This window comes from Silene latifolia, chromosome Y, assembly GCF_048544455.1.
Source record: "Silene latifolia isolate original U9 population chromosome Y, ASM4854445v1, whole genome shotgun sequence".
Lineage (NCBI taxonomy): Eukaryota > Viridiplantae > Streptophyta > Magnoliopsida > Caryophyllales > Caryophyllaceae > Silene > Silene latifolia.
The window spans coordinates 451529963-451602051 of NC_133538.1; the positions used below are offsets into that span (position 1 = coordinate 451529963).

The 72089-nt window shown below is 38.4% G+C and overlaps 2 protein-coding genes, 1 long non-coding RNA gene and 1 other non-coding gene across 10 annotated transcripts in view; 1 reads left to right on the top strand and 3 right to left on the bottom strand.

Moving 5' to 3' along the window:
* LOC141637013 (small nucleolar RNA R71) overlaps positions 1–36 on the bottom strand; it is a 107-nt gene extending 71 nt beyond the window's left edge. Inside the window, exon 1 of the small nucleolar RNA XR_012541577.1 lies at positions 1–36. This exon is cut by the window's left edge and continues 71 nt beyond it. This is a non-coding gene — a small nucleolar RNA (small nucleolar RNA R71).
* A 20781-nt stretch (positions 37–20817) lies between these two features.
* LOC141633380 (uncharacterized) lies at positions 20818–26760 on the bottom strand. Of its 7 annotated transcripts, none has more exons than XR_012538148.1 (7): positions 26504–26760; positions 24780–24844; positions 24329–24482; positions 24087–24233; positions 23725–23987; positions 23118–23175; positions 20818–21176 (listed from the first exon to the last, which is right to left on the bottom strand). It is a non-coding gene; the product is annotated as an uncharacterized LOC141633380 (long non-coding RNA). The 7 variants fall into 7 exon arrangements; XR_012538150.1 differs by having other exon boundaries at positions 24329–24414; positions 26504–26759; XR_012538149.1 differs by having other exon boundaries at positions 24329–24422; positions 26504–26759.
* Positions 26761–29063: 2303 nt separating this feature from the next.
* On the top strand, positions 29064–30215 carry LOC141627010 (uncharacterized). Its single transcript, XM_074440531.1, has 3 exons — positions 29064–29089; positions 29318–29590; positions 29674–30215. The coding sequence occupies exons 1-3, from the start codon at positions 29087–29089 to the stop codon at positions 30052–30054; spliced, it is 657 nt and encodes a 218-aa protein (XP_074296632.1). The 5' UTR covers positions 29064–29086; the 3' UTR covers positions 30055–30215.
* A 576-nt stretch (positions 30216–30791) lies between these two features.
* On the bottom strand, positions 30792–32197 carry LOC141632787 (uncharacterized). Its single transcript, XM_074445300.1, has 2 exons — positions 31984–32197; positions 30792–31645 (listed from the first exon to the last, which is right to left on the bottom strand). The coding sequence occupies exons 1-2, from the start codon at positions 32195–32197 to the stop codon at positions 30966–30968; spliced, it is 894 nt and encodes a 297-aa protein (XP_074301401.1). The 3' UTR covers positions 30792–30965.
* Between the last annotated feature and the right edge of the window lie 39892 nt (positions 32198–72089).

Below are 72089 nucleotides of genomic sequence, written 5' to 3' on the forward strand. Positions count from 1 at the left end.
CAAAGGTATTTGTCGCTCATGTCCTCACCATGGACTTAGCGAATGGTTTTTAGTGCAACAATTTTGGAATGGTTTATATGAAGATTCTAGGAACATTCTCAATATGGGATCAAATGGAATGTTCACTGAAGTTGATGACAATCAAACATGGAACAAGATTGAGGAAATGGCGGTCCATAATTCACAATATAGTAGACCTCGCAAGGCTACTAGAGGAGGAAAGCATGAACTGGACTCCGTTACTCAATTGGGTGCTCAACTTAGTGCTCACATTGACACAATCAACTTGAAGTTTGAACAAGCTATGGCTAGACTTGAGGAAAACTCAAAAACATCAAAGCATCATGTCAATGCTATGACGGCATCCTCATCAATCCCAAGTGGGATATGTGAGAATTGTGGAACTTTGGGACATGACCCAAGTGAGTGTAGGGGAACAACCGAACAAGTTAATGCTTTCCAAGCTTACAAAAGTGGTACCCCTTATTCAAATTTTTACAATGAAAACACCAAGTTCCATCCAAATCTCTCATACAAAAGCCAAAATGTTCAAAACCCTCAAACAACATACACTCCACCACCCATGAGGAACCAAAATCAAAGACCCTTTTACAATCAAAACCAAGGTTACCAAAATCAAAATCCATACAATCACCAAAATGACCAAGGTTTTGATGTCCAAAAAGCGGTCCTCCAAATGCAAAAGAATCAACAAGAATTTTTCACTCAAATGCAAAAAGATAGCCAAGCAAAAGACACCACCATCAACAACATTCTAGCTCATACCAAGATGTTGGAAACACAATTGACTCAACTAGCATCTTCAAGCTCACAAAGACAAAAGGGGCAATTACCACCTCAAAGTAATCCCCTAGACATGAAACGGTTAGTGCCATTCACTTGAGAAGTGGTACAAGATATGAAGCACCGAAGGAGCAAGTTGAGGATGAAGTTGTGAAAGCTAGTGAAAAGGAAGAAATTGTGCAAAGCCCCAAAGAAGGGGAATCATCAAAAGAAGAAAGTTCAAAGAAAAATGAAGACAAAGCCAAAGAAAAGGAGCCCATTGTGATTAGACTTCCTTTTCCAAGTCGTCAAGCCAAGCCCAAATTTGATGATCAACTTGGAAAGTTCATGGAGATTGTGAAGAACTTAGAAGTCTCAATTCCTTTCACGGAATTAATCAATCACGTACCGGCCTATGCAAAGTACATGAAAGATATCCTCACAAAGAAGAAGTCGATCCGGAAACTTGAGACTATCGCCTTCACTAAGGTGAGTAGTGCAATACTTCAAGGGAGTTCACCTCCAAAGTTAAAGGATCCGGGAAGCTTCTCAATACTGTGTACCATTGGCGACACGACGATCAACAAAGCCTTATGTGATCTAGGGGCTAGTGTGAGTGTCATGCCGTACTCGGTGAGTAAAAGGTTGGGAATGGGAGAGCTTAAATGCACCAATATCACACTTCAAATGGCCGATAGATCGACGAAGACACCATTAGGGATATGGGAAGATGTCCCCGTGCGAATTGGGAAGTTTTTCATCCTGGTGGACTTTGTCATTGTTGATATGGAGGAAGATTCCAACATTCCAATCATCTTAGGAAGACCTTTCCTACACACCGCGGGTGCGGTGATTGATGTGAAACATGGAGAGCTCACTCTAGAAGTGGGAGATGAAAGCATAACTTTTAATCTTGACAAGACCATGAGAGCTCCTCGTTTGCATGAGCCATGTTTCATGATTGATCATTATAGCCGAAAAGATGAAAGGAAGAAATCGGAACTCCAATGGAGGAAGAAAATTGAAGATGCTCCATTCAAAGAGCAAGTGAATTGTAACAAGGAGAGCTTGCAAAGCTCATCAAAATCAACCAAGGAAGAAGAAGATGGCCTCATTGGCCAAGAAAAGAAATTGGGAGAGTTGTCTCCATCTAAGCAAGAGATTTTCAATGATCAACTCAATGAAGTTTGTGGTCTTTGGGACGACGAATTTGAAGGGATCTTTAATCCCTACATTGGGCATGCCATCGATCATGATCAACAACAAGGGCCACGGTCTATTGAGGACCTCTACCATAACAATGAACAAGCTTTTGATTACTTCTTCAAGGTGTTGAGCAACATCAACAACACCTTGAACATGCCCCCTTGACATCTCATCAAGAATGAGAGTTTGGTGGAGTCCTCCCTAAACCACCACTTGTAAATATTTCTAACTCCCTAACTTACATTTCAATTCTTGTATTGCATTTTTTTTGTCATTTTCGGATTTTTATTTACTTTGATCAAAATAATTGTCATGTAAGAGAGAAGTGAGGGAGGGACTAACGATTTCAATTGATGTGTAGTGCTTTACCTTAGTGTGGGGATGAGAATTGCCTAGGCTATTCATGCCTTAGTAGTGCCCCCACAATGAAGAACACAAGAAATGAAGAAGAATGGAAGAATGGTAAAGGGAAATGCATTGTGCACGAATGAAGTGAATCCGGTACAAAGGACCGAATCCGAGCGGATTCTGAAAATCCGCCCGTCTTCAACAATCCGAGCGTCCTGACCAAAAGACGCCCATCCTGAGCTGAGCTGAAATTGAAAATTTCTTGACTGTTAAAGAATCCGAGCGGATTTCTGGGAAGACGCCCGTCTCACAGAATCCGTCCGTCTTGTGAACAAGACGCCCGTCTTTGCACTTTTTGAAGAAAACAAAGAAAATTCTCTGGACTGAAATCCGTCCGTCCCCGCAAAGAAATCCGCCCGTCCCTACACAGAAGAATCCGAGCGGATTCCCCAGAATCCGCCCGTCTTTAGGCGAGCTTCTGAAAATTTTGAAGTGCAGAATCCGCACGGATTGTGCCTAATCCGCGCACGATTGCCCCTGCGTTTTCGAAAATTTCGACTCTTTTAAATACCCTCCCACCTTCATTCCTTCAATCATTCATTCATAAACACTACCCTAAACATCAAAACCCTCATCCTCTCCATCACAAAAACAAAAACCCTCAACAAAATCCACCAAAATAAAATCAAACCATCCTTCAAACAACAAATCAATCACTCCATCTTCAATAAAAATCAAAACCAAGAACAAAATCTTCAACCTTTGAGTCGATTTTTGTTTTCATAAAGGCAAAGCCTTTCACCTTCAAATCGATTTGGGCATTCTACAAATTGAAGATTTTTGATTCTTTTCTTGGTTAGTTCATCAAATGGCAAGGACAAAGGGTGCAACAAAGGCACCAAAGGCAAAGGCTCTCTCTCAAAGGCAAAAAGCTCTCCAAACAAAGAAAGCTTTGGCAATGGTGGTATCAACACCAAATTTGGAAGTGCAACAACAACAACAACAAACTTCTATGGGAGCATCACCTTCTACTCCGTGTCGATCAACTCTTGCATTATCCGGAGGTAACTTTTATTTCCGATACCCATAGAAAGACATTTGCCAAGTTTGCTATGAAATCAATTCAAATCACCAAATTCATATGTAAAGATGCTTTGGAGAAATTGGGTGTTCTTGAACAAACAAAAGCCTTTTTCAATGCCATGGGTTTGAAGAAATTGTTTGAAACAAAGGAATTGACATACCCTTCCCTTGTCTTGGAATTCTTAAGTTCTTTAAAAGTCACCAAAGTTGAGAATAGGGAAAATCTTGAGTTTCGTCTAGCTAACATTAGTAGACGCATTACCTTTAAGGAATTGGGTGAAATTTTGGGTCTTAGCGATGAATCGAGATATTTTAAGCATTATGGAAAGTATGACCCCGAGCCTCTTTGGGAGGCAATCTCCGGGAAGAAATTTGATGATTTTCATGCTTGTCGTGCTCTTTTGGTCCATCATCCGGGCATAAGAGTATGGCACAAAGTTGTGGGAAATACCATAATTGCTAGGAAAGACACCAATCATTTCACAAGACTTGATTTTATTCTCCTTGAATCGGCTTTGAATATCGGAAGAATCCATACCAAGCCTTTCAATTCTTTGAGGCTATTGGTTGATAGATGGCTCCATGTTGATAGTGGGAAGAAGGGTACAACCGTTATTGTTAATGGCGGCCTAGTCACGGTCCTAGCCAAGCACTTTGATCCTAATTTAAATAAGGATAGCAAGTACAAGGCAAAGGAAGGTGGCCATCTTATTGATATGCCTATCATGATTAACAAGTTCAAGTGGGTTGCTCAAAACCCCCTTGACACCAAGTGTGGATGGCTTACTAGTGAGGCTCGATCATTCACTTTACCCGCAAAGATTTGTCGTCTAAGTGTCCACCGGACCAACTATCTACTTCCCCTATCCGAAGAAGCCGAGTACATCATTCAACAACAAAAGGGTGATCATGAAACTCCCTCCTCTTCCATTGTTATACCGCCTTACCCCTTTGTGTATGAAGAGTTCAAACCGCAAGGAGTTGAAATTGGGAAAGACTATGTCACTCTTCTTATGCAAGCCATGCACAAGCAAGCTTATGAAGATCGGAAGAATGCTTATTTGGCTCAATATCCTCCCCTCTTACATTTAGCAAGGCAAGGACTCCTTGATCCATCTTGTCCTTTGCCTAGTTGGGCGGATAAAGAAGCCTTGTTTCCGGGTGCATCTAGGGACGTGGTGGAAGACAATGAGGTTGTTGGAAATGGTGAAGAAATTGATGATAATATTGAGGAAGAAGCAAGTGGAGATGGAGAAAAAGATGGTGAAGATGATGATAAGCAAGATAATGAAGAATGTGAAGAAGAAAGTGCCAAGGAAAGTGGCAATGTGACCACTTCTCATGAGGGAAGTGATGATGATGATAGCATGATGGAAGACTAGCCTTGGAGACTCCTACACTCCCATGGTTTGTCTATATGTCTTTGTATTTTATTTCATTTTGATCATTGTTGGTTTAGTCCTAGCAACATCAAAGGACTCACACCTCGGTACCATTGAGGTGTTCTTTATTGTTCCCATTTGTAAAATCCAAAATGACAATCTAGTCTCATGCATAGCATAGTGTGTGCATGAACTACCCCAATGCTTTGACATTAGCAATAGTGTCTTATTTGGTTTGGGGAAGTTAATGCATACACAACGGGAGGTAATCTAAATTATCCTCTCCGTCATAACAAAAACCATGCATCATGTAGTATAGCTTAGTGTAGAATTGCATTTAGTATAGAAATCATGCATCATCTTTGCATAATTTCCATCATTTTGGCCATTGAGGACAATGCCCATATTAGTGTGGGGATGGGAATTCTAACACTTAACTTTTATTCAAAAAACCCATAAAAATTGAAAAATTTCAAAAATCATAAAAATTGAAAAAATTGAAAAACCAAAAACAAGTTCATTTCCTTTGTATATATTGTCTTGTATATATTGTGTTTGTTTATCCTTGTTCACTTTGATTGACTACGCCACATCCGAGACATGAGGATATTGAAGACCGCATGGTATGATCTTTCCAATCTCCTTTTTCCTCTTTATGTTAATGACTATGTGGCTTTATTTTGATTGATGCGGTAAAAACAATGTGAATTTAGGATTGCATTTAGTTTATATGGCATATTAGTTGGTAGAATCATTTGCATTAGGATGTGTATATGTTAGTTGCATCATGGCATGTAGTTGCATGTTAGAAAAATTTTGCAAAACCGTCTATTTGGGAAGCTTGACAAGTATATATAGGCCCTAGTAGATGCTTTTTATTCTTAAGACTTTGCTTGTTAGAATGCTTGTAAAACACCCTAGGATGTGTCATGCTAGTATCCTTTGACCCATGGTTTAAGGCCTAGTCAAGAGTACCTTGTGGTGTGATAACTCCTTGGCTACCGTTTATTCCAAGGTGACCCTTGAAACCATGCATACATCTATCATTCATCCATGTTCTACCACATTTTTGTCATCAAAGGGAATGGGCACAAAAAGAAATCAATTTGAGTTCAATGAAATGAAAAGTGAAAGAAAGTTTGCAAAAATGCATCAAATGAAAAGAGGAGCAAAAATAGAACTCCTAAGCTTCAAATACAAGGCACCCTCGTTACTAATTGGGGTGACTTTGAAAATGTTCAAAAAAAGAAATGCAAAAAAGTTGTCAAGTATTGAAAAGCCAAAAATCAAAAAGAAATGGCAAGAAAGTGTTCTCAAATGTCAAATGCCAAATGAAATTGGGGGGGGGGGGGGAAAACAAAAACAAAAGCAAACTCCCAAAATGAAACTCAAATATCTATTCATCCCTTTATCCATCGTATCCATTTTTGTGCATGGTAGAGAGGGGACGACCCTTCTTCTTGTCTAGGCAAGAGGGGGAATTCCGCGATCCTCCAGTGTTTCTAACACCATAGGGAGTCTACTCTTGACAAAAGCATTTAACGATTGAGGACAAAGGTACCCTAGCTTGACACAACTTGGAGGTGATTTATTGGTATCCTTCTAGGCTTAGTAGTTTGAACAAATTGCATCTATGAAGGATTGTGTACCCTTGAATTGCTTCCCCTGTAGATAATTTCCGCCACTTAGATGACGAAAGTGGCTATTCTTTTTGTAGATGCATCCATTATGTGATTTTATGTGCTTTAATGTTTGGATGTGTCGCCATTTTGGCAAGACCCACCTTGCCTTGCAAGAAGGCATCCTACCTCATGGTTGTCTTGTTGTGAGTTGAAGGGGCGGAGTGAGACCCGCTAATTGTCTCATATCGGCTATTATTATTAGGATAGGTTAGTTTTGGTCCTAGTCTTTGTCACCTCTTTACTCGGGACGAGCAAAGGTTCGGTTTGGGGATATTTGATGTGACCATAATTGGCGCATATTTAGCCCCCGAATTACCATTGTTTCCATGCTTTTTAGTGCCTATTTGGGTCATTTCTTATCTTTAGTTCTTTGTTTTGCATATTCTTTGAGATTTTGATCCCTTGGTAGGAAAGGAGTAAGAATGTTGCATTTTCATGGCAAAACGAGGCTAAATTGATTGTATTCAATGACCAAGCATCAAGAAGAGACAAGACTAGAAGGCCTTTGTACATATTATAGTAGAAGAGCAATGTTGAGAAAGGATCCTTGCGTCCCCAAGGAAATCCCCAAGGAATTTATGAAGAAAAGGGAAGAAAAAGAAGAATTGACGCTGACCAACAATCCGAACGGATTGCAGACAATCCGTCCGTCCCGCCTCAACAATCCGAGCGTCCCTCCTTGGAATCCGCTCGGATTTCCCCTCAACAATCCGAGCGTCCCTCTCCTGAATCCGCTCGGATTGCCCAGCCCAATCCGGCCGTCCCGACTCTAATCCGCACGGATTTCAAGATGCAAGACGGATTTCATTCTTCAAGCTACGAAAAGAGAAGCCCTTCTCTCAGAAAATACCGGGTCCTCCTTGCTCAACTTAAAAAGTGTAATTACTAGTTTAGCCCTTAGTTAACCCTAATGCATCCTCCCTAATTTTCACTATAAATACCCCATTAAGCTAATTAGAGGAGCATGTTCTTCTTATCAATAATTAGGGTAGTTAATATCAATCAAATCTCTCTTCAATATTGTAATCAAGTATTAATCAAGTTTTAATCCAAGTTTTAGTTCTTTAATCTCTCTCTTGTTCTTCCTTTATTTTGGGTAATTGAAGATTATTTGGGTTATTATTGGGAGATTGACAACCTCTCAATCTAGGATTCAAGTACTTCTATTATTCTTGCTTTATTATTGGAATCATTAGTAGGTATAATCTCTTAATCCCTTTTTAATTATTGTTAATTACTTTCATTTATTCATCATGTTTCATTATGTTAGTATGATTGACAACCTTTCTAGCATGATCAACATGATAATGAGTGAGTAGTCTCTTAGCTAGGGTTTAATGGGTGATTAGGGGAAACCAACATGGGAATGATTCATGCTTAAATCAATATGCTTTCATATCTTATTTGCTTGCTTGTTTTGATCTTAATACATGCACATGTTATATTTGATGAAATGCTAAGCCTATGAATCCTTGCATTTACTATCATCTTCTATCTTTTCAACTTGACTTGTAAGACATAACCCAACTCGAGTCTTGTTAGACCATGCATGTGTTGAGTAGGAAAGATTAAGTCGACTTGTAGGTGTTGTACAATCTAATCGATTCGGCTCCGGGACCCAAACTTTCCTAGAATTGTAAGATATAACCCAACTCAATCCATCACAACAATAATTGCTTGCTTATAATTTGAGAACATGTTTGTATGATCATATCCCATGATTTCCCTATGAACCCATAACACCCTAGTGCCTTTAATCAATTGTTTACACCCCTTATTCTATTCATCTTGCTAGTTTATTTTCATTGCTATTTTAGTTTAGTGACCTTCTACACCAACTCAATTTGTGACACCCCTAGACACTACTAGTTACAATAGAATTCTCATTTCAATACCCGTCCCTTGGGATCCGACCTTTACTTGCCTCTTTACTAATTGTAGAGTTGTTTGTGGAGTATAAATTGTGTTTTGTATCGACCATTGACCAACGACCACATATGCTTAATTGTGAACACGAAATGGCCTCGATCATAAGTTCATTAGTATACGAAAATAAAGCCTTATCTTGTGAATCTAAGACCTTGTTCAGTGAATCTTAGAGCTTGTTTTGTGAAACTTGGTCATTATAAGTGGTTTAAAATCAACAAGCTCTGAGATTCACTGAACAACCTCTGTGATTCACTGAACAAGGTTTGAGATTCACAAAACAAGGTATGATATTCACCAAATAAAGATAGGTTGGTTGTCTATATACTTCATTAATATATGTCGCTCTTTGCAGAAATTGCCACAATATCGAAAATCGATCATGTTGGAACTACTTAGATGGGATAAAAATACTAAAAAGGTACACTTCATTGTCTTAAAAATGATGTGAAGTTCATTTCTTCATAACTTTGGCGAATATTTCGTAAATAAGTCGATTGTACTTGTTTTTGGTTGTATAGGTGTTTAATTAAGGAAGACAATTGTCCATGTTGATGGGATGATGTGAAGTCATAATATGCAAAAGTGGGTCGAGGCTCCTGTAAAGATTGTTGCCTTCATCAACTCTTGTAAAGATATTTGATAGTTGTAAAGTCATAATAATTTTTCTGGGTCACTTATGTGACTTATGTAGCTAATTTGACATTGAGTTGAGCAATTTGAGCTTGGCTTGGACTATTGTTATACGATTTACCACATTTAAGTTCATGTTTCACGAAATCACCTTCCCTAGAATTCACAAACTTTGCAAGTAAACAATTGGACAAATTAAAGTCTAGCATTCACAACGTTGAAAACAAAAAAAACGTCGTAAGTAAATCAACAAACTCTGAGATTCCCTGAACAAGGTTTGAGATTCACAAAACAAGGTCTGACATTCACAAAATTAAGAGCAAAATAGATGATTGTAAACCACGACCAAGTTTCACAGAACAAGCCCTAAGTTTCACAGAACAAGCCCTAAGATTCACTGAACAAGGTCTGAGATTCACAAGATAAGGTATGAGATTCACAAAATTAAGAGCAAAATAGATGATTTTAAACCACGACCAAGTTTCACAGAACAAGCCCTAAGATTCACTGAACAAGGTCTGAGATTCACAAGATAAGGTCTGAGATTCACAAAATTAAGAGCAAAATAGATGATTTAAACCATGACCAAGTTTTACAGACCAAGCCCTAAGATTCACTGAACAAGGTCTGAGATTCGCAAGATAAGGTCTGAGATTCACAAAATTAAGAGCAAAATAGATGATTCTAAACCATGACTAAGTTTCACAGAACAAGCCCTAAGATTCACTGAACAAGGTCTGAGATTCACAAGATAAGGCCTGAGATTCACAAAATTAAGAGCAAAACAGATGATTTAAACCACGACCAATTTTCACAGAACAAGCCCTAAGATTCACTGAACAAGGTATGAGATTCACAAGATAAGGTCTGAGATTCAGAAAATAAGGTCTGAAATGATAAAAACGCTTGATGCTAGATTCGGGACCAAGTTTCACAATTTTATCTTCCAGTTTCACAAGATAAGTTCCAGGATTCACAACATTGACCAAAATAAAACGAGCTTAAAACTTGTCTTCTTCAGTCGTCATGTCTATTCTCGTTGCTTAAGAATACTCCTTTACATCAATCTTCATCCTCGACTTCTTCCCCTTCTTCCTCTTCTTCCGATGTGTCTCTCTATGTGAAGAATCAAACCTTGATTAGATACTTTTAAAAAAAAAAAGAATTAGTAGAAAATAGTAGTTGCGTTTTCAAGTAATACTAAAATGGAAAGACAAGAGTAGAATTATACATACTTGATTCTCAGGAGGATGCTCTGCAAACTCATTTGGACAATTTCTTTAATCGTGGTGTGACATGCGTTTGCACTTAGCACACAACCTTTTCGGTTTTTTTTTGCCTTTATAATTGCCTTATTTTTCCTGCTCACCATCCTTTTACCACTACCTTTGTTTCTAGAGACTTTAGGTGGTAAGATCTTGATTTCTTTTGGAGCCTTGCAGTTGAGAAGGACCTCCAATTCTTGTTCTTTGGTCAAAGGCTTTGGGTTTGGCTCCAACTTCTCTCGGAATTCTTTAATTAGCTTGGCAAACTCTCTCATATCTGACTCTTCTTCTTTTCTTTTGAGCATACCAACAGTTGCATAAATCTCAGACCACACCCGAGACATTCAAAATTTACTATTACCAGTAAGATCATAGTTTTCCAGCAGATTTCCATTCAAATCATAAACCGTGTTTCTGAGTGCATTCTTACTCCACCTACGCAAAATGTATTTCTCGGGTATTTCCTTAAACTTTGCTGAGCAAATCCAAATGATGTGGTTGCATAAAATACCTTTCCTTTTAAACAATTTAAATGCACAACGGACATCCATTGTTCTCCTATTGTACTCAACTGCATATCTCTTTCGCTTGTTTGCGTCCTCAACAATTGAAACTTCAAAGTTAGTTACTGGATCTGGTGGGGGTGTATCCATAAACACTACACGCATTTACCGAAAATTTAACCTCCTCTTGGAAGTCGAAGAACACTTTATGTGTATAGACCTTCACTACATGGGCCTCCCAGTTTGACCCGAATAGGGTTTCAGGCATGGAGTTGTGGCTCTATGTTTCAAGAAGCTTTATATTGTGCCTTTTTTGGTCCATGGCACTCTCAAATCTCATCCAAAATTCTACGAGAGTCCCATATTTATTTTCAAATCTCTTGAAGAAGCTATTCGAACTCTCTCATCTTTGTGTGGTTTTCAAAATGTTGCCCATCGGCACATTCCTGAAATAAGCAGGTATCCACTGATCTCGTTCCGCAAACTTGCCAGTCAACCATTTATTTCCTTCTAACGAGAACTCGCTAATGACCTTAGCCCAATTCTCTTCAAATTCCTCAGGCTCCAAGTTCTCGCTCTAGACAACATTGTTCAGATGACTTAAGCAATCAGTCTCTTTGCAAATTATGCTCCCAACCTTATCTGTTACTTTCTTCATAATGTGCCACATGCAAAAGCGATGTCTTGCTTTTTTGAACACGGCTGCAAGTCACAAATCCACATTATCTATTGTCAGAGTATTATTTTCTATGATCACAAATCAAGCTTTAAAATTCACTAAACAAGGTCTCAGATTCATAAGATAAGAGAAATAACAAAATAGGCAATTTCAACAACTTATGACCAAGTTTAAGAATATTAGCTTTGTGTTTTACAAATCAAGATCTAAGATTCACAAAACAAGCCCTAAGATTCACAAAATAAGGAAAAGAGCAAAGCACATGATTTCAACCACTTATGATCAAGTTTCACAAAATTACCATATGTGTTCACAAAACACGCTCTATGATTCACAAAATAAACTTCAAGATTCACGAATAATGTTCCTAGATTCACCAAATAAATAACCAGTTTCACAAAAGTAAGATATTCCAAACACACCTGGAACTGCATTTATTATTCCGGCATCTTGGTCACTGATGATGTAATTAGGTTCTTTGCCACCCATTGCTTTCAGAAACTGCTGAAATGCCCAAATAAATGACTCATCGTCTTCATGCTCTAAAAGCACGCATCCAAATGTTATTGACTTTTTGTGATCGTCAATCCCAATGAAAGGCGCGAATTTCATGTTATATTTGTTCGTTCCATAGGTTAGATCGAATGAAATAGCATTACCAAACAATGCGTAACATCTAATGGAATCCGCATTTGTCCAAAAAATTCTTGTTAAAGCACTATCAGCATCTGTTTCATATGCAAATACCAACCCTTTTGTCTCTCGGAGGGTTTCTAAACGAGAGATGAACATATGTCCATCCTTGCCATTAAGTAGACACTTTACATTCCTTTGGAAATTCTTGAACTGCATACGGGTAGCTCCCACATTTTCGAAACCCTCTGCTTGTTCCTTGCATAAGTTGTATGTTAAACTAGCCCCGACATTCAATCTCGAATTTTGGATAATCAGTTGCTTATGATATTCGTTCAGTTGATTTATATTGACAGCAAGTTTCTCAAATTCCCTATTTCCACTTATTGCACCAGATTTTGTTTTGTCACCAGTTTCAACGGTTGTTGTTTTTGCATCAGCTTAGGGAGGACATCTTTTCCTCTTATTAAAACCTTCACGATGGCAAACCATGCATTTTGTTCGAATAATACAATATTTAAACCTCTTGGTTAAAGACTTCCTTGCTTCAAACCCACAAGCAATAGCATAAATTTTATAGAATAACATCGCTGACTCTAAGTCCACAAATGTTTTGCCAACCACGGGTGTGAACTTCTCTTCAATCCTACTTATCTATTGCTCAGTGCCACCCGTTGTGTAAGTTACTAGAGTAGTAGGTGTGGAAATAGTTGGCATTATAAGGGTTGTTAAGATAGTAGTAGAACCCTCACCACCCTGACCAGAGCCAACATTAGAGCAAGGAACCTCACCACAACCGACACGAGGCGTCACACTACCCTCTGAGTTGTTGTTGTGGACATTTGAATCAACACCTAAGAAGATAAAAGGTTCACAAAGTCACATCTCACATTCACAAAACAAGGCTTAAGATTCACAAAGTATGGTCTGTGATTCACAAATGAAGGAAGTATAACAAAATGAAGGAAGAGAGCAGAATAGGTGATTCAGAAATAAAGTCTCAGAATATTAACTTCGAGTTACACAAATTAAGCCTTAAGATTCACAAAACAAGGTCTGAGAATCACAAATAAAGAAAAAGAACAAAATAGGTCATTCCTAAAGAAGGGTTCACATTGACAAGGACTGAGATTCACAAGTCCAGTTTTTGGTTCAGATTATTAGTTCAGTTTTAATTTTATCCAGGTTGTATATATTAGTTATTAGTTATTAAGTGTCCAACTTTCAAAAAATAACCTTTCTAGTTTCACAAACTAGGGTCTCTACTTTACAGAAAAAGAAATAAATAAATTTTATCAGTAACCTTCTAGTCCAGGACAACATGAGATTTTTACAATAATTAAATAAAAAATGATATACCTGATTCAATAGCACTATTATCATCAATAATTGTGATATCTACAATCTACATACCAATTAGAGCTGCAAAATCGTCAAAAACAATGTAGTAAGTAGTACGAAATCCCGAGAAAAAGGAAATCGCTCAAAATATTGGTCAAATTCGAACGTTCTATTTACAAAATCGTTCAATTTGATCAAATTCGAACTTGATATCATGAAATTATGAGTGAATTGACAGAATTGTATGAATATACTCAATTTTAATCAAAATTATGAAATTACCTGAAAATTAATCAAAATTTTCTTCTGAAACTACTTGAATCAACGTTGTTGAATGTTGTTTTGATGAAATCTACGAACAATCGATGAACAAATTGATGAGCTTTCGTGCTGAGGAATTTCCGTTGAACGACGAGCTTGCTTGCTGAAGAATTCTCAAAAACGATTTTGTTTGTTAGATTTTAGAGAGAGAGGGTGTATTTGGGCTTTTTATGATTTACTATTTTAGTGAGAGAAAATATTTTGGGCTAAATGAAATGATTTAGAATGACCCCTCAATTTTCAGCCCAATGGATAATAGGAGGTTAGTCCACAAATGAAGGAATTTGGTGAGGCCGGCCGCCTCGCCATAATTAACGGCCTCACCAGATCCGGACCGTATATATATATATATATATATATATATATATATATATATATATATATATATATATATATATATATATATATATATATATATATATATATATATATATATATATATATATATATATATATATATATATATATATATATAGTAATAAGATCATCTAAGTCCATGTCTTACATTTGAGTCCATGAGTTCTATTGTCATCCCTTAGATCTTGTTATTGAATGGCTTAGATTAAAAGTAAAAAGCAACTAATAATATTATTCTAATGGCTAAAATAATTACCTCTCTCCTCCTACCACTCATAGGGTGGGTATTAGCATGCATACAGCAGGTTGTCAATCAAAACATCACACACACACACACACGTCCTAAAAACTTCCCCCCACTTTCCATCTCTTAATTATTCAAAATTAATTTTTCCCCAAAACATTTGCCCCAAATTAAACCACATTCATTTCAAGATTTAAATCGCTCTAAAAATCCCCCAAATTTATCGTTTTTTTGCTACCTTATTATCGTTTTTTTCTCCATTTTCTTTGCTCACTTGCAAACTGCCATTGTCGTCCATTCAATCACTTCAGAAGGTAATTTTTTTTGGGGTTTTTATAGTTTTATGATTTTTTTCTGGGTTTTTACAGTTTTATTATTTGTTCTCTTCATTTATTTAGACGTTTTTTTTAATTTATTGGACATTGTTATGCTATTGGACTGTATTTGATCACAGTACTTTGTCACCATTGTTGATGTACTGTTCTATTTGATCACTGTTTTTGGTTTCTTCATTTTGATTAGCCAGTTATTTTTAGCACATTTAGGACATGAACGACAGTTATTTTTTATCACTGTATTTTGTCAACTAACGTTTTGAGTATATATGTTCATATTCATTAAGATTAGTCATATTTTTTGGAGAAATCCTACTTTTGTTGGAGAAATCCCACTTTTGATTACCCTTTTGTTAGAATTACACTTTTGATGCTAAAATAACACTTTCTGCTGCTGCAATCACACTTTTCTTTGCTAAAATTACAATGTAATATGTTAAAATAACACTTTATCTTGTTAGAATTACACTTTTCTCAGCTCAAATCACACTTTTCTTTGCTAAAATTACAATGTAGTCTGTTAAAATAACACTGTATTTTGTTAGAATTACAATTTTGTAAGCTAAAATAACACTTTATTCTGCTACAAATCCCACTTTTGACCCTTTGTTAGAATCACACTTTTGTTGCTAAAATAACACTTTATGCTGCTACAATTAGACTTTTGTCAGCTAAAATCACACTTTTTTCTGTTAAAATGTCACTCATTGCTCGTTAAAATAACCCTTTATTTTGTTAGAATTACACTTTCCTCTGCTACAATTACACTTATGTTAGTTAAAATAACACTTTGTGCTGCTACAATCACACTTTTCTTTTGCTGATAGTTTTCTGTTCCCTGTTAAAATAACCATTTATTTTATTAGAATTACACTTGTGGCTGCTATAATTACACTTTATGCTGCTACAATTAGACTTTTGACAGCTAAAATCAAACTTTTTCCTGTTAAAATGTCACTCACATTTGCTGTTAAAATAACCCTTTATTTTGTTAGAATTACACTTTCCTCTGCTACAATTACACTTTTGTTAGTTAAAATAACACTTTGTCTTTGCTACAATCACACTTTTCTTTTTTGCTTTGATAGTTTTTATTTTTGCTGTTAAAATAACCATTTATTTTATTAGAATTACACTTGTGGTCGCTATAATTACACTTTATCTTTGCTACAATTTTAAATTTTCTTTTTGTCTTATTTTTTTTTGTATTTAACAATGAATTTTGAGTAATGTTAACAGATGTCGTGGAAATGAGGGTAAATCGCAAGTCCAAAAAAAGCAAAGGTGTCTGTTAAGTCGAGTAAGGAGCTTGTTGTTGCCAAACCAGCCAAACCAAATAAAACCAGACACGAAGAAAATAGCAAAGGTGGTCTGTCAAGTGCCGGCCGAAAATTGGTTGAGCTCCTTGAAAAGCTCAATGATGCACAGCGAGATGCGGTACGGAGGATTGGTTTCGGTGGTATTCTGGAGCTTAAGCTCAAAACATATCCGATGGGGTACGTTAAAGATTTTCTGAAAGCATTCAGTGATGAATCGTATATTTTTCGTGCCAAGGATAAGGAGTTCATGGTCACCAAGCATGACGTGTATGACTGTTTTATGTTACCACTTGGTCCTAAAACTCTTGATCTAGTACCTACGGGCCGCCAAAAGGATTCTCAAGCGCCGGAGAACAAGCAATTGAAAGATAAATGGCGAAAAGCGTACAACATAAAAGGGGTTAATGAAGGCATTAATTTAGGAATTGTCTTCCAAGATATTTTAAAAAAATACAAAAAGTAGGTCCGCACTTCTGCAGTTTGTTTGTTCCGCTCGCAATGTCATCATTCCTAACTCCAACGTCATACAGTGGGGTTGACTTCAAGCTTTTGAGAGCTGTTGAAGATGTGGACTCGATTACGCAGTACGATTGGTGTTCTTATGTGCTGGAAAATTTGGTGAAGGCTGCGGCAGATACTGGTGAAAATAAACAGACGCTGCTGGGGTGTATCCCCTTCTTAATGATTACGTACTTTCAACGTTTCGATTTCCGTGGTGAGAGTTGTCGCCACACCCTGCCCCTCATTAAGCACTGGGACCGGCAGACGCTTTCTGACAGACTACATGGTGAGCTTGACAAGAGCCGTTTGGGTCGGCTAACTTGGTCCGTGGTTAAGTATCCTCGGTGCCTACAAAAAGAACTGTTAAGCATTGGTGGGGTGCCTGATAACAGCCAAGTGTTGGCCATTGGAAATGTGGTTAGGGATACGGCATTACAAGTGACTTCAACTTCAGACAGGAAGAAGTTCATCGAGATTGAACTCCCTTCTGGTGTTGATGATGACGAGGAGTTGAAAGCTCGGGCTGTAGATGTAAGTGCTATTTTAATGTTTTAAAGATACTTTTTCTTTCACTACAATTACACTACAATTGTAATTGCGATATTAATCAGTAATTGCTTAAATTACAAGGTTGTCAGTAAAAATTATACTTTTTAAAGTTAAAATTATAGTGTAGTATGTTACAATTACACTTTTGTCCGTTAAAATAATATTTTTTAAAATTAATATTATACTTTTGTATGTTACAATTACACTTTTGTCCGTTAAAAAAATACTTTTTGAAGTTAAAATTATACAAGGTTGTCAGTTTAAATTATACTTTTTACAGTTAAAATTATACTTTTGTATGTTACAATTACACTTTTGTCCGTTAAAATAATACTTTTTAAAGTTAATATTTTACTGTTGTAGCATACAATTACACTTTCGTCCGTTGGAATTATACTTTTGGACCTTAGAATTACAGTTGTTAAGGTTAAAATTATACTTTTTAATGAACACTTTTGACTGAACAATTGTCCAATTATCTGTATTTTAATGTAGGATGTGCATGAGCTTTACTTGAAGATGCAAAGGAATGCTACTGTCTTCTATTCATGGTATGCAGATGCAGCCATGACGCTCAAAAGGATAACAGAGGGATGAACCATCCTAGTGACCACTGTCACTACAATGCACGCAATCATTCTTTCAAAGCCAAAGGATGAAGGATTATCTTTGTGGAAATGCAGAGAGATGGCTGAACGAATAAATCGTTCCGTGAAATCAAGACTGCTCGCAACAAAGTCCAGGTGATCAGTATCAGAATGATGAGGTAGATGACGACGGGTACGAGCAGCATGTTGGTGACGATGATGAAGAGGAGGACAATGGTGATGAGGACGAGGGAGATGACGAGGATGTTGATAATGTTGGCGATGAGGAGGACGGTGATGATATGGAGGATGATGGATCCGATAATGAGAAAGAGGTGACTGTAGATCTTGGTAGAGACCGTGAAGGCCCGGTGGCCGCGTCAATTGTTTCGGATGATGCAGCTAGTGAGAAAGCACGGAGGTGTCTACACAATGAGATAATGGAGGCCGTGCAATATTACGGCTCCGCTGAATTTACGGACACTGGTCACAGAGACGAGTACAGTAAGGACACCGACGTGGATGTTGGTAGTACTCGTGAGATTTCCGTTATATACAGAAGGAGGAAGGCAGATGGAAAGCAGGTGGCTGTTAAAGAACCACCAAAATTTGACCGCGAAGCTCTGGAAGATATATATTCAAAAGAAGAGCTTGATGAGGCTGAGAAGAAGTTCTATGCGAATGCTGCAGCTGCAAAGGAAGAAGAGCAGACGATGGATCTGGACGTGCATGTGGCCGGGGATAATGAGATAGCTGACAAAAAAAATGAGGCCGCAGAAGAGCAGAAGATGGATCTGGACGTGCAGGTGGCCGGGGATAATGAGATAGCGGGAAAAAAAAATGAGGACGATGGGCCCACCGACGCTGTTCCACCCGTCTCTCAACTGCTGATTTCGTCTGCGGAGATTATTGAAGCAGACCGCCGAGCTGAAAGGTCGGCCAGAGAAGACCATGGAATTGGAGAGGTAAGAGAATTTGTGAATGTGGCCTCCGACACTACGGGAGCGGATGTGTATGTGAGTGAAGCTCTGAATGCCGAGGCGGGAAAGGATGATGACAAGATTGGGAAGGGTAATGCTGAACCTGGTCTCCAATGTTCAAGTTCAATTGTGGTTTCTGCAACCCTACACGATGCTGTACAAGTGGACTCTAAATCTTTGGAATTTAGAGGGCCTGATGCCGGGGAGACTGAGAAGGCGGATAATGCTTTGGCGGAAGTTCAGAACACAGAAGTTTCCCCCCCTGCCACTCAGTTGATGTTCTCTACTGCTGAGATATGCGATGCAGAGCGCGCAGCCGAACAACATTATCAAGAGGGTGCAGGAAACGGCGGAGGCGAAACCACTGACGAGCGGGTGTTAAAGGAAAACGAGCAGCCTGAATATGTATATGCGTTGCAGGCAAAGGAATTTATGGACGTAGAATGGACAAGCACTGTATATTCTTCTGCGGAAGTAAACGCGCTGTTCGAGGAGCACCCAATATCTGTGCCGACTGTAAATGAGGAGGGTTGGAATAATGATGAGCCAAATTTGGATATAAGTTCTCAGACAGTGGTAGAGAAGGTAGTGGATGGGGCTCACTGAAAGGATCACGGAGGTAATGCCGTGGATGAAGTTATTTAGTTAGAATTACATTTTTCTATTTTAAAGTTACACTTTTGTTATTTACAGTAACACTTTTTTGCCTTAGAATGACACTTTTCTCTGCTGCAATTAGACAATTTGTTAGTTAAAATCACACTTTATTCAGTTAGAATTACAATTTTCTCTACTAAAAACTACACTTTTTTAAGTTAAAAATATACTTTTGTAGCTTACAATTACACTTTTGTCTTCTAGAATTAGACTATTTGTCGTTAAAATTACACTTATTTGTGATAAAATAACACTCAATTTTGTTTGAATTATAATTTTGTCTACTGAATTATACTTTCTTCTCTCATCACGATTACACTTACTTACCGATGATGAAATAACACTATTTTTATTACGATGCGGCGATTGAGGATGTTGCCGGAAGTCTTCGGAAGGGACCGAGAGAGAAGAGAGGTATCACCGACGTTCTTCCGAGAGCGAGAACGTTGACATTCCTATCCCGGTCCCGTCGTCCCTCACAGGTGATCTGAGCTACCATCCTTTTTTACTTCACTCGAGTGAGCCCTTACCATGCATGGATCACGTCATTGAGAACCTTGGGTGTTCTCTTGATTGTGGGGCACCTAATCCCGATTTGTGCTTTGCGACGAAAAACCTAGCATTCATCAGGGAGCTCCTAGTGCCAATGTTCAAGTGATTGAAATATGTGATTGACTATGCGTTCAATCGATCGGGCGTGTTTAACGAGTTGTAAGTGTATTATTCTTTACAAGAGCCTCTTAACATTGCTAATTATATATATATTTGTTGGCTAATTTCATTTTTTCGTTGTAGGGAACAATTGGTCCAATTCAGCGAGTGGTATTTCATTACCCGGGAAGATATTGCAACTTTGAACCCTGGGGAGCAAATCATGACCAGTGTTATTGATGGTTGGTGCTCACTACTACACATACCTTGCATTGGTGACGCTTTTTTAGGCGTTTTTCGACGCTTTAAAGCGTCAATTTTTTTTTATCGACGCTTTATAAAAGCGTCAAATTTTGGGCCGTCACTATTTTTTGACGCTTTTTTTAGTCAATAATTATGACATTTTTTAGCGTCTTCATGGCCTATTGACGTTTTTAATTGTCAACAAAATTGACGCTTTTAAGCGTCTTTGGTGGCTATTGACGCTTTTAATTGTCAATAAATGTGACGCTTTTAAACGTCTTTATAGACTATTGACGCTTTTAATTGTCAACAAAATTGACGCTTTTAAGCGTCTTTGGTGGCTATTGACGCTTTTAATTGTCAATAAATGTGACGCTTTTAAGCGTCTTCCGCGACTATTGATGGTTTTATGTGTCAGTCGATGAGACGGAATTAAGCGTCAACTATTCATATATTGACACTTCTTCTTGTCACCGTCTAATTTCGACTTTTTGATTTTTGATAAAATCGTACGTAGAGATTAATTAAATACACCTATAAATAATATAGTACTACTAGCTATCATTACTAAATCATAAAAAATAAAACATAAATGAAATGTACTCCGTATATAATTAATAACGTACACACGTACTTTTATAAATATTTATATGTTTGATACATATAACGTCTCCATCACAAATACTATAGCTAGCTAGCATTGACAATTTAACTAATATAAACTAGTACGTAATTTTTAGTACGACAAAATCAAAAATACCAAAAGGGATCCGGAAGATAGTAAAAGTCCAAAAAATCGTAAAAAATGCTACGTAACTAGCTAGACAAGGACACTGATCCAGTAGTTTGAATGTGGTAGGGGCTTTAATCATGTAGGCGCAATATCACAGAGACTTCAATCAACATATGAAGGCGCATCTTCAATCAACATTTGAAGGCGCATCATCACCATCTGATGAATCTGAAACCTATAACGGCAAAGAAAATATAATTTATATGAATATATTTGATTAGTACATATACACTTCACAAAAATGTTTCAAAATTGTGCTGAATAGAATTACCCGTCGAAAGGTAAGAAGAGAGAAAATTAGCGAGAGGATGAGACTACTAAACAATATTAGATTCAGGTCAATAAAGCACAAAAACAATCACAATCTCGGAAAATTATAGCGCAAGAAAAACTTGATTAGAGGACAATATTAGATTCAGTGTGTGTTCACTAAAGAAGATTCAATGAAAGAGGCAGATGTCATTACTCGTAAAAAAAAAATCACTACGCCGTTTGTCCCTTGACATTCCAAGAAACTCCTCCTTCGACAAAATCACGCCACTAAATATCCTTCAAAATGTCACAGTAAGAAAAAGACTCACAAAATACTGACTAGTCCCTACACCACCTTTTTTTCTTCTTATGAGAAGAGTTAACAAACTCGAACAAACAAATCTCGTTATAATTTCTAAAACATAGACGAAAGAATTGTGTAATCCTCCTACTAATCCACTCAGCCAACAGAATGAGAAGCCACCATACCAAGAAATCGGTAATTTTGGTAAAATGGGTAGTTAAATTCACGGTACCTCGTAAATACGGAACAAAACATACAGATCTGGAAACACATTACAAGGAGACCAAGAAATTTGAGCTATCTACTAATTCACCTAAACCAAATCATACGATTTGAGCTATCTACTAACTCACCTAAACCAAATCATACAATTGACAAGTAAAGGTCACTAACTCACCTACTGAGCATTCTATGGCACTGAAAGGGGTTAACTCAAACATTCTGGTCAGGTCGAATGAATACGACAAATTATACACATAGCCAAGCAAATTAAAGTCGAATTAATTGGCAAATGAATTATACAAATTATACTCAAGGAAACCCATAATCTCGTTGTCAGGGGGCGAATTTAAGGAAGAAAACAGACCATGAAATCCCAAACATATGAAGTAGTGAGTAATATCTTGGGTGTCAAATGAGACGCAAGGCCAGCTGGCCAGTACAATAAATAGGGAAGGGGGATTTTAAACCTGTGATCTATATTGTCACGATACGTCCGTCATAAACATTATACTAAGACCTGGTGGTAATACTAATACACTCATAATGGAGATGCAGACAAACCCAAAAGCTCACTTAACTTAACCTTCACCAAATTGTACAAAGAAAGTACCACATAATTTCTATCCTCACCAACAAGGGTGTATTTTTTGAGGGGTGGAAGTCAAGGCAGTTGTAATCTGCAATAATAGTGGGCGGAAGGGTATTACAACTTGGGTGGGGGAACCCGCCATCTGCATCGAAACGGAAAGAGCTGGATCATTATCAAGTATTGTAGCATTATGTTCTTTAGTTATTTAGGTTTGCACTACCGGAAGGTAATGTGCTTATTTAAATACACTTTAAATTTAGTTCTTAGTTCTGTACACAGGTAAACCTGAATAGCCTTTGGATTATCCTCAAATACTATCACCACATGGTCTGCAACTCACCAAGTTTCAGGCAATGTTTAGAACACACAAAGGGACATCTAGAAATAGCAAGGGCACATGAAACAGTGTTAATTTTAAAACAATAGTTCCACCCTTCAATTACCAAGCAACACCACAAATGCTATCTCAAGTCTCAGTTATCAAACAACACCACAGATGCAAACTAAAATCGTTAAACCCTACCTAAGGCAAGAACTGTCTATAATCCCCAAAATTAACACACTAATCAAATAAATCATCGTCACTATCATAACAGCACAATTAATCATAAAATCGTGACATTAAACACCTAAAAAAAATGAAAATATGAGCATAAATGAAATTAAAACCAAGCAGAAATCGCATGTTCTGAACAAAAACAAACATTTGGAGAGAAAAATTGAAAAGAAGAGAAAATATTGATACATACCAAGTGTCTGAATAGTCCCGAGCAGCAACTATCTGAATCTTATCAAGCACCGAACTATCTGAAATGGAAACCAATATAGTGAGTCAGTCCAGAATTCGGGATTGGACATGGCAGTGAAAATGAAGCAAGGACAGTTCATGGATTATGGAGGGAGGCCTATAGAAAACTATGCTGCTAATGGTGCTGGTTTAGTATAAGGTATGCTTCTGGCTTAGTTATTTTTATAGGTGAATAATGAGCAGGGAAAATCAAGAGTTAAGACCCAGAAATAAATGGTATGTAGATGGAAGCAAGAATTCAGATCATAGGCATACAATCAGCCAATATTTTAGACACTTCTACTAGACTAACACAAAAACCAAACTCTGTAATTTTCATAGATTTAGTTCGTATTTCCTCTACTGTGGATAGTCCTTTGGGAAGATTTAGTTCGTATTTCCTCTACTGTGGATAGTCCTTGGGCTTGTATGGGGGACTTCAATGTTATCCTGAGGGATGAGGAAAGGTTTGGTAACACTCAAGCTCACTATTCTGAGATGCAGGACCTGTACACATGCTAGGTTTCTAGTAGGCTATTTGATCACCCTGCCACGGGGTGCACTTATACCTGGACAAATAAAAGAGATGCTTCAGTGTGTTGGGCAAAAATGGACAGAGTAGTGGTGAACCAGAACTGGATTGATACACTTTCTTCTGCTGCTACCTTCCTCCCAGCAGGTATATCTGACCACTCTCCCATCATGGTTAGTATGCCCGACTCGGTTGACTCGTTCTTTTAGATACTTGAATTGTTGGGCCCTTTCCCCTCAATTCCATTGTTGTGTGAAAGCTAGCTGGGATGCCGCTGTTTATGGTAGTAAGATTGGTGTCCTGTTTTAGAAGTTAAAAGCCTTGAAATCTATCTTCAAAGACATACATAGGGCTGAGTTTAGAAATCTAAAAGAAAAAGTTAGTTTGGCTAGAACTGACTTGCATACTTGTCAGCTAGCTTTGCAATCAAATCCTGGTGATGCTTCTCTCTTGAAGCAGGAGAAGCAATATGCAGCTGTATATACTCACTTGCGTAGAGCTGATATTAGGACTCTCCATCAAAAGGCGAAAGTGCAACATCTAAAACTTAATGATGACAATACTCAATATTTTTACTCTAGGATAAATGAAAGGAGAATACGAGGTAATATTGGCAGTATACTGGACAAAGATGGGAATACCTGTGTTGGCAGGCAGGCTGTTGCGGGAGCTTTTCTGGGATTCTATCAAAGCTTGTTGGGGACGGATACACCAGTTATTGAGCCACCTGAAGAACTTTTTATGACAAGTTGTCTCACCAGTCAAGAGCCAAGTATTCAGCTTTTATTTATTTTGCTAGAAGAAAACTGAAACGTTAAAAATGTCTGACTGACTTCATGATAAATATTTGCACAGGAATTTGAGTATTTAAGATATGTATACATACATGTGGCATTATATTCATATTTTACAAAGTTTCAAAGACACTAATCAATCATCTACAATTAGTAGAAATACAAATTCCAATATTACTTTGCTTCTTATATCCTTTAATTTTTTACAGGATGTACTTTGATTTATATCCTTATAATGCCTTATTATATATAGAGCGGAAGAAAACAGATGAAAGCACCATAATGAAAGGAGAATAACCTTGCAGACCAGATCACAACAATGTCCTTCCTGAAGTTGTCGCAACAGAACGGAATCCTTTGTAACTACAAAACATAAACAAAAAAGATAAGAATCTGAAGGGAAACATATAACCCGCTTTCTTGACACAGATTTTCATTCGGTGAAGATTATAAAAAAAGAAAATCAGAGTGCACAACTGAGCACCATAACCGAAATAAAAGTCGGGCAGACAGCCTTTTGGGTAGTCCCAGGCTGCTAGCAATAAGTCAGCAACAGATCATAAGGCTGCAACAACTCTACAACGCATAAGCCTTGTACCAGTTTTGTTTTATTTTAACTAAAAGATTATAATTTAGTTAAAAAAATGATTATAATGATTAAAGATTATATCTTAATTAAAAGATAATAATTGAATAAAAAGAGTTTTGTTTCCTTATTTAACCAGATTCTTTTTGGAGGGAAAACTATTGAGAATTTTTATTCAACTTAGTAGTAAGAGAATTTTTATTCAACTTAGCAGAAAACCATGCTGTTACTAGAACCTTTGATAATTGCTCCTAACATTTGCAGCACCATATAAATTAGAGTTTATCTCACCAGACCAATTGCAGTTAATAAGTAGTCCATTGAAGTTAACAGACACATTAGTAGAAGAAACAATATGAGGGATACTTTCGCGGTAGCTATTTGATATCCAACTTCAAGCTGATGTTCTGTACTTTGAAGTTAACATACACATTTGAAGTTAACAGACACATTTGTTGTATATCTAATTTCCCTGGCTTCTTCGAACCAAGAAACTGTTTACCTTGATTCCGCACAGCGGCAGTTGAGTGGAATAAACTCGAGACGGTTCATGAAGACTATGTTATGGTTAATGTCAATGAATTTGAACCAAAAAGCCCAAGTGCCACAGAAGCACCAACCGCAGACACTAACCTGAACTATCCTAGCCTGAGGAATTTTCTTTGCACACTCAATCATCAACTCCGTCCCAAGGGGAGCAGCCCCAGAACCTACTTCCTTTAAAGACGACAAATCATACTTACTAACTACACTTTCCTTAGCCAATGCTAGTATAATAGCAGGAACCACCCATAAGTGTATCACCTTATACTTCTCAATTGCTTTCAACATCATTTCAAAATCAAACTTTGGCATTGAAACTACAGTACTACCTCTTTATAATTCAGAAAATGTAATGACGGCCAGACCAAACACATGAAACATAGGAATTACACATAAGTAAACATTGTTCATTTCACCCTCAGCCTCTTCATCTAAAGTAATCATTAGTGCAGCAACAATGAAATTCCTGTGTGTCAATATCACACCTTTGCTAACACCAGCAGCAACAATACCAAGAAACGCTACAATGTAATGAATTGAATTAGGGGCTAAAACTAATACAACATGACCCTTTTGAACACCCAAATTAACAACTCCAATTTGAATCTGAAAAATTCAAACAAAAACCCTAATTTCATAATTGACCTAAAAATCAAACGAAAAATAAGAATCAAAATTAAACAAAGAATGAAATCAAATTCAGAATTATGTCCCGAGCACCGAACTATCTGAATCTTACCAAGCACCAAACTATCTGAATATGTCCCCAAAGCAATAACTTAATAATCTTTGTTGATGATCAAAATTAGGAAGAACGCCCATAACCGGATTAAAGCAATTAAAATTACCATCAATAACATACAACTAATTGAAAATGAATGAGAAAACCATACCTGTGATATAATAAGCAGATTGTATCGTCTTTGTGGTTGAAGAATTAGAATCGATTGGCAGCTTGAATCATCTTTGATGATGATCGAACGAAAAATTAATCATAAAATCGTGTATTTTGAAGATTAGGGTTTTTTATCTATTGAAGAAATGGAGTATGTAGTAGCGGTGCGTGATGATAGAGTAAAGATGTTAGCGGGCAGTTTTAGGTGAATTTAGAAAATTGCACCATCCTATTTAGTATATGTGACGGGTTTTCCAAAAAACAAAAATTGGAGGGTTATTTACGGTCGACGCTTTATAAAAGCATCAATAGAGAAGTGTCATCAATGCAAGGGATTTGTAGTAGTGGCTTGCTACTCAACCACATCATGAAACCTTCGGACATATCCCGTTCTTTCTTTGGACTAAGTCACACTGTAAGTTAAAATGTTACCTTTGTGTGTTAAAATTACACATTTGTCCGTTAGAATTATACTTTTTAAAGTTAAAACGTTGGTTTTGTATGTTAAAATTGCACATTTGTCCGTTAAAATGATACTTTTTGCCGTTAGAATTACACTTTTGATTGTTTAAATTATACTTTTAACATCTCCCTTCTGAGTTAATTCTAACACTTTTTTTGGTTAAAGGCTCACTTTATTTGTATAAAATAGTTCTTTTAATTATCTGTTCACGCATTTAACACTTTTCAAATTACAGTCCCCTGCAATTATGATTTGGGACGCTCAAAAGCTTGGGAAAGTGTTGAACAAAGACGAAGACATTTTTGGTGGCTGGGATTCATGGGCTGAAATGTGTCGTGCCCCATTCCAGCTTGATACGGACATGGTAGGTAACAAAACATGTAATCTTGTCTCATGGTTTTTAAGTTTTAATTGTTCTGATCTTAGCAACACATGGTGCGATCTTTCTCCCGTTTTATCCGGCGACGGTGATCACTACAGCTGCGTGTGCATCAACTTTCTCACCGAGCAGATTGACTACCTCGACAACCGCAAGTACGATGACCCAATAGAAACGCTCCCTTACGGAGGGATAGCGCGTATTTCCGTAAGTGGCCGATATCTACAATTACTCTTTCTTTGTTAAAATTACAGTTTATCCATTTTTGGTTGGAGAAATCCCACTTTTGATTACCCTTTTGTTAGAATTACACTTTTCTTTGCTAAAATTACAATGTAGTATGTTAAAATAACACTTTATCTTGTTAGAATTACACTTTTCTCAGCTAAAATCACACTTTTCTTTGCTAAAATTACAATGTAGTCTGTTAAAATAACACTGTATTTTGTTAGAATTACACTTTTGTAAGCTAAAATAACACTTTATTCTGCTACAAATCCCACTTTTGACCCTTTGGTAGAATCACACTTTTGTTGCTAAAATAACACTTTATGCTGCTACAATTAGACTTTTGTCTAATAAAATCACACTTTTTTCTGTTAAAATGTCACTGTTGCCTGTTAAAATAACCCTTTATTTTGTTAGAATTACACTTTCCTCTGCTACAATCACACTTATGTTAGTTAAAATAACACTTTGTGCTGCTACAATCACACTTTTCTTTTGCTGATATCTTAAAAGTCAACGAATTTTAGTGGGTCGTACTACGTTAACTCAATGACGTTTTTTTGTGTCCAGGCAAATATAATGGGGAAGTATTTGGTGTCTAAAGGGCTGTCTAAGGGGGCAAAGGTCAGCGGGTTCAAGATTGTCAACATTGAGTTCAAATTTGGCAAGGTCAAGGGTATTCGAGAAATGACTGTGGTGTTTTCATGATGCTACATATGATGTTCTACCGCGGAAGCCCTTTTCAATGTGACCTCGGGAAAGAGGATGCTATGAGTTTGTACCGTGCTGAGATTGCTGCAACACTCGTCCTCTGTGACATTAACAGTATCAGAGAAGATATCCTGACCAGGGTTGGTTTTTTCAAAACGACTGCTGGACATCCGTTGACAAGAAAGTTGAATGCTGTTAAGAGGAAAACAGATGATGACATAGGGCCGGAGTCCACAAAACGTGCTCGCGTAACTGAATTTGAAAAGCCCGTTCTGGAGGTGACGCCGGTTGCCATGCGCATTCCATCTGGTCAAGCGCTATCAGCCGTCAAGAGCCATCCCCGTGGAAAGGGGGACGGGTTGGGCTGCTCTCTCGACTGTGGTAGAGGTGGTCTCAACACAAATGTGGTGTCGAAGCTGCTCCGGGGCAATCAGGCGTTAATCAAGGATATTAAAAACAGGAGGAAGCATGTAGCCGACTATTGCTTGTTAGATGACCACACTTATGATGAACGGTCTGTCACGCTGGCTTAATTAACGCCTTCTTTATTCAAGGATACTCAGATTATTTTTGACATTTATTTTACTTTAATTAACGACATCTTTAATATTACGGAGTGCAGTGAACAGCTGGTCTGGTACACCCGTCACGCAACGCTTCGGAGAAAAGACATTATGTCCTTGATGCCTGAAAACCTTATGTCGTTAAATGTGATCGAGTGCTGGTCGATTTTGATGAACCATTTGGAGAAGGAGGAATATGGCGCCCAAATGAGGATGTCATTCTTTGGTATACGTCACATGGTAATTCCATTTATCATTGCATAATATTTATGTCCACTTGTATTACACCTTTGTTGCTTAGAATGTCACTTTTCTTAGTTACAGCGTTTTAATGTGAATGTTTCACTTTAGTTCTTTTAATCCACAAAAGTGTCATTCTAACGTGTGAAGTGTAATTTTAAGGGACAATAGTGTAATTTTAGGTGACAATGTAAACACAGTAATCATGTTCACTATTGCCTTTTCAAGGATTTACTGTTGCGTATGCTCGGGACGTTTGAGCAACCAGGCACACAATCAGACAGCAACTATGACGACCTGTACCAGATCTGGGACACCTTCATCGTCGACAGCGACCGCACCGTTAACTTGAAAACAGACTTGCTATTTGTCCCGTTCTGCATTAACGACCATTTTGCATGCGTTTGTATCAATCACAAATCAAATACAGTCGACTTGCTGGACGGGCAAAGGCATTCTGACTTGAAGAAGTCGCAGTTTGGCAAAGCAGCGCGTTTAATTGTAAGTTATTTTCGATCGCTTTCTTCCGAATGCTATCTTTTTTGTTCAATCAGTTTTTATAGGGTAATTATGTACATTTGCAGTCTAGCGCAGTGAGTGATTATTTAGAATCACGGGATAAGGAAAAGAAGAACACTAGGGCACGGGAAATTCCTAATTATGTGTTGCGCCAGATACCTTTCAGCGGGATGTCACCAACTCTCAACCAACCAGAGTCGGGTCTGTTCACCATGATGGCGATGCTCTTATACGAGGGTCTTCCTTTTCAGCATGAAGATCTCGAGAAGAAGAAATCACGGCGCTATTTGGTGATCCAGCTGGTAGCTACCCTCGTTCTGGCAGACATGAACATTTTGCGCGAAGGTGTGCTCGAGAAGGTCAAAGCTTTTGTTAGCACGAAGGACAAACTGTGGAAGGTATTACAACAGAAGCGTAGACAGCCCCGTCCCAATGTGAAAAAATAACAACCTTAATTTAGTAGTTCTGTTTTTGTTGGAATATTCCCTTGGCTATGTAAACACTTATTTCATATTTTGTATTATTTGCAGCTGTTAGCAAACTTAATGTAGACAGTTATTTTTTGTGTAAATAATCTTACGACATTCTATAAAAGAATGCCTTTTCCTCTCAAGCAAGACGCAGCCACAACTGTCTTTCAATGTATCTACTTCAACAATATAGAGTAATATGTTAGCTAAATCAGTCAGAAGAAAGTGGGACCGTAATACACAAAATTGTAATTGTAACCTTGAAGTGTAATTCTAACAGGCCATATCGGTGACATTTACCTTACATTACATAAAATATAAATGTAATTTTAAAAGACGAAAGTGTCATTTTAGTAGTTTTATTTATGAAAAGATAGTAATGTTGTTTTACCTATCTGAAAGATGTTGCAGTAATAACTGTGTACTTTGAAGAACAAAATTTGTCATGATAGTCAAGCGTTACATATTTTAACTTAAAAAAAGTGTTACTGTAAATAACAAATTATTTAGTTAGAATTACATTTTTTAACTTAAAATTACATACTTTGAAGAAAATATTTAAACTTACAAAAGTGTAGTTTTAGTAGAGAAAATTGTAATTCTAACTGAATAAAGTGTGATTTTAACTAACAAATTGTCTAATTGCAGCAGAGAAAAGTGTCATTCTAAGGCAAAAAAGTGTTACTGTAAATAACAAAAGTGTAACTTTAAAATAGAAAAATGTAATTCTAACTAAATAACTTCATCAAAATACATTGTAATACCAACGGCGACCAGTTGTCTTCCTGGCAGTTTGATGTCTAAACACAATACGAAACATCATGTTGTACCTCGTATTCTGTGTAGAGATCCCAAAAAATTGCACTACTTATTACGTCTTAAATTGATTATTCTAAGATGCCTGCTTCTTCATCTTCTTCGTCTTCTTCTCCTTCTTCTTCGTCTTCTCCATCTTCTTCTTCTTCCGACGAGGTTTCTGACGATTGCGAGTCTGGCGGGTGCTCTGCGAATGGGTTAGGGCAGTTCCTTTTGTCATGGTTAGCTAATCGCTTGCAGTTTTTACACATACGTTTTGGCTTCCTTGCCAAAGCAACTGCTTTTTCCTTCTTCGACAACATTCTCTTTCCGCTCCCTTTGTTCTTGGATTTCTTGGGCGGCAAAATGGTTATCTCCTCAGTAGGAGAACATCCAAGAATTTTCTCCAACTGTTGACGTTTATTCAATGGTGATCCTAATGGTGAGAGTTTCTCCTTAAACTGTCTAATTAGACACGAGAAGTTCTCGACATCATTCTTCAATTTGCCCATGAGCAACCCAACTGTCTGATGAATCTCCGACCACATTACTGACATCGCAATCTGTTTTCCATCTATTATATCAATGTCCTCAGTTGCTTCACCATTACTATCGAACATTTTAGACAACCTTGCATCTTTACACCATCTTTTAACAATACATTGTTCTGGAATAATCTTCACTCCGTTTGATGAGTAAATCCATATGACATGCCGGCAAATGATGCCTTTCCTCTCAAGCATTCTGCAGCTACAAGTGGCTTTCAGTGTATCTAGTTCAACATTATAAAGTAATATGTTAGTTAAATCAGTCAGACGAAAGTGTGACTGTAGTAAAACACAAAAGTAGCATTTTAATCAATAAAATTGTGATTCTAACGGATAAAAGTATAACTTTAATCAATTTGTAATTTTAACTACCCAAAGTGTAATACTAATCAATAAAAGTGTTATTCTAACTGATTAAAATATAACTTTAGCAACCCAACGTATTATTTTAACAACCCAACGTATAATTCTAACAACCCTAGGTGTAAATCTAATCAACAAAAGTATAATTTTAACGGATAAAAGTATAATTTTAGTAAACAAATGCTACTGAGAATGATACCTGGGCAGTATGTGACCTCATAATTTCTCTCCCTGCTTGCATCTCTTACAGTGGTCACTTCTAAAGAGCCACACTCAGTGAATCCTCTACTTTTACAAGTACCAATTGACCACTTGGCCTCTTCTTTAAATTCCTCGAATACTTTATGACTGTACACTTCCGCCCCGTGCACTTTAATAGCTAGATGCGTTGATATTTCAGGGAAACGTATCATTATAATTGTCAACTGCTTTACGTGTGTGTCTTTTTGCTTTCCATCGCGCTGTCAAAACGCATCGTAAACTCAACTAATGTTCCTGACTTACTCTCAAATCTCTTAAAAAAACTATTTTCGCTCTCTGATCTTTGGGTTGTCCTCATAACACCTCCCATATCTAGGTCCCTACAATGAGCCATAACCCACTCGCCTCCTTTTTAGCGAACATTTCTTGGAACTACCAATGTTATTAACATTGTGTTCCCTGCCAATTTCTTCCCATTTTGCATCGAACTCTGCCGGTTCAATGTCTTCATCCCAGATTATGGCATTCAATTTCTTTAGAAACACTGAATAATCATCTCTCGCCATTCCATACTTGCTTGGAACCTTGTTCATGATATGCCACATACAATAGCGGTGGCGCGCTGTCTTGAACACCAATGTCACCGCTTTAAGAATACCAAAGATCCCGATCGGTGATAATGTACTTAGGCTCTTTGCCACCCATCGCACCCAGAAACGGGTGAACACCCATTTAAACGAGTCCGCATCTTCATGAGCAACAAGCGCTCCACAAAAGTGACCGACCGTTTATGATTATCAACCCCCGTGAAAGGTGTGAATGACATGTCATACTTATTGGTGGAATACGTCGGATCGAATGACACTGCATCCCCAAAAACTGAGTAGTTCCTTCTAGCGATCTCGTCCGCCCATATAGCTTTACTAAGGCTACCGTCAGAATCAACATCATAGTCAAAGAAGAACCCTGGTCTAGTAACAGCCAATTCCTTAAAGTGGTCCACGAACATCTGACCGTCCCGTTCATGAATGTAGCATTTCACATCCCTGTGAAAGTTCTTAAAAGAATTCAAACTAGCACCGATGTTTTCAAACCCATTAACATGTTCCTTCAGAATTTTGTACGTCTTCGTAGCTCCTATCTTCAGCTGTTGATTAATGACAATCTTTTAGATTTACAGATTTCATTCATCAAAAACATAATTAAAACAGATACAAATATATCAGTTCAAAAAAAGAAAATTGTTGTTTTAACAATAGAAAATGTAATTGTAGACGCAAAAAGTGTAATTTTAGATGACAAAAGTGTAATTCTAACAAAATAAAGTGTAATTTTAATCAAGAAAAGTGTAATTCCAATCAACTCAGCCTTGAATTATAAAGGATTATCATTTTGTGATAGTCTGTTATGTTGCATGACAACTTTTGAAACTCTCTATCTCTTGCTGATAGAGAAAACAGATACAAATGTATAAGTTCAAAAAAAGAAAAGTGTTCTTTTAACAAGAAAAAATGTAATTGTAGACGCAAGAAGTGTCATTTTAGTTGACAAAAGTGTAATTCTAACAAATTACTGTGAAATTATAACATAAACAAGTGTAATTTCAATCAAGACAAGTGTAATTTTAATTAACTCACCCTTGAATTATAAAGGATTATCATTTTGTGATAGTCTCATTATGTTGCATGCCAACTTTTGGAACTCTCTATCTCTGGCTGATACGAGTTCATGGTTGTGCCCACTGTGGAATCTGTCAATTCGTAATTCCCCCTTCATCAAGAACAGCCTAATCCTCGCTTTGCAACCAACACGCCTGACTTTGTGTCTCCTACCTGAGTCCTGGCCGCCACTACACTCCAATTGTCCCTTCTGTTTGAACCCCTCCCGGTTGCAAACCAACAGTTTAGATTTGATCTCGCCTCCACGCCATCTCTTAGTTGTGTACTTACGCACATCAAAACCACAAGCAACAAAGATAAATTCTATAAAATGTCACTGTTTCCTCTATTTCCAGGAATTCCTGACCAACATACGGGGTGAACTTAGCTTCAACATCTTTGCAAAATTCTTCTTCGTTCGGCTTTTGTTTTCCATTGTGCTCAATATTATCTGACAATAGCGTAATAATTATCAATTGTTTTCATAACAACTTAAAGTAACCCATAAATTTGTTCAAATTATATATTTCTTAAAATTAGACTTTTCGTAGTTATAATTACACTTTTGCCTGTTAGAATTATACTTTCTACTATTACAATTATAGTTTATAAAGTTGCAGCTTTTCTGTTACAATCAACCCTTTGGTTGTTAAAATTACACTTTTCTTTCTTACAATTATACTTGTTTCTATTAGAATTACATTTTGAAAACTGTCAGAAATTGTCTTTTGCAATCACACTTTTGCCTCTGTTAAAATTACAATTCAATCTGTTAGAATTATACTTTTTATTATTACAATTATAGTTTATAAAGTTGCAGCTTTTCTGTTACAATCAACCCTTTGGTTGTTAAAATTACACTTTTCTTTCTTACAATTATACTTGTTTCTATTAGAATTACATTTTGAAAACTGTCAGAAATTGTCTTTTGCAATCACACTTTTGCCTGTTAAAATTACAGTCCAATCTGTTAGAATTATACTTTTTATTATTACAATTATAGTTTATAAAGTTGCAGCTTTTCTGTTACAATCAACCCTTTGGTTGTTAAAATTACACTTTTCTTTCTTACAATTATACTTGTTTCTATTAGAATTACATTTTAAAAACTCGTCAGAAATTGTCTTTTGCAATCACACTTTTGCCTGTTAAAATTACAGTCCAATCTGTTAGAATTATACTTTTTATTATTACAATTATAGTTTATAAAGTTGCAGTTTTTCTGTTACAATCAACCCTTTGGTTGTTATAATTACACTTTTGTATGTTACAATTATACTTGTAATTATTACAATTACAGTTTGAACACTGACATATTTCGTCTCTTACAATAACACTTTTACCTGTTAAAATTATACTTTTATCACATATAATTACAGTTTTATAAGTTATACTTACGATATTGACAATTTTAATTTAAGATACAAATATTACACTTTTGAAATTCAATTCTACCATACTAATTACAATAATACTTTGGTGGCTTACATTCACACCTTTTGCAGTTAAGATTACACTTTCATCGAATTCACTGTTATAAATTTCAAGCCTGACACTATGATGTTGAACTTATTATTCACAGAGTTTAATTTCCATCATGGAGAAGTTTAACAGATTTTACATAATAAAAAACAAGCTTCAAAAACACTTCCTCGTCATATTTAAAGAACTGTTAATATCTAACCTAATGTTTTCATAACAATATTAGATATTAAGGACTCAAAACAATATTATATATAAACTAACATGAAGAAAATAAAAAATAAACAATCCAATCATTACCATGGCCAAATGGAACCATTTGCAAATCCGTCATTTTTTACGTTGGACGTTGGTCTTGTTGTTTGTCTCTCAGCTTCGAGGATAATAATGGAAGATGCTCAAGGATAATAATGGAAGATGATCAAGGAAGCTGATAAAGGAAGATGGGAAATGAAGAAAGTAGGATTCGCTCTCAATTTTCGCCAGTCTGATGAGTATTTTTTTTTTCAAATTGTGTTTTGGTGGAGTATGTCTAAGAAATGTGTTGAGGAAGGTTGTTGAGTGATTATGCATGTGTTTGTGTGTGCACAGTGGGTAATAGCAAGTTGTACTGACACAGCCCTTCCTTTTCCTGCTCACCCTATTTCCTTTTTTTTTTCACGCCTATAATGGGCTTAAACTAGGCAAATCTCCACTCTCCATTCTTCTAATCCAAGGGCCCTAATAAAGACTTAGGGACTCAAAAGATATTAAGGACTTAGAAGAACTTATCACTATATATATATATATATATATATATATATAGAGAAGGGATCATGTAAGTCCACCCTTTTAGGTTGAGTCCATAAGTCCTATTGTAAGCCCTTAGATCAAAATGATGAATGGTTGAGATTTAAACAAAATAAAAGGCTGAGATATAAAAGGCAAACAAACCCTAATCACAACACTACCTCCCATTTTCATCTCTCTCTCTAAATGCTCCTCATCCCTCTCTCTACTTTTCTATTCCTCTGACCACCACCATGGCTCGCCGGCAACGACCCACCAACAGCCGCCACTAGCAACACATCCCCCTCTCTTCACTCCGTCCACCCGTCAACACCACCACGACAACTCCCTCCACCCGACAACACCCAGATTCGCCTCTTCTTCTCCACCACTCGCCGCTCTCAGCCCACACACCACGCTGCCCACCGTCGTCACCTGCTGCCTACGCCGCCGCCATCCCTCTCACTTCTTTTAAGATCTCGTTTTTTGGTTTGTTTTTTTCAGTTCTCAATTTTTTTTTTTTCTGGTGGTGCCGTGATTGATGGGTTTTATGGTGGCTAGTGTTGTTTTCGATCCACGCTGTTAGATCTACTTCCTTTCTCGTCTCTTTTTTCATTTTTTTTGGTTGGCTGATGGTGGTTGGCTTGAGTGGGCGTTGATGTTGTTGGCGGCATTGGTGTTGGTGATGGTTGGTGTTAATGTCGATTGTGTTGGTGGTGGCGCATATCTAAGTTTTTTTTTTAATTGAAATTTTCGTGACGGCTCAATTGAAATTGTTGTGGTTGGCAATCTGAAAACAATGAGGGGTGGTGGTGGTGGTCATGGTTGTATTAGCTTCTTGTACGTCGGACTAAAGTTACACACTTAGCAAACTAAAGTTACAGACTTGACGAACTAAAGTTACAAGCTATCGAACTAAAGTTACAGCCTTATCATACTAAAGTTACAGTGGTATCGGACTACAATTACACTCGTATCGGACTAAAGTTACACTCTACTTTTACAATAGAAAAGTATATTAATTCAAATATTTACATTAAACTACTATACGACTAAAGTTACAACCTCAACGACTAAAGTTACGACTTCAAAGACTAAAGTTACACTCGGAAAATTATATAAATTCAAATTTATACATAAAAATCACCACATGACAAAAGTTACATTTTTCACGGCTAAAATTACACCTCAAATGACTAAAATTACACTCATAAAAGTATATAAACTCAAAGTTTTACATACAAACCACCATATTACAAAAGTTATAACTCCGACGACTAAAATTACACTCCCAACGACTAAAGTTACATTCGTAAGACACTAAAGTTACATAGATTTTTGTTAAAATTACATAAATTTTAATTTACAAATTCAAATTTGTGTAAAAAAGTTGGCCTTGAAAGATAAGAAACACTTACAAATCATTAAATGGCTAAAGTTACAATCATAAATCAAGAAAAAGTTACACTCAAAAATGATTGGCTAAGAATGGGACTTAGGGACTCAACCAAATTTGTGGACTTACCTGAACCTATCTCTATATATATATATATATATATATATATATATATATATATATATATATATATATATATATATATATATATATATATATATATATATATATATATATTTCGGGATCATATGAGAACCACTAGGATGATAAGAACCACGCTCACATTAATAATTAATTAATAATACTAATTAATATTATACTACTAATACTAATAATAATAATTTTACACGCTCCCCCAAACCCTTCAATTTCAATCATTTCCCCATTTTCACTTTCTTACTCATCTTCTTCTCTCTCTTCGACCATCATCATCTCCGTCGCCATTTTCGACCGTCTTCTCTGATCATCATCGCCGATCATCTCTCTCCTACCTTCATTGTCTCCGATCATCTGCTTCTCAAATTACGGTTCAATCCATTCATCAGCAGCATTTTCCCGAGATTTATCAATCTCATTCCTACAAATTCAGGTAATATGCTTCTCAAATTAATGGCAATTGTACTTTAATTTTATTATGCATGTATTTTTTCCCCGACATTTATCAATTCATATCCAGCTATTAACCCTAATTTGCAGTAATTTCCCTAATTAAGGTCTTTTATTGTTATTCTATAACGAATCTTAGATTTCTAGTCTTATTTTCGCACTACAAAAAAAAAACGTTTCGATGCGATGGACACATTGCGGCAGATGATTAACCCGTAGCAAATTTAAACCTGCGACGGATCCTGCGACGAACCTCAGATATCTGCGACGGACTTGCGACGGACTTTCCGTTGCAGCATATTTTCCTAGACCGCCAAATTTTCTGACATGGCGGGAAGGTCTGCGACGGAATTTCCGTCGCTATATTAAAATAATAATAAATTCTGCGACGGAATTTCCGTCGATGCATTAAAATAATATTTTTCTGCAACGGAATTTCCATCGCAGACATTTTTTAGTGTCCACCTGTACACCTCTTAACACGATGGAAAAACAATATTATTTTATGCCTGCGACGGAAATTCCGTCGCAGGATTTATTATTATTTTATTTTTGCGACGGAAAGTCCGTCGCAGGCTTTCTTTATACGGGCAGCAGCGGATCCCTTCTCCTTCATTATCACTCTTCAATTATTTACCCAAAGATTCCCTAAAACCCGTCTCCCTCAATCCCACCACCACCACCACTCCCACCACCACCATTGCTACCACCACCCTACTCCCCAAATCACTCCTCCTATTTCTCCTTTCTCCTTTCCCTTTTCCCCTTTCTTCTTCTTTCTCCTTTCCCCATTTCCTTTTTTTTTCTGCCGCCGCCGCTTGCTGCCTGTCGCCGCCGCTCCCTCCCCTTATCTCCTTCTCTTAATTAATATAAGGTTTGTTTAATTTATTTTACTATTTTGATTAATTAGGGTTTATGGTTATTGTTTTGATTAATTATGATTAGTTTAGAATACTTAGTATTATTAGGATTGTTTAGTTTAGTTGAAAGCCAATTTAGGATGTTTAGGATGGGTTAGTTTAATTGAAAGCCAATTTAGGATGTTTAGTATTATTAGGATAGTGAAATTTAGTTAAAAGCCAATTTAGGATGTTTAAATCAATTTTATAATACTTAGATTAATTAAGTTTAGGATTGTTAAAATAAATTAGTTTAATTAATATCCAATTTAGAATGTTTATGATTATTAGCGTAGTTTAATTTAGTTAAAAGCCAATTTAGGATGTTTAAATCAATTTTATAATGCTTAGTTTAATTAAGTTTAGGATTATTAAAATGATTTAGTTTAATTAAAAGACAATTAGGATATTTAGGATTATTAGGGTAGTTAATTTAGTTTAGTTAAAAGCCAAATTATGATGTTTAAACCAATTTTAGGATGCTTACTCTACTTTTGCTTAGTTTTATAAGGTTTATTAGTAATTATTAAGTTTGTTTTGATAAGTTGTGTACATTTGTGTCATGTGTATTTTTTTTACAAATATTAATTCATCTTATGCTTGTGTTGTGATTGTTAATATATTTTTGACCTAGTACCCGTCCAGGGATTACACATTAGGCGTAATTCTTGAATAGTTCCCGTTTTGGGACTGTCTTTGAATCTTTTATGCCATTTAGGTGGTAAATACTCAATTTTTGTCTTGATTGTTATGAGACAAAATTTGGTTAACATTTCCTTTAATGTTCTCCGAATACATATGTAGAGTGAGAATTCATTCTAAATAATGTATTTGGAGAACTGTAAGGCAGTGCTGCCGAATTTTATCTTATTACAATCAAGAAAAAAAAATTGGGTATTTACTAATGGTATGAAAGATTCAAAGATGGGTTTAGGTTGGAGAGATAAGGACCCCAATACTGAAAGTATTTTTTTTGCAGGTTGTGGTTGTTGTTGTTGTTGTTGTTGTTGTTGTTGTTGTTGTTGTTGTTGTTGTTGTTGTTGTTGTTGTTGTTGTATGAAAGATTCAAAGATGAGTTTATGAATGCTCTTACCATTTTTATTAATAATTTTTATTTACTAATATATATGTAGATTTGCAATGAAGAGATTAGAACTAAACTGGATGTATGAAAGGTTGGATTCCAATAAAAAATTAAGGAAGGAATTCGTAATAGGGGTTAATAAATTCATTGATTATGTTAAGCAACAAGACGAATTCATTAGAAATAAAGAAATTAGGTGTCCATGTAGTAAATGCAAAAATAAAAAGTTTTTAGTTGAACAAGAAGTAAGAAAACACCTTGGTCTAAAGGGTTTTTGTGACAACTATTATGATTGGGTGTGTCACGGAGAGAAATTCCCCGTTGAGGAAGAGGAAATGGCAATACCCTCTGACAATCCTTATAGGGATATGGTATAGGATGCGTTGCGCGATAGCATTGATCAAATTAGGGAAGAAGCTCATAATGCCGAGGTGGTTGATGAATCTCCAAATTCCAATGTATTAGCCTTTTTTCAAATGTTAAATCGTGTCGAGCAACCTGTGTACGAGGGATGTCGACTCTCATTGCTACAGTCGGCTGCAAGGCTTGTCACTCTGAAATGTGAATTCAACTTAACCCATAAATGTGTAGATGGTTTCACGTCACTCATGGGAGACCTTCTTCCTCAAGATCATATTTTAATGCGTAACTTCTATGAAACCAAAAATGTTCTCAAAGCTCTTCAACTTCCTCATGAAAAGATAGATGCATGTTCTAATGGATGTATGCTTTTTTGGATGGACGACGCTCTTCTTGACAAGTGTAGAAAATGTGGTAGAGCTAGATACAAAAGTGCAAAGAATGCAAATGGCAAAAGGGTCCCCGAAAATTTCTTAAATTATTTCCCAATAGGGCCACGTTCGCAACGAATTTATGCCACAAAAAACCTCACGGAACAAATGCGTTGGCATTATAAAACCCCCCGAGTTAGTGGGACAATGTCTCATCCAAGTGACAGTGAGGCGTGGAAACATTTTGATCATCTTCATCCTTCTTTTGCATCTGAGTCTCGAAATGTTAGACTTGAACTTTGCACCGATGGTTTCTCGGCTTTTGGGCCATTCGGGACCTTGTATTCATGCTGGCCGGTGATGCTTACACCTTACAATTTATTACCCTGGCTATGCATGAAAAGACAATTTATGTTCTTAACATTAATTATTCCTGGACCAAAGAGTCCCAAACAAAACCTTGACGTCTATTTACAGCCTCTAATTCACGAGTTGAAGCAATTGCGGGACACGGGATTGTTTACATATGACGTGTCTAGGAAACAAAACTTCGACTTAAGAGCCGCACTCCTATGCACGATCAACGACTTTCCTGCTTATGGCATGTTATCTGGTTGGTCAACTGCTGGTGAGAATGCATGTCCATGTTATACGAAAAAAGAGACTAAATCGACTTGACTTCATCATAGCAGAAAATGGAGTTGGTTTGATTGTCATAGACAATATTTAGACACTGATCATACTTTTCGCAAGGATAAGGTCCACTTTCAAAAAGGAAGAATAGAGAACGATGTTGCTGGAACGAGGTTATCGGGCGAACAAGTGTGGGAATGTGTGAAAGATTTACTAAAAATCGTGGATGCATCTGACCATGAATTGAGAACGGCTAAAGCGAAACGAATTGGGTTGTGGAAACAAAGTATTTTTTGGAAGCTTCCACATTGGAGCACACTACTAATTCAACATAACCTTGATGTCATGCATATTGAGAAATTTTTTTTCGAACAACTAATTCACACGGTGATGGATAGAAAAGACAAGACAACCTTAAACCCAAATGCACAAAAATACATGTTACAACTTTGTTCAAGGTCGCGAAAGGTGGATTCAGTCATTTTGAAAAAAGAGCCGAAGAAAGTGTTGTGTGATTGGATATGTAATTTAAAGTTTCCAGACGGCTATGCTTCAGATTTGAGAAGATGTGTCGATATGAATGAGTTGAAGCTACATGGCTTGAAAAGCCATGACTGTAATGTGCTTATGGAGCGTTTACTGCCGGTTGTTTTAAGGCACCTTATCCCTAAAAATGAGTGGAATGCCATAACTGAGATTAGTCAATTTTTCAGAGACTTGTGCACTTCATCAGTACAAATTGAAAAAACAACAAGTCTCGAGAAAAATATTGTCGAGATAATCTGCAAATTGGAAAAAATACTTCCACCTTCATTTTTTCACTCAATGGAACATCTGCCAATTAATTTGCCATATGAAGTTAAAGTGGGTGGTCCTGTGCAATATAGGTGGATGTATCCTTTTGAGAGGTAATATCAATATCTTTTACGAAGCCTAAATGAAGTTGTTGAGTTGTCTTATACTGGCGAGAAAAACCCTTACAGCGTTATTTTATTCAAATGTAATTGGATTGATAACTCAGAAAGAGAAATGCAAGTACATAAGGAATATAAACTTGTGGATGTTAATCGGAGCAAAAAATTTCCAAATGATGACCCATTTGTGTTAGCATATCAAGTGGAACAAGTTTGCTATGCTCTTTATCCAAATATCAAAAGAGATAAAGATCAGTGATCAGCAGTATTTAAAATAAAGGCAAGATCACAAGTTGATGCTCCTACTGATGAATCTATCTTTCAAGAAGATGTTAATAATGGTGATACAACATTGGCAATAATTGAAATAGAAGATGAGAATGAAAATGTGGAGGAGTAACAAGAAGAAATACAAGGAGATGAAATGCAAGTACAGAATGATGATATGCAAGAGGAGGAAGATGAGGAAGAGTTAGGAGAGGAGGCTTTGAAGAAGTATTTAGAAGAAGATGATGATGAGGATTTTTTTGATTCGCATTTTGAACGCAACGAAAACACTAATTTAAGTGATGATGATGATGATGATGATGACTAGGATTTATATTAGTTGTAGATGTTTTGTACCCTTTCTTTCAATCTTATTAATTTGTTGGTACTATTAGTTGTAGATGCCGTATGGCTTAATTTAATGAAATCTAGTTTGTTTTCATTCAATCTTACTTTTCATTCAATCTTATTTTTTTACTTTGTTGCTATTATTTGATTACTTGACCGAGAGGGAGGGAGTACTATTTAATTTCTTACTTTGTTGCTATTATATGATTATTTGATTTATTACTTTGCCAATTTCTTATTTTGTTGCTATTATTTGATTATTTGATTTCTTACTTTGCCAATTTCTTATTTGGTTGCTATTATTTGATTTCTTACTTTGCCAATTTCTTACTTTGCCAATTTCTTACTTTGTTGCTATTATTTAATATTTTACTTTGTTGCTATTATTTGATTTCTAACAATGTTGAAGAATTTAGTTGGTTTCTATGGCGTCTAGGAGACGAAGACATGGTAGTAATAGTAATGCAGGACACCAAGGACATGAAAACGAGAATGAAGAAATACCAGCAGGTCATCAACAAGAACAACAAAATGTGCCAGTTGACAAAATTCATCTCGATTCTCTTGAGCAAGATGGCGTTTGGTAAGTATGTTATTTTTTCGTAATTAATTATTTTTATAACGATATATATATATATATATATATATATATATATATATATTATATTGTCAATTTTTTTTCAGGTTTAGTGATGAATCCGTTGTGAACTTGATATCGAATAATATTGGATGCAACTACAAAGAACATGCTCCTAATTAGAAATCGGCGTTATCTACTCTAAAGAAGGATTGGTGGAATTGGTTTGAGGTATTAGCAATTGTCATTTAATTTAATATTAGGTATTTTATTCATTTATTTTATATTTATTTACAATGAAGTTTATTTTCTAACTTTATTGTTTATTGAACAGTGGCGTGTTAGTTACGATCCCCGCGACAAGGCAAGGGTTAAGAAGGCTTGGGAAGATGCCATGAAGACCCGTTTACGGCAAATGATTTATCGAGCTTATCATAAGGAAGAGCATGAAAAGCCGGATTGGATTAGTGTTGAGTTGCACCGTCAATTGAAGAATAGACCACTTGAAGATCCTAGTTTCACGGGAAGATCGGAGCAGAATTCGGCCAACCGTAGGTCGGGAAGTGACGAGAAGGGGAAGGCGTTGGGTACTCACCTTATGGGTCGAAAAAACACATTGCAATATATGGACTCAATGGTAATTTCTTCACTTCCTTTTTTAATTTATTACCTTTTTTTCTTTAACTTTATTTAAAGTTAGTAATTATATTTAACAAGTATCAAAATTGTAGGTTGATAAAGATGGGAAAGGAGAAATTCCGTCCGCTTTGCAGTTGTTGGAGAAGACAAAGAAGCATAGCACAAAAGGATGGTTATCCAAAAAAAGCAATCAACTCTTCGTAAGTTACTATAATAATTTAATTTTTAACTCATTTTTTCAATCATGATTATTTAGTTGATGGTATCTAATCTTTCTTTTTTTATTGATATAGGGTAAAATCATCTCAAAGAAAACTCAGCTTCAGAGTTAAGGGGTCGAGAACATCGATGATAATGAGATTTTTATTGAAGAACATGTAGGATTTGATAAGAAAGGTAGAGTACTTGGCGCGGGAAATGCAGCACCACAAATTTGGGAGCACCACCGCCGCTCGACTGGTAACCTCTTTTCTACTCCTCATACTCCGGGTTTTGTTGGTAGAGTCACAAAAGAGAATGCCCGACTTAAGCAAGTCGAGGCCGAACAATCTCAAAGGCTTGCGGCAATAGAGTTCTTGAGCCAACAAGGTTTTACCACTCAAACTTGTAACCCCGGGGGTGTATCTCAAGCTAGAAATGACTTTGATGATGATGGTGGCGACAATGCTAGGCCTACTCTTACTCCCGTGTATTGATTAGTAGTTGTTAGTTGATTAGTAGTTATCACTCCTACCCCGTAGTTTATGGACTTATTTAGATTTCTTTGTTGAACAATTATTGTACTAAACGGTTGTAAAACTTTTATTTTAAGTTAATGCGAAGACGTTGTTTGGAAATCTCGTCTTGAACGAGTTGTGAATTTGTCAATTGCTGGATTTTCTGTATGTTTGTAAGAAACTGGGAGTATATGTAATTGCTTTCAAAGCAATGGGGGAGCTGGAAAAGCACTGTAAACCCCTGGTTCATTCTGCCCTGCGACGGAATTTGCGACGGATTTTCCGTCGCAAATGTTGACTTTCTGGTTGACTTTGGGGACACGTGGCCTTTATGAACATTATCTTGCGACGGATTTTCCGTCGCAAATATTGACTTTCTGGTTGACTATTGTGCCTACGTGGCCTGTATGAACAGTGAACTGCGACGGAATTTCCGTCGCAAATTTTGACTTTCTGGTTGACCATTGTGTCTACGTGGCCTCCCATGAACAGTGAACTGCGACGGAATTTCCGTCGCAAGTCCATCTTTTGCGACGGGTTACTGCGACGCTTTGATCCGTCGCAGATTTTCCTGTGCAACGGAATTCCCGTCGCAAAACTAAATTTTGCGACGAAATAAAGCGACGGAATAAATCCGTCGCAATTCCGTCGCAAGTTCTGTATTAACGACGGGATTGGCATATTTGCGATGGATTTTTCCGTCGCTATGGAACCTTTTCTTTGTAGTGTCGACTGCATGTTCCAATTTTTGTTCTACATTTCGAAAATGTGGAATTTAGATGATCTCTGGATTATTAATGATCTATATTGCTAAGATTTGTCAATATGCTTGATGATTTTTGATGTTTGCTATAGGTTTAGGTTCCACGAATTATAATTTCCAAGTGTCTAGCATGATAATCTTATTGTGTCACCAATTCGCATTGAATTTATTTAGAATCAAATTTGTACATTTTTCAAATATTTCTGCAGCAACAACAGATTGTGTCAAGCGTCAAGACTATGCATTGAACTCATTTGCATAGAAATTCAGAGTTTATATGATGCTTATAGTTTAGCGAGTTCTGTATTTTTGTTCTGATTGCATGTTCAAGTAATTTTTTATAATTGAATTTGCATATTTGTGAGGGTTTTTTGGTTTTTAATGATCTATATTGCTCGGATCTGAAACAATAGTCCAGCTTGTAGTTGCTTGATGTTTTCAGCATTTTTTAGCCAAGTAGGCTTAGGTTTTAGGATACCCGTCCTCTGTACGTTCATGAAATAAGGTCTAGTGTGCATGAAATAGGGTTCAATGTGCATCAAATAAGGTTCTGTCCGCATCAAACAAGGTGTCACTTTAAAAATTAGCAGTTGGTCCATTGTCGATAAGGTGTCAATGCTTAATTAGTAGAGGGCCCTTGAATCGGAAAATCTGCATATTTTGTTTATATTTAAATGCTCTCGGTTGTGCATTGGCCGAAATTTCTATTTTCACCCGTGTTAACATCAGTCAATGCATTCAAAGATATGAGGCGAAAGACTGTTGCAAGGATGAAAAAAACACCAGTAAAAAAAACACAAATAAAAGGAGGTAGATCAGTGAAAGATTATTTCCCACCAAACCCAAGAAATTCAAGCATAAAAGATGTTGTTGACCAAAGTACGTTGAGTAACAAAATATGCATAACTTTGTCTGTTTTTGTGTTTCATCCCTTACCCCAAAATAATGATAGACTACATTTTAATGCTCTCTCTAAACTTGGATGCAATACCTGTACTGTATGCTCAATGTGATATTTCCTGAATTTATCTTAGTGTTTTTCTGCATGCTTAATGCGATATTTCAAATGACGGAATGCTTGTACTCTTTTCCTTACTAGTTTCTATTTCTGCTTTTTTCATTCGAGAGTTCAATTTGTGATGCTTCTAGGTCATTCTATTACTGGTCAATTACTTATACATAGCCAAGTATGGTCAATTGGTGCAAGGGGTGGGTAGTCAATATTGTTGTAGAAGATAAAGCACTTTTTACCGTGAATTACGTAAGAGAAAAAAAAGAGGCTATGAGTTTGTCATTTGCTCCCTCAGTCAAAGTTCAGCTTACTGACAACTGTTATCAAGCCCAACTTGATGATGTTTTCAATAATCAAGATCTAGTGACTAACATATTTAACCGAGTCAATTGTTACGAAAATAAGGCAAACATGGCGTTGGTCTGTAAGAATTGGTCTCAGCTTTTCCTCATACATCCAAGTACACCTCGCATTAAACATGAATATGGCCTTTCTCTACGGACCAATGATATCAATGGTGTCAGAATTATTCGTAGGGGTCCTAGAATAATTTATAAAAGATACAAATGCTTTATGACTGAAGATTTGGCAGCTAAACTGCTCCTGCGCCATCAACAAGAGAAAAATCTTTTTCAAAGAGAACACCTTAACGCTCTTGATGATGCTGAACGCGCACATGTGAATGAGTTGCTTCATACTTTAGCTACGCCATCTCCAGCACATGACATAGAAGTTGCCATTTCAACAGAGTTAGCAACTCGGGCAACTTTCCCTTTTTTCGGTTTTTTCCTCGATATATAACTCAACTGCTCAATTTTGTACCACTTTTTGGCATTTCGATGTCTGTGTATTTAGGTCTTTAACCGTTCAGGTGTTAAAGTTGCCCTATTTTCAGTCTTTTGTGGTACTCTTGTATAATTCCATGTATTAAGCCACCTTTGTATAATTATGTAGTCGGGTTTTTTCCTTTTGGATGTTGTAAAACTTTGTCATGTATGGATGATATGTTTTATTAATGAAGTTTCGTTTCCTTATTTTGTTAAACATCGAGCTTTCATTGTTTCATAATTACATGAAGTTTCTAGATCCATGGAACAGTCTTGTAGATGCATCAAAAAACAATCTAAGTGCATTAAAATAACCCTGTATATGCATGAAATAAGCTGCCTTCTTAACCTACCTACTTTGACAGATAATCCTCCCAAACCAAGTACTACAGCTGCAGAACCAGAACAAATTCCTTCGCGTCGACAGAGTCCGCGTACCCAACCAAAAGTTACTAAGCAAGTAACACCAGATATGCTTACTGGTAACAACAATGGTGAGGGTTTACCTTTTCTTGTCCCTTTCAAACATTTCTAGCCCATGTCGTTTGTTCCAATACTAATGGTGACGGTTTAGGGTGTAATACCCTTATGAATGCATCAAGTAGCCATGTAGATGCATAAAAAACCAATCCATATGCATTAACCAACCATGCCTTGTGGTTTTCTTCTCGTTCGAATGACAATAGCAAGGGAAGGGGTTACCGCGGGTCCGCCTAATCCAACCCTAAACCCTTTCCTGTCCCGTTTTAGGATACCCGAGCCCCTGTTTTAAATCCCGTCACCAAAAAGGGTTCACTCTGCCCCCTCTAGGGTGTCTTTAGGTTTTCCAGTTCGAATAACAATAGCAAGGGAAAGGGTTTAGGTTTTCCAGTACATCTTCACACAAAAGGAGTTGAACATGAGACAGAGGAGGTGGATGGAGCTGATTGGCGATTATGACATGGATATTATCTACCATGAAGGGAAAGCCAATGTTGTTGTAGATGCTTTGTGTAGGAAGAGTGTACATTCCCTGTGTACAGCTCTATCTTTGATGAGGTTGAGAGTTGAGGTGGGGAAGTTTGGGATACATATGATGCAGAGAGGGGATGCTGTGGGAGATTTGACAGTTCAGCCTGATCTTTATGATGATATTCGAGGTAAACAGGCTTCAGATCCTAAGATGGTTGAGTGGAGAGCTGGAGTAGAGAAAGGGACAATGTCCCGATTTTCTATTCATACAGATGGTAGTTTGAGGTTCGATGGTAGGTGGTGTGTCCCTGATGATGAGGAGCTGAAAAAGACAATCATGACAGAGGCACATTGTACACCGTATTACGTACATCCTGGTGGTGACAAGCTATACAAGGATTTAAAGAACACGTTTTGGTGGCCTGGGATGAAGAAAGAAACAGTAGAGTTTGTGGCCCGTTGTTTGACATGCCAGAGAGTAAAAGGGGAACAGCGACGACCACAAGGTAAGATTCAGTCTTTAGAGGTACCTGAGTGGAAGTGGGAATCCATTTTTATTGATTTTATCGTGGTTTACCAAAGAGTCAACAGGGTAATAACATGATATGGGTGATAGTAGATCGACTGACCAAGTCAGCTCACTTTGTTCCAATGAAAGATACATGGACTAAGGCACAATTGGCTATGGCTTATCGAAAGAATGTGCTAAAGTTAAATGGAGTCCCTAAGGACATAGTGTCTGACAGAGATGCGAGGTTTATATCACGGTTTTGGAAAGAGTTGCAGGAATCTTCTTCATCCTTCGACAGACGGTCAGACTGAGAGAACAATCAAAACTCTTGAGGATATGTTAGGAGCTTGTGTGATGGACTTTGGTGGTAGCTGGGAACAGAGGTTGGATTTGATAGAGTTTTCTTACAACAACAGCTATCACACTAGTATTGGCATGGCACCGTTTGAGGCTTTATGTGGGAGGAGATGTAGGAGTTCAATTTGTTGGGACGATAGTGCTGAGGCAGTGGTTCTTGGACCAGAGATGGTACATGAGATGGTTGAACACATTAAGATGATCAGGGAACGGATGATAGCAGCTCAAGATAGGAAAAAGAGTTATGCAGATCTACATCGCCGGGATATAGAGTTTCAGGTTGGGGATAAGGTTCTTCTGATAGTGTCTCCAATGCGTGGGGTTATGAGATTTGGGAAGAAAGGCAAGCTGAGTCAAAAGTTCATCGGGCCATATGAGATCTTAGAGCGAGTTGGGGAAGTTGCTTATCGTCTGGCTTTACCTGCTGCGTTAGAGAGAGTGCATAATGTGTTTCATGTATTGCAGCTGCGGAAGTATGTGAGTGACCCGTCACATGTGTTAGAGGTAGAGAACTTAGAGCTAGATGAGTCTTTATCATATCTTGAGGTACCTAAGCAGATTCTTGACCGGAAGGTTAGGAAGACTAGGAGTGGTGAGACAGTTTTGCTTAAGATCCTTTGGTCTAACCACGAGTCTGAGGAAGCTACATGGGAGGCAGAGGATGCCATGAGAGAGTGCTACCCTTTCCTTTTTGATCATGTATGTTTGGTTACGAGGACGTAACCTTTTTCTTTTAGGGGGGGTAGGAGATGATCGCAAAGAGTTTTTAAGAGCTTTATACCCTTTTTATGTTGTGTCGGTATAGTTGTTGTCGTTTGAGTCGGGCTGAGTTTGAGTTAATAACATGTTTTATGTTGAGTTTTGTTTTGGGTGCTGAGTCGGGAGTGCGTAGTGTGAGTCCTTGTTTTGTTGTGGTTTGAACTTCGGGGACGAAGTTCTTTTTAAGGAGGGAAGACTGTAATACTCCGTATTTATAAGTCTTTGGGTACTCTATCGAGTAGGCCTTACTCTGTCGAGTAAGGGTGAGTTGCGTTTTAAAATAGTTTCTGACCTGTTGGGTACTCGATCGAGTAACTATGATACTCGATCGAGTAAGGGGGTACTCGATCGAGTACCTTAGCTACTCGATCGAGTAACTGGTTTACGAGGAGTTATTTCTCGGGTTTTGTTAATTATGGGATTAAGGTACATAATCTTTTCCGTCATTGTTCTAAACACTTTTCAAAACCTAATTTACTGTCAAGAGAGAAAGCAAAGTACGTTCATCACCTTAATCGCATTGTTAGCAAATCTCGGAGTTTGGAAGGTCGGATTTCATCGTTCTTTATACCGTTGTGATCCTTGCGTCAAGGGTAAGACCTATATACCATTTTTATAATGTTTCCTTAAAGTTGGTTAAACCCTAATTTGGGAATTGGGGGTTTTTTAGTATGTTATGCTTGGTAGTGATTATATGTTTGTATGTTAGGAGGAGGATTCGTAGAGGAAGCCTTTTGATACCAGCTGTGAGATCGTCTGATTGTTGTGCTTTCCAAGTAGGGTTTCCCTACTCAGTATTAGTTATATAATGTGTGGTGATTGTGCTGTAATTAGTACTTATTGTTTGTTTTTGTAACGGTTGTTGATTGATTGTTGTTGATGGATGTGATTGTTTGTCTCTGGTTCTCGAGATGCGTTCTCGGCTGAGTGGAGTCACATGCGGGAGTGGCTTCACGCCCTAGTTTTGCCCTCCGTGGAACCCGCCACGGGAGGGGGTGTGCACATTAATGGGACAGGGTTATCGCTCGGTATGATGAGCGGGGCTTAGGTGGGAACGGCTGCGGGTCCCCTCTCATCGCGTGGCTGGTCCAAAGGACGATCGATGTGAGAGATGGAGTGGAGTGGATGATGTGTATGATTGTATGAGCTGTATTGTTTTCTGTTCAGTTGGTTTTATGATTTATGTTAATAGTACTGGCCCCGATTATTGTTTTAAAACCTGCGGTGATCCATTCGGGGATGGTGAGCAAATATTGAGCAGGTATGAGATGAGTACTGGGATAGCTGGGATGTGCCACGATATGATGATAGAAGTCTTCCGCTGTAGCTTAGTAGTTTTCATGACATTTCAGTTAGATCAGTAAACAATCAGTTTGAGAACATGTATTGTAATTTTGGTTTTGGTTTTGAGATTGTAACCTTTCACTAAGTATTTCTATTTAAACGTTGTTTCTCTATTGTTTATTTGATTATCATTGCCTCGGGTAACCGAGATGGTAACATCCTTATACCTGGGTGGTCCTGGTAAGGCACTTGGAGTATGGGGGTGTTACAAAATGGTATCAGAGCGACGATCCTGAAACCTGTAACCAATGAACCCAATGAATATAGGGAGTCAATTAAAATGAACCCGGGGTAAAGGTTGTAGGAGCTAATGCAAAGGCTTGGGAGACGTCCTAAAGTCGCGAAATCGCCCTACAATTTTGAACCGGTCACATGGAGGGGTGTATGTCGAGTCGTATGTGTTGTTTGTCAACTTGTGTGTGTGGATGTGATGAAGTATGTCGTAATTGTTTAATGCTTGGAGTAGAAGGTTGAGAATATGAATGAAAGATTGATGAGACATAAAGAACTGTGTTGGAATAAGAAGCATGTTGGATGTTTACTATGTGGCATTTGATCATATGATATAACTGTTTCATTGATTTTATGAAAAGCTTGGTAGAATTGCATGCTTAGCTATATCACATGTTGAGTTTATAATGTTGTTTAGTATGTTGGGAGATGTGAGATAACATGCGGGTAGTTTATGCGAGTCAGCATGACCCGATCGAGTATGGGGGGTACTCGATCGAGTAGGTGTGATACTCGGTCGAGTGGGTATTTGACGATTTTGAATCCAGAATAGTGTTTTTGGGCACTCGATCGAGTACCTCGGGCACTCGATCGAGTAGGGGGTCACTCGATCGAGTAGCCGGGCTACTCGGTCGAGTATGTTAGAGGTAAGAAGGTCTGTTTGGGTTCTGGAGTCGAGGCACTCGATCGAGTATGCTGGGCACTCGATCGAGTAGCCTCTTACTCGATCGAGTAGGTTTGGGTACTCGATCGAGTATGTCCTGGACAGCCTGTTTTCGTGTTTTGGAGGTTTAGTGCGTGTGTTTATGTCTACCCTTTCTTATATATAGTTTCAAGATGCTGCCCAAGATAAACGCTTACTATACGAGAGCTGAGACCATGAACATAGACAATGTTGTTAAGATGTTGGAGCACCAAGATGCCCTGACTGCGGCCTTAAAGAAAGTGAATAAGGATAAGGAGGTTGATCACTCTCAGATCAGTCTCTATATAGCAAGGTTTAACCCAAAAGAGTACACGGGAACCGGGGAACCAAACCTTCTTGACAACTGGCATCGTGAGATGGAGAACATCCTGGACCTGGTTCGTTGTCCTGATGAGATGAGAGTGGAGCATGCCGCGTTCTACCTGAGGGACGCAGCTGGCAAGTGGTGGGATACGGTGAAGGTGGGTGCTAGGGAGATGTATGTGAACCAGGGCTTACCAGCTATACCTTGGGAAGAGTTTCGGAGAGCTATGAGGAAGGAGTTTGTCTGGAACATGTGAGGAGTAAGGCGAGAGAGGAGTTCGATGGGTTTAAGATGACATCGATATGTCGATTCTTTGAGTATTACAAGCAGTTTAATGAGAAGTCTAGGTATGCTGAAGATATGGGTCTGAGTGAGGAGAACCTAGCGCTGAGGTTTGAAAGAGGGTTGACACCCAAGATTATGGAGAAGTTACCCGTGGGAGTCCTTACCGATGTTAAGAAAGCTCATGAGAGAGAGCTGGGAGAGCTGAGAGGCTGGTTGAGATGGCTCAGGAGAGAGTGAGTGAGAAAAGAAAGGCTGAGAGTGAGGGTGGAGGCCAGTCTAGTCACAAGAAAGGCAACCACAATCAAGCTAGAGGGTTTTCTTCTGGGTCAGGGTTTAGTGCTGGGGCTTGCTTCGGGCGTGGCCGTGTGAGTAGCAGTAGTAGTTGGGGTGTGACTTGCTTTGGCTGTGGCGGTGTGGGCCACAAGAGACATGAGTGCACGAGTATGTCGGGAGCTCTTCAGGGATCGGCTCAGGGGAGCTATTCTCAGGGACCTGCTCAGAGCTATGCGAGCAATAGACCGTCTGGGTCGTGGTCTAACCGGGGAAGTCAGAGCTATCAGGGTGGAGGTAACCGCAATGGCGGTAATTCTTATCATAAACCAGCTACGAACAACAACAACAACAATCAGGGGTCGGGTGCTAAGCCGACCACATCAGCCAGTACTGTCCAGGGAGGTAGACAGAAGACCAATGGAAAGCTGTTCATGATGGACAAGAAAGCAGATGAGGAAGATGTCCATGTTATCACTGGTACTTTTCTTGTTAACGGTATTCATACCTTTGTTTTGTTTGATTCGGAGGCTTCTCAGTCGTTTGTATCTTCGAGTCATGTTAAACGGTTGGGTCTGAGGGTATATGAGTCTGTAAGTGAGAAAGTTTAGAGATGTATCTATGATAGTTAGGCAAGTTGATCTACCTGTGGACTTGCTAGAGTTTCCTTTTGACGGTTTTGAGATGATAGTCGGGATGGACTGGTTAGGAAAGTATAAAGCTAAAATAGACTGTCATCAAAAGAAAGTGTCTTTGAGAGGGCCTAAGGGTGTTAGTGTTGTAGGGTAATATCCGTATAAGACCCTCTAAATTTAGGACTATAACGTAAATTTAGCATGTGAAATATTGTCATAAACGAAAAACAACAAAGAAACAATAAGAATTAAGAATCAACCTCGGGTCCTTTGATGCACGGCGTAAAGAACAGAAATCAAACGAGATTCCCTCCTAATTGTTGCACCCAAGATTTATCCGAGATATGCCCTTGTGCTAGAAGGTGTTCTCCGATTGCCTTGCAATATTGGGAGAACTGATGTGAGTTTTTCTCGAGATGTGAGATCTCAGTTTCAGAGAAAACTTAATCTCCAAAACCCTAGTTTTTTTGTAAATGAAATTGTCTAGGTCAAAAGGAGAGGGAGTCTCTCCTTTTGTTTGGTTCGGCCGGACCGAGGGTATGCATGGGAAGTGGGCTTCCACTTCCTCTTAATTTTACCTCGTGGACTGGCTCGAAAAATTGCTAAATGTATATGACGCGGTTTTTATAAATCGTCATCGGTTATCGGCTATTAAAACATCAACTAATAAGACGGATTAGTTGAATTATTAATACATGTCCGACAAAGACAATATTGTATAATTATATTCAATATACATTAATTAAATATAAATCGCTTATATTTAATTTTACGAATTAACTGGTTAATTCGCCTTAGCCCATAATATTTAATCCGTATTAAATATAATATCTCAACATCATATTTTGACTAATTACTAGTCAAATAACTCGGACTAACTGGTTAGTCAAATTTGGCATCTACATGACTGTATTTTCATACTGTCACATCTCTCGAACGTATCCTATAGGTGTGACTTTTAGGGACCAGTTGATCACCGCCATCTGTATGACAATAACGTCAAACTTATCTAGCAAGCCAACCGTTATTGATAAACGTGGATCAACTGATAATAATACCAAAAGTATGCCCTTTGATCCTTTTAGAGGTTTATGAGTCCTTGCACTAACTGTTAAGGACACCAACCCCAACAAGCTCCCACTTGTCCGTACAAGTGCATGTGCAATGACGTTATCCGCACTAACTGGAGGACACAAGCTCCAACAAACTCCCACTTCTCCGTACAAGTGTATGTGCGATAACCGATTCTCATATTCATTTAAAATTTCTCCCACTCAATGTAAAACAATTTGCAGATCCGGATCCGCAAAGGTCGTATTTTACAATCGATCTGTATCTAGAGTGGTTTCCCCGAGTAGAGAGTAACTTAACTGATAAAACGAATCCGTATCCGAGCATGGCCATGCATTTCAGTTACAGCTCCTCGAGTGGCCCTGAGAAATATCGAGTACCTGATAAAGGCTGAATATTTCCTTCAACTCGAACTCCTTCCGAACTAAGCACAGCATGAAATGACCCAGAAAAAATCTACTTGGCCCCCTGTTACGGATGACCGTGAGAAAGAAACCAAAGTCACCCAAAATCTGCCTTAGTCTCAAGAGACAGTCGATAGTCAAAAGAATCGACTCTTAGGATCACCATGGAGGTCCTATCCACGACCGGGCACCGAATGTTATAAAACATTTAGGACTCCACGTCGATGTCACAATTGTGTCCTACGAAATATCCGTATAAATCGCCTCTGTGATTGGTCAGTCAACCGGTTGACTTATGGCTCGTTGAACCCACCATCAACCAACGTCACAAAATAATTGCCAGAGTTATCAGCTCATGTGGGCAATTAAGGACTGAAACATATAATGTTCGTTCAGTTCACTTTGTGGTGTTCAAAATTTGTCGTACAAATCCACATGAAAAACAAAATATATATATAAAATATCAAAACGATGATGTCGTATAGAGTACAAGAGAGAATGAATCTGATCCATAAAAGAGTACTACAACTTAGGAACACATTTAATTCCCATGGAATTAACATGCCCTTCATGCTTATCTTGTCGTAATGCTTTAGTGAGAGGATCTGCTATGTTATCATCTGTAGCAATCTTTTCTATCACTACTTCCTTTTGCTCCACGTAATCCCGGATTAGATGAGCTTTCCGTTGTACATGTCTAGACTTGTTGCTAGACTTTGGCTCCTTAGCTTGGAAGATGGCACCACTATTGTCGCAATAGATGGTGATCGGGTCATTCGAACTAGGCACTACAGAGAGCCCATGTAAGAATTGACGCATCCATATCGCTTCCTTTGTAGCTTCAGACGCGGCATAGTACTCGGACTCAGTCGTAGAATCTGCTTTGTAATTTGTTTCGAACTCTTCCAGTGATCTAGCGCCATTAAGAGTAAAAACGAATCCAGACTGAGATTTCGAGTCATCTCGATCCGTTTGGAAGCTAGCATCTGCGTAACCGGTTGCGCATAGCCTTTGTTCGCCTCCATAAGTCAATGCCCAATCTTTAGTCCTCCGTAGGTACTTGAGAATGTTCTTGACAGCCAGCCAATGTGGTTCACCGGATGCTTTGTTGGAATCGACTTGTCATACTCAATGCATATGCCACGTCCGGACGTGTGCATATCATGGCATACATGATTGATCCTATAGCCGAAGCATAAGGAATCCGTGTCATGCGCTCTTTCTCTTCCGGTGTCTCTGGTGACTGAGACTTGCTCAAATGCACCCCTGGAGCCATAGGAAGAAACCCTTTCTTGGAGTTAGTCATGCTGAATCTCTCCAGGACTTTGTCTATGTAAGACTCCTGACTGAGAGATAGCATCCGTCGTGATCTATCTCGATAGATACGGATGCCTAGAATTCTTTGTGCCTCTCCCAGATCTTTCATCTGGAAATGGTTTTTCAACCATACTTTCACCGAAGTTAAGAGAGGTATGTCATTCCCAATCAGGAGTATGTCATCGACATACAATATTAGGAAGACAATCTTGCTCCCACTCGACTTGATATATAAACATGGTTCCTCGACCGATCGAGTAAATCCATTTTCTTTAATCACTTGGTCGAAGCGATGATTCCAACTCCGAGATGCTTGCTTAAGTCCATAAATGGAACGCTTAAGTTTGCATACTTTCTTAGGATGTTGTGGATCGATGAAACCTTCGGGTTGTACCATGTACAACTCTTCCTCCAAAAAGCCGTTTAAGAAGGCGGTTTTCACGTCCATTTGCCAAATTTCATAGTCATGAAAAGCGGCGATCGCTAAGATAATCCGAATGGAACGCAGCATGACTACGGGTGCGAAAATTTCATCGTAGTGCAAACCTGGCACTTGGGTGAAACCTTTAGCAACTAGTCGTGCTTTATAGATATCTTGTTGACCTTCCACAGAATGCTTTATCTTGTAAAGCCATTTGCATTGAAGGGGACGAACCTTAGCGAGTAAGTCAACAAGATCCCATACGTTGTTCTCATACATAGAGTCCATCTCGGATTGCATGGCCTCAAGCCATAGCTTTGAGTCAGAACTAGTCATGGCACCTTTATAGGTTGCGGGTTCACTACTCGTTAAGAGTAGAACGTCATCTATGTCATGTTCCTCGACCATACCAATGTATCCTGTCTGCGGAGGAATAGAGACTCTTCCCGACCTCCTAGGTTCCTCGGAATATTCACATCAGCCGGGATTGAAGGAACAGGTTCCTCCAATGGTTGCTCGGTGTTTGGTTCTGGAATCTCCGACAGGTCGAAGGTTCTATCACTCTTTGCATTCTCAAGAAATTCCTTCTCTAAGAATGTCGCACTAGCCGCAACAAAAACACGTTGTTCGGTTGGCGAATAGAAGTAATGACCAAGTGTTCCTTTAGGATAACCTATAAAGTATGTCTTGACCGATCGCGGGCCGAGCTTATCCTCGTGTCTCCACTTGACATAAGCCTCGCAGCCCCAAACCCGTATAAAGGACAAGTTAGGGACCGTTCCCTTCCATAGTTCATATGGAGTCTTGTCAACAGCTTTAGACGGACTTCGGTTAAGTATTAGAGCAGCTGACATAAGAGCATAACCCCATAACGAGTCAGGCAACACGGTGTGACTCATCATGGATCGAACCATATCAAGTAGTGTTCGATTTCTCCGTTCGGACACACCGTTCAACTGAGGTGTTCCAGGTGGAGTTAATCGTAGGGCAATCCCACGGTCCTTTAGGTGTTGATCAAACTCGTGAGAAAGATACTCGCCACCACGATCCGAACGCAGTGTTTTAATCTTCCTACCTAATAGGTTCTGTACCCCTATTCTCGTATTCCTTGAATTTCTCAAAGGATTCACTTTTGTGCTTCATTAAGTAGACATAGCCATATCTACTTAAATCGTCCGTGAAAGTGATGAAATACCTATAGCCTTCTCGTGCGGTGATTGACATAGGACCACATACATCCGTGTGTATGAGCCCTAATAGGTCAGCAGCGCGCATTCCAACACCTTTGAAGGAAATCCGAGTCATCTTACCGATGAGACATGATTCACACGTGCCAAATGATTGAAAATCAAAGGCCGAGATAGCTCCATTTTTAATGAGTACGTTTTACGCGTTTCTCATTGATGTGTCCCATACGGCAGTGCCATAGATACGTTTGATCTTTGTCACCAACCTTTACCTTTTTATTCATTACGTGTAATATTTCGGTGGTCTGATCTAAAACATAAATTCCGTTCATGGAGACTGCCTTGCCATAAATCATATCGTGTAAAGAGAAAATGCAAGTATTATTCTCTATTACAAATGAAAAACCAAGTTTGTCAAGTGCGTAACCGAAATAATGTTTTTCGAAAGACTGGGTACATAATAGCAATCATATAATGATAACTCAAATCCGCTAGGAAGCTGGATCACATATGTTCCCCTCGAGACGGCAGCCACTCTTGCTCCATTCCCAACACGCAGGTCAACCTCACCCTTTACGAGAGGCTCGAGATTTCGGAGGCCCTGCACATGATTACACAGATGAGAACCACAACCAGTATCAAGTACCCAAGTTCCGTAACTTGCGTGGTTAATCTCAATCATATGAATAAAAGTAGAAGAAGAAGACATACCAACAGGTTTAACGCGACCGCTTTTATGTCCTCATGATAAACAGGGACATGTGCGTCTCCAATGCCCATCTTGTGGCGGTGATGGCATTCCATGTTTTCATTCTTGCTCTTTGTCGTGCCTGATGAGGTGCTCGACTCACCAAGCCCACTCTTACCTGAACCCGACTTCTTGAACTTCGCCTTACCTCCTGCTAGGTTTGCCCGAGCTTTGCCCTTACCCTTTCCCTTGTTTGTCACAACGAGAACATCCTTTTTCATGCTCCCACCGAACTTCATGTCCTTCTTGGTCCGTACGAGGAGGGAGTGCCGTTCATGGGGAGTTTTCTTCAAATCATTCATATAGTAATTCGCTCTAAATTGCGAATAACCATCGTGGAGTGAGTGAAGTATGCGGTCGATCACAATGTTCTCGCTGATCTTACAATCAAAGGTCTCCGACTTCTCGACATTCTCAATCATGCTTTGAGAATGTGTGGGCTAACAGTTGGCCCTTCGGAGTCTCGCATCAAAGAAGCGAGTGGTATGCTCATAGGTCACGATTCTCGGTGCTTTCGAGAATTCCTTGGTGAGCGTGGTGAAAATCTTGTTTGCACCTTGGGCTATGAAGCGTTTATGCAAATTGGGTTCCATTGCAAAAATGAGTACGTTTTTAATCGCACCCGCTTCCAAGGCGAAATCGTTATACTTGTCGATCTCGTTAACTCCAGCCGTGGGGCACTGGTGTGACGGCATGGGCTCAAGCAGAATCCGAGCTTCCCGTCGGCGGCGGCAAGCATTCCGTAATCTTTGCCTCCCGATCCGCGAAGTTTGATCCATCATTCTTCGATCGAGTTGACCGATTCATCTTATTCATGAAGATCCGGCCGGACTCACGGTCCAATGTGGCACTAGGCATTGGGTCATTCAAGTGACCAGCCATTTTGTTATTAGCGTTTAACGGTTCGTGATCTACACTGAAAAAGAAAGAAAAACAAAAACGAAATAAGCAACTCATCGAGGTGATTTAAGTCTATTTAAAATTCATTTTAACGTGTAGACTCAATGCACTTGCATAATTGATCTCCCTCAAGAATGATACAAGTGATCCCAAGACTCAATTTACGTAAATTGATAAGCCAACTGTTTAGCTAATTCTTCCCTAAGAACTCTTGGTCGATAGATTTCCGTAAATCCTATCTATAGTCCACCATAGTCACAGGATCGTACGAGTGACCATAGTGTTGAGATAAAATAGGTCAATCGGTTCCAACTTACCCGACGTAGAAGGGGTCATATTATGCCTACCGACGAAGAAGGGACTCATTGGAGTTTGACCTATAAAGACCGTTCTCAATTTTTGTTTATACGAGGAAGATCCCATCAACTAAATTATAATTCATATTAAGTGAATGAATAACTAGCGTCTGCGTGAATGAATTAATTTGGGTGATGGCTTATAATGAATCGTGTGACATACGAATGTCAAAGAAAACTAACTCGTGACCTCTATATGTGTCAGTTTTCATGCAATTATTAGGTGGTTTGGTTTTTAGGCGGAAAATGATGCATACTATCGTTACGATAAAATACATAATTGAATGCAATACGTAAATAAAATTTCCTAGTGTGGCCTATCCTAGTAAAATAAAACATAAAACAACTTTGGAATCCACCGTTGGACCCGAGAAGCTTGTCTTGATGTTCCATCTTGATCCAAGTAGCGGGAGTGAGCATCCGGTCTCCATCTTTGGTCTTCTCAAAAATTACAATTTAAAATTACAAATATTAACCTATTTACATTCTAATTAAAACTGTAATTACAAGTGAAAAATCCAAAACGGAGATACGAGATCTCAAAATACAACCAAGACCGTGTTCCATCATTACGGTAACACGTTCTACTAAGGCCACACTAAGTTACAACCGTTTGCAAAAATAAATAAATACGTAATAAAAGGCATTCAAGGCATTCAACAAAACGATAAATAAATGCATCAACTAAAAACAAATTCATTCGTGACATAATTCCGTAATTATGTGAAATTTATCCAAACCACCTTTTAATGATTAAAATTCATGTGATAAAACTGCTTCTATCAATTTAATTTTAATCTAATACAGTCCGTTACTTTAAATACGCTTTAAAATAACTTAATGGTACGCGTGTGAACCGTTTCACAATCATAGCGAGTGTACAATATCCGTATAAAGTACATATTAAGGCCAAAAGAAAATATAAAACAAAAAGAATAAATTTTCAAAGCTGCCAGAAACGAAATCCCTCGATCCAGGGACATAAGTGCTCGATCGAGGAAACAAAAGGGCTCGATCGACTGAACTGCAAGTCGATCGAGAGGGTTGCCAAACAGAAAATGCTCGATCGATCAATCGGTGGTCGATCGAGTACTTTATCAACAAATCTGCTCGATCGAGTACGAGGACATCTCGATCGAGCAGAGGGGTTTTGAAAAGGGTCGATCGAGTACAGCAAGGAATCGATCGAACAAAAACAAGGCAGAAAAAGCACTCGATCGAGTAAAAACATGCTCGATCGAGGTCAAAAATTCTGGAAAATACAAAACCCTCGCGAAAACAGATTGTCGAGACAAAATCAATTGCAATTTTGATCAAAAACGCATCAAAACAAATTTAACAATTGACAAAACTTGACATATTGTTATAATCTCTGTATAAAACAACAATATGTAAAAGAACAAATCGAAAATCACACAAAACAACCGTGTAAAATCATGTCACGGTTTAAAAAAAAACAAGCCGTGTATACATGGCACGGTTTTCGAGACAAAACAATCGTTTCAAAATCGGTTTTTATGAAAAATCACAATGAAAATTTACGTGGCCTCGCTCTGATACCACTTGTAGGGTAATATCCGTATAAGACCCTCTAAATTTAGGACTATAACGTAAATTTAGCATGTGAAATATTGTCATAAACGAAAAACAACAAAGAAACAATAAGAATTAAGAATCAACCTCGGGTCCTTTGATGCACGGCGTAAAGAACAGAAATCAAACGAGATTCCCTCCTAATTGTTGCACCCAAGATTTATCCGAGATATGCCCTTGTGCTAGAAGGTGTTCTCCGATTGCCTTGCAATATTGGGAGAACTGATGTGAGTTTTTCTCGAGATGTGAGATCTCAGTTTCAGAGAAAACTTAATCTCCAAAACCCTAGTTTTTTTGTAAATGAAATTGTCTAGGTCAAAAGGAGAGGGAGTCTCTCCTTTTGTTTGGTTCGGCCGGACTGAGGGTATGCATGGGAAGTGGGCTTCCACTTCCTCTTAATTTTACCTCGTGGACTGGCTCGAAAAATTGCTAAATGTATATGACGCGGTTTTTATAAATCGTCATCGGTTATCGGCTATTAAAACATCAACTAATAAGACGGATTAGTTGAATTATTAATACATGTCCGACAAAAACAATATTGTATAATTATATTCAATATATATTAATTAAATATAAATCGCTTATATTTAATTTTACGAATTAACTGGTTAATTCGCCTTAGCCCATAATATTTAATCCGTATTAAATATAATATCTCAACATCATATTTTGACTAATTACTAGTCAAATAACTCGGACTAACTGGTTAGTCAAATTTGGCATCTACATGACTGTATTTTCATACTGTCACATCTCTCGAACGTATCCTATAGGTGTGACTTTTAGGGACCAGTTGATCACCGCCATCTGTATGACAATAACGTCAAACTTATCTAGCAAGCCAACCGTTATTGATAAACGTGGATCAACTGATAATAATACCAAAAGTATGCCCTTTGATCCTTTTAGAGGTTTATGAGTCCTTGCACTAACGGTTAAGGACACCAACCCCAACAAGTGTGTCTTATCGAGGGTTTCTAGTCAAACCCAAAGTTAAGTTGATTGCAGCTGTCACCTTAGTCTTACCTGAGGAAGGGATGTCCTTTGATCTTGTGCCATGTGAGGGATGACCGGATAGAGAGTCCGACAGTTGATCAGATACCGGTGGTGGGAGAGTTTGCAGATGTTTTTCTAGAGGAGATTCCGGGGTTGCCACCGAAGAGGGAGATAGATTTCACCGTTGAGCTAAAAACGGGGACGGGGCCAATCTCTAAGGCACCGTACCGGATGGGTCCTAAAGAGATGGAGGAGCTCAGGAAACAGTTAGATGATCTGATAGAGAAGGGATACATTAGACCTAGTGTATCGCCGTGGGGAGCACCAGTTCTTTTTGTGAAGAAGAAAGATGGGAGTTTGAGGTTGTGCATAGACTACAGAGAGCTGAACCGAGTGACAGTGAAGAACAAGTATCCTTTTCCAAGGATAGATGACTTGTTTGATCAGTTGAGTGGTGCATCAGTCTTTTCCAAGATTGATTTGAGGTCGGGGTACCATCAGGTGAAGATTAGAGAGGTGGACATGCCAAAGACAGCTTTCACGTCGAGGTATGGCCATTATGAATATGTAGTGATGCCGTTTGGGTTATCTAATGCACCGGCTGTGTTTATGGATTTGATGAACATAATCTTCAGACAGTTTTTGGACAAGTTTGTGGTGGTGTTTATCGATGACATCTTAGTCTACTCTAAGACTAAGGAGGAGCATGAGGAGCATTTGAGGATCATGTTACAGACTTTGAGGGAGCATGACTTGTATGCTAAGCTGTCCAAGTGTGAGTTCTGGTTAGAGAAAGTTGTTTTTCTTGGGCATGTGATCTCTAAAGAGGGAGTAGCTGTGGATCCGGCGAAGATTGAGGCAGTGACAAAGTGGGAAGCACCAAAGAATGTTGCTGAGATTAGGAGTTTCTTGGGTTTAGCTGGATACTACAGACGGTTCGTGAAAGATTTCTCCAAGATAGCTAGACCTATGACAGCTCTGATGAGGAAAGAGAACAGGTTTCATTGGGATGAGAGTTGTGAGAAGGCGTTCCAAACATTAAAGGAGCGTTTGACCACAGCTCCTATCTTAGCATTGCCTGAAGGGATTGAGAACTTTGAGGTTTATACAGATGCCTCAAAAAATAGATTAGGATGTGTGTTGATGCAGAACGGTAAGGTGATTGCCTATGCTTCTAGGCAATTGAAGCCGTACGAGGAGAATTATCCTACACACGATCTAGAGTTGGGTGCAGTGGTGTTTGCTCTCAATATTTGGAGACATTACCTTTATGGGGCGACCTTTAAGGTATTTTCAGATCACAAGAGTCTCAAGTACATCTTCACACAAAAGGAGTTGAACATGAGTGATGCGTGTCTTTTATATGATGTTTTACATCCCATTTTACACGCATTTCAGAGCTCATTCTTGTAGTTTATGCTGCATTTCTCCCTATTTCCGTCTACTTCCGTATTTTGTACATTATTGCAGAAATGTGAAGAATCCAGCGGAAATCGAGCTAAATCCGTCCCCAAGTATCCTACATTGCATTTGACGTGAAGTATTCACCCGAGGAACGAGCTTGGTGCGCATTTCAAGACCCAAAAGACAAGTCCACGAGTTTTAAGAAGTCAAGTAGCAGCTCAAGTAGTCGATCGACCATCACCCTCGGTCGATCGACCAATGTTCGGTTCCGAAGCTATCAGTACACGAGGACCGGTCGATCGACCACCTACCTTAGTCGATCGACCACAATGCTGTTCCAGACGTGAATTAAAAGACCGAGGAACTTGAAGCCCGTTAAGTTTAGGTTTTGGAATAATTGTTACGTGAACTTTCTATATAACGTAACTGAGAATACCTAGTTTGGCATTCAGTTTATATTCAGTTTTTCATCCAACTTTTTACCCAAGTTTTATTCAGTAATTTTCCGCATACGGTTCTTGATAGATAGTTAGGGTTTGGGATTGTTGAGCATTGGATTTTCGGTTCTTAATAACTATTCTTTCCTCTGCAATTCGGTATTCTTCTGCCCTAATTTTAGTTCATCTTTATCTTATCAATAGTTTAGAATTGCTAGCTAGTTTCCCGCAACTAATTTTATTGTTTATGTTAATTGCTTTCTTTACCGTTTTAAGCATGAATTCAGTAGCTAGTTTCATCGTCAATGTTATTGTTTTCACCCTTAGCATGAGTAGCTAAATAATTTGTGCTAGGATGTAGGCGAATTGTAGCATAGGTGGCATTAGATTAGACACGGCCTGAACCCGCGTGTTAGTCGATCGACCACCTTACCCGGTCGATCGACTGACCTCGTGAGCTTATTTCGTTTTAATTGATTTTAATTGTTGTATTTAACGAATCGAATGCATGCGACCAGTTAGATACTTATTTTATGACTGACCCAATAGATCGAAAGATAGGGTAAGTTGTTAGACCATCAATTGAATCGACTAAACTGTGCTAAGATCGAAAGATAGGTATAGTTTAGACCATTAGTCACTTTTCAGAACGAAAGTTAGTATTAGTGATATTAGGGACCTATAGCGAGATCGAAAGATGCTATTTATTAAGAGTGGACCGAGAGGACCTCTTTTTTTCCCGCCTCACCTGTGTTGACTCAGACCGACTTAGTTTGCTGCCGCCGAAGCTATAATGAACCGATCATCCTAGTACCCCTTTCTTTATCTGTTAAACCGTCTTTTTAGTTTATTATCTTTATTTGTTCTTAGCTATAGACCATCTCAACTCAACCCCCACAATTGTTACCTTAGACTAAATATAAATCAACTAGAATTTACATCTGCCTCCTTGTGGTTCAACCCTGTTACCACTAGCCTAGGTTAGTCTTAATAGGAATTATAAATTTTATCTTTGGTACTCACAACGATGGGTATCAAATTTTGGCGCCGTTGCCGGGGAGGCAATAGTCCTAATTTTAGTTGTTTTATTTTTAAGTCTTTCTTATTTTAAGGGACTTCTGTTCCTTAAACTTTTCTTATATTCTTTTTGTAGTTTCCTCTTATGCGCAGGTCACAGGGTGGTGAACTAGTGCCATTTGACCCTGAGATAGAGAAATCCTTGCGCAAGTTGAGACGAACACAAAGAGTACTACCGACAGAGGAAGAGCTGAGTACTCTGTCAAGCTATTACGAGAACAATCTGTTCGAAGAAGACCCACAGTCTTCACCCATTTCCACTTCTTCAGCCGAGACAGTTACTTTTCCAGAAATTCCAGTCATGGCCAAGGAAGCGAGTATAGCTAGTCATTCTGAGTCGACAGCTGAAAACTTATATAAGGGGTTCGAACTACCAGGAGATGCCAGGAAGTTCGAACCAAAGCCTTCATACATTAGCATGGTTGAGAAGAACCGATTCGGGAGCCGCAAAAATGAAGATGCAGCTAAGAATATGGAAACCTTTATTGACTACTGCTGTTCCATACCCCCACCAGCCGGCGTGACCCAAGATCAGATCAAGGAGACCATGTTCATCTTCTCTCTTCGTGATGCCGCAAGGGAGTGGTATAGAGATTTGGACCGGACCGTTCAGGGGATCACCGATTGGAATTCATTGGCATTGGCATTCTAAAAGAAGTACTTTTCTGCTTCAAGGACGATTGCTATTAGAGCTCAAATCACGGGCTTTAAACAAGGGCCAGATGAGAATTTCCAAGAAGCATGGGTTCGATTTAAGAAGTTGGTGCGAACCATACCGCACCATGGGTTCGAAAAGTGGAGCTTGTGCAATCATTTCTACAATGGGTTGTACGACGATCAGAGGGCCATTTTGGATGCTGCAGCCAATGGACGATTCGCTGAAAATTTGGGAGCAACCAAGGGGTGGAAGATCATTGACGATCTAGCTACCCACAAGGCCGAGTATGGGAATTCTAGAGGAAACCAGAGGAGAGCTGCTGAATCTTCCTCTGTCGCTGCACTTGAGGCTCTTACTGCGAGATTTGACAAGTATGAGCTAGGAGGAGCTTCTAAGGTGGGATGTACCAGGTAAATGCTGTGTCAGACGGTCCTTTCGTCTGTGAAAGGTGTGGAGGTGAGGGCCATGTCTCGAAAAACTGCCCTAGTCCCTTTGAATCTTGTGTTGCCTTTCAACACTATAGGCAGACCAACACCTACTATGAGACGAATACCCATCCAAACTTGAGTTGGAGGAGCCAAAATGTCCTGAATCCAACTCAACCTCCGCCGCAAAGAAAGAACCCTATGTGCCCCCTCATCAAAAGCAACAACAATATCGAAACCTCCTTATGTGCCGCAGCAGCAACAATCGCATAATTCTGAATTCTCTGAGCTTAAGAACTTGTTGCTAAAGGAGTCCCAAGCAAGAGAGTCCGGGATGAAGCTACTAGAGAGCCAAATTGCTCAATTGGCTAGCAAAAGCAACACTCGAGCTCCCGGACACTTGCCGACCCAAACTGAACAAAAGGAGACCCTAAATGCCATCACTTTGAGGAGCGGGTCCACCCTTGATGGTCCTGTCATGGTCGAGGACGCTGTTGAAAAAGATGAGCCTGAAACAAGTCAAAAGAAAGCTTCAACGAATAAATCAAAGAAACAGTCGTCTACCAGGTATATCAGTCGATCAACTGATATACCTAGTCGATCGACTGAAGCACGGGTTATAGGAGCTTGAATCAGACATCTCGGTCGATCGATCCGAGGACAAAGTGGTCGATCGACCGAGATCGCTGCGATCTTGAGGAATTTCGTCCTTTAATGCCAAATAATGCGAGACCACTTGTTTCGGGGTACCACGATCCCGAAGACTTTAGGGCAAGACCCAAGTCTTCTTTGGGTCGATCCCGGTCCCGAAGTTCGACCCAATGACGGTTAATGGCTCACATTTGAGACGGTCTGAAGAGGGGTCTAGCTTCAACAAAGAGAAGGTGACGGACTTTCAGCCTAAGTCCAAGGATGCCGGCGGGCGTGATTTGGAGGAGAAGGCTAAGATACTTTTTATAGCCCCTTACCCGGAGAGGCTAGTGCCGACCAAGGAACAGGTATCTTTCAGCAAATTTGAAAAAGTTATCCGTAGTCTGAATGTACAAGTCCCCTTCCTTGAGTTAGTAAACCAAGTGCCCGCTTATACTAAATTTATGAAACAACTTTTGTCCAAAAAGCGGTCACTTGAAACAGTGCACACTGTCGCACTTACTAAGGAGTCTTGCTCTTATCTCTGTCTCTGCACATGCGCCCCATAAGTTAGAGGATCCGGGTAGCTTTTCCGTCCCTTGCAAAATAGGCACCTTCTCAATTGAGAAGGCATTGTGTGATTTAGGGGCTAGTATAAGATTCATGCCCTTGAGTTTAGCTAGGAAGCTTAAGTTGACCCGGTTTGCTATCACAGACATGACAGTTCAGATGGCTGGTCGATCTGCGGTCGAGCCTATAGGAGTCCTAGAGGACATACCCGTCCAAATAGGGAAGTTTTTCTTCCCTATTGACTTTGTTGTCCTTGACATGCCTGAGGATGCCCATATACCCATCATCCTAGGTAGGCCGTTTCGCACACTTCTTTGTGCGATTATTGACGTAGGCTCTGGAACTTTGACCTTCAAAGTTGGGAAACATTCTATTATCTTTGCCCAACTCGCTAAAAAGAAGGACCCCATGTGGCCTCATTACTTGTAATACGGTTTACGAAAAGAAATCGTACTTTGTGCTCCCTGAATTGCTGTCTCTATTACTACTCTGTGCTAACCCCTCCGCCCCGTTGGGAGCGAAAGGGAGGAAGAATCTGTTGTTTTAGACATTGCAGGAGCCGGTTTGGGGAAGGATGAGCTGCAGGTCACTCTAGCTGCGACAAAGCCTATCATTCAAAGAGGAGGTCTTGGTTGCCTGAGCTATGGAATTGATGAGATAGTTGATGACGAGCCTGTCAAAGCGAAGGAGTCCGACTTGGATTCCGATGAGCCCAAAGAAACCCTTGATTGGGGAGATGACGAAGTTGATCTGTTGAGCTCTCCGACTGTCGAAGCTGAGAAGGGTGCAGCTGATAAGATGAGCACCATTGAGGCTACCTCTAGTAGCCAGAAGCCGACGAAGTGGGCATACCGTGGTCCTTCTTGATCAACTATTAGTTGATCGAGCTCGTTATCAACTTCATTTTATTTGCTTTTGTTAAAACAATTTTTATTGCTTTTTGTGTGCGCGAAAACTTCGCATTTAATTTTGTTGTTTAGGATTTTTAAGTAATTTAGACTTTATTCTGGGTTTTGCGCAATTTTGGGCGCGTATTATTGTGCATTTGCAGGTTTTAGACCTCGGTAGCTCTAGTTATTGAGCTAATACGAAGAATTAAGATGTTGCAGCAGTGTTTTGATCGATCGGTGGCCTATATGGTCGATCGGCGATTTGCGAGTTTACGGAGCTACTGTTCACGCCCACTTGATCGATCGACCGATCTTCTTGGTCGATCAACCACTGCTGCTGCTGTATTTGTTCACGACCTCTCCCCTGCTGTGTTTGGTCGATATGCGGACTTAAGGGAGTCTTCTACTCCACTATTATCTTCCGTAAAATTTATATATTTCTTCTGTTCTCTCATTTATGCACACTTTTACCGCTTCAAAATTGTTTTCTCAGTCTTATGCGTGGTATTTTTCTGTCTTTTCAGGCACTTATGGTAGCACTGCTAGCTACTGAAACCTCCTAGCTCACGCTGGTTTGGGGAGGTTTCCTTTGTGCTTAAAGTCTTGTGAGTTCCTGATTTCTTTACTTCATGTCATATTCATTTATTTCTCGCAAACTCCCATTTCTCTTTTCTTCATTATATGATTTTGCACAATGGGGACATTGTGCGATTTGGTTTGGGGAAGGGTTTTGCGTCGCATATCATTTGCTTGCATTCACGTTTACATCTTGTCTTGCATTGTTGTTTATTTCTTCATATACATCAAAAAATCCAAAAAAAAAAATTTCAAAAATTTCAAAAATTTTCCATAAAATGCACGTTTATTTTAGCATATAGGTCGAGTCGGAACGGTAGTATTTCTATGATGATTTTGCATTTGCACCTGTTTTGCCCGAGCCTTGCTAGATTAACATGTTATTAGTAGAATCGTTTATGCAGATCTACGAGTTCTCGTTGAATTACTTGCTGGACTTGAGACCTGACTTAGAAAATTGGCAAGCTACATCATACATTCTGAGAATTAGAGCCTATAACTGGTGACATCCATGACCGGTTCATTTAGGAATATGAGTAGTTCTCCTTATGAGACATGTTTCCTTAATTTGGATAAATATGAATTTGATCTACTTAATACCTGTATGCATTCGGTTTGTGGTTTGTTGACACATGTGGTAGAGGTCTTCCTTTATTCTTTTTCCCCATAAACTCCACACTACCAAAAATATCCTTTTTTGTCCCATTTACTACATCCTACATTTAGCCTGTCCTTTGTCAAGCTAGTAGTTTAGTTTTTGGGATTGTTACTCATTTTTGGTGGCATATGCTCTGTTGAGATGATGATTGGAAAATGAAAAAGGAAAGAAAGAAACAAAAGAAAAAAGAAAAAAAAAAAAGAAAAAGAGAAAAACGAATCGAAAAAAGAAAAGAAAAAAGAGTTCTGTACTATTCAAGGCAGTCGATCGACCGCCCAATTGGGTCGATCAACTGAAGATCCGAGAAAAAAAAAAGAAAAAAAGTCAATTCGCATAATTTAATCCTTATCTTTTGGCGATTTTTGCTCCCATGTTTCATTTATATTTTATGGGGAATTCTTTGATTTAGTATTTTGGAGACTGTGAGTTTTGTGCTTGCTATAGCACCGTTTCATTTGATTACGAGCAAGAAGTTGGATGTTGCTATATGGTTCCGTTTTGGTACTAGCTTGATCACCTGTACCTCCACTTTTCCATAATTATCTTTGCCTCTTCTTACCCATTACCTCACATATCCCATATATACCTCGGCATGTGTCATTGGTCATCTGTTTGGTTGGAATGCATATGTACGGTCATAGAGATCACTTTCATATTCTATTGCTGGCATGTCTTCATAGGTCGTAGTTAGGTGAGAATCACTACAAAATTAATTCTTTCTATCTTACATATATTCACCTGTATTTATTGAGCGATTTGAGCGACTCGTGAGAGTCCAACTTGATAAGTCTATACGGTTAGCAGTTCAGCATAATTTTAACGACTACATGACTCGTTTGCATGATTCACATTACTAATTGATTGTTGGTTGTGCATTAAATTTGGTTTAGGCTTAACAGTTTGCATTTCGCTCTGAGATTGAACTCGTTCCATTAGGTTATTAGATCGAGTCTAGTTCTTGCTTGGGGACAAGCAAGGGTTTGGTTTGGGGAAGTTTGATGCGTGTCTTTTATATGATGTTTTACATCCCATTTTACACGCATTTCAGAGCTCATTCTTGTAGTTTATGCTGCATTTCTCCCTATTTCCGTCTACTTCCGTATTTTGTACATTATTGCAAAAATGTGAAGAATCTAGCGGAAATCGAGTTAAATCCGTCCCCAAGTATCCTACATTGCATTTGACATGAAGTATTCACCCGAGGAACGAGCTTGGTGCGCATTTCAAGACCCAAAAGACAAGTCCACGAGTTTTAAGAAGTCAAGTAGCAGCTCAAGTAGTCGATCGACCATCACCCTCGGTCGATCGACCAATGTTCGGGTTCCAGAAGCTACTGTACACTGAGGACCAGTCGATCGACCACCTACCTTAGTCGATCGACCACAATGCTGTTCCAGACGTGAATTAAAAGACCGAGGAACTTGAAGCCCGTTAAGTTTAGGTTTTGGAATAATTGTTACGTGAACTTTCTATATAACGTAACTGAGAATACCTAGTTTGGCATTCAGTTTATATTCAGTTTTTCATCCAAGTTATTACCCAAGTTTTATTCAGTAATTTTCCGCATACGGTTCTTGATAGATAGTTAGGGTTTGGGATTGTTGAGCATTGGATTTTCGGTTCATAATAACTAATCTTTCCTCTGCAATTCGGTATTCTTCTGCCCTAATTTTAGTTCATCTTTATCTTATCAATAGTTTAGAATTGCTAGCTAGTTTCCCGCAACCAATTTTATTGTTTATGTTAATTGCTTTCTTTACCGTTTTAAGCATGAATTCAGTAGCTAGTTTCATCGTCAATGTTATTGTTTTCACCCTTAGCATGAGTAGCTAAATAATTTGTGCTAGGATGTAGGCGAATTGTAGCATAGGCGGCATTAGATTAGACACGGCCTGAACCCGCGTGTTGGTCGATCGACCACCTTACCCGGTCGATCGACTGACCTCGTGAGCTTATTTCGTTTTAATTGATTTTAATTGTTGTATTTAACGAATCGAATGCATGCGACCAGTTAGATGCTTATTTTATGACTGACCCAATAGATCGAAAGATAGGGTAAGTTGTTAGACCATCAATTGAATCGACTAAACTGTGCTAAGATCGAAAGATA

What these genes read in the sequence shown, in the direction of transcription:
- LOC141627010 (XM_074440531.1), top strand. An exon ending in GCAAAGCAGCGCGTTTAATT is followed by an intron (nt 29,591 to 29,673) that starts GTAAGTTATTTT and finishes GTACATTTGCAG; the next exon opens with TCTAGCGCAGTGAGTGATTA.
- LOC141632787 (XM_074445300.1), bottom strand. Translation starts at nt 32,197, where the DNA reads ATGATACGTTTCCCTGAAATATCAACGCATCTAGCTATTAAAGTGCAC. An exon ending in TGAGGTCACATACTGCCCAG is followed by an intron (nt 31,646 to 31,983) that starts GTATCATTCTCA and finishes ATGTTGAACTAG; the next exon opens with ATACACTGAAAGCCACTTGT.